Source organism: Haemaphysalis longicornis, unplaced genomic scaffold, assembly GCF_048455015.1.
Source record: "Haemaphysalis longicornis isolate Haplotype H1 unplaced genomic scaffold, Haemaphysalis longicornis Haplotype H1 scaffold_7, whole genome shotgun sequence".
In the NCBI taxonomy this organism is placed as follows: domain Eukaryota; kingdom Metazoa; phylum Arthropoda; class Arachnida; order Ixodida; family Ixodidae; genus Haemaphysalis; species Haemaphysalis longicornis.
Genome location: NW_027526422.1, coordinates 194,517,637 through 194,589,376, shown reverse-complemented (window position 1 = coordinate 194,589,376; position 71,740 = coordinate 194,517,637). Strand labels below are relative to the sequence as shown.

The 71,740-nt window shown below is 50.0% G+C and overlaps 1 protein-coding gene across 1 annotated transcript; it reads left to right on the top strand.

Moving 5' to 3' along the window:
* Positions 1-31,834: 31,834 nt before the first annotated feature.
* LOC144146735 (tetraspanin-33-like) lies at positions 31,835-68,549 on the top strand. The gene is made up of 6 exons (XM_077678663.1): positions 31,835-31,994; positions 41,648-41,885; positions 47,001-47,283; positions 52,421-52,564; positions 67,526-67,783; positions 68,502-68,549. Exons 2-6 carry the CDS (start codon positions 41,677-41,679, stop codon positions 68,547-68,549), a joined length of 942 nt encoding a protein of 313 aa, XP_077534789.1. The 5' UTR covers positions 31,835-31,994; positions 41,648-41,676.
* Positions 68,550-71,740: the final 3,191 nt, after the last annotated feature.

The window sequence follows — 71,740 nt, the reverse complement described above, 5'->3', positions numbered from 1 at the left end:
CCGCTAACGGCATACATGTCCCCGGTATCGATTGCGTCGTTCTTCCGTAACAGTGGGCTAGGGCGTTAGCGGCAGGAATAGATTTAACTTTTAGAAGTCGACCTGATCGTCGTTGGTGGACAAGTTCGTCTAACGTGCTTTTTGTCCTCCACTTGAAGCGTCGGAATATAGGCAATGCGTAAAGGCCTGTAATCACTCGCATTACTTCACTGTTTGCGTTTTCCAAACTAACGCGGCCACGCGAAGTTAGATTCTGGAACTACGCTTGATACACGACATGAGGCTGTAAAACTGCCCTGCCTATTACATGCAGGACACGGGAGCACGCACCCCCTGACTTTTGGCTGATGCGATGGTACAAGTGTAGCATGCTCGCAGTGTTCTATTGAATGCAACGGACCCTTGAAGCTTCCGAACATGTTGCGCATTTTCTCTAACCATGCACTGTACATGGATATGAGCTGCAGTATCCATGGGTTCGCCATTAAAAGACAGGCATATTGGTATCTGCGACAACCGGCATCGACTTATATGATCGGCGATTGACACGTAGGTAGCCTTTGTAGGGGACAAATCTAACCCATCAATTCAGCACCACCATGAAGTAATATCCAAGGCAGCCTGTAGACCTGCTTTTTGCCGGGGCAGTCCATCGCGTACAGACCCAACGGCCACATCGTTTGCATAGACGAGGAAGAAGGCATGCGGTATTTCAGCCAGCTTTCATAAAAAAAGGAACATTGTCACGTTAAACAGCACAGGAGACAGCATAGAGCCCCGAGGCATGCCTCGCTCCGGAACCAAGTCCCGTACACGTTCCTTTCCTGTGTGGATAGCGGAAGAGCGGCTCTGCGGAAGAGACCCCACGAAACGGGATCGTGCTGGTAGAAAAAGGAGCCACTGTGAAATATAGATTACCGCAGAGTGTCTCACGTTGCCATAGGCCTTTTGGACGTCCATAACCAGACTTGTGTGTATTTTGTTGGATCTTCCACCGAAGAGCACCCTAGAGTACAGGTGGTCTAGGCCATTTTCTGGCGTAACTATGACTGTCTTGTTTTCAGCACAGAAGCAAGGAAAATGATTGCTTTCGGGAGTGCGCATGAAAATAGTTTCTTGTAAAAGTTAGAGGCGTAGCAGGAGGGGGGGCACTCCCGGCACGTGTCCCCCCCCCCCTCCTACATTTTCGATGCCAGGCTTGCGTGCGGTTGAAAAATCGCCAGAATTCGCCTGCAGGTGTGGAACCAGTAGTTTTCAAGACATGCTCGTTCCCGAAAAAGTCAAAACAAAGACTAAGCCAACGTCTGATGTAAACATCTGTACATGTCTGAACATGTAAACATTGATTGATTTTTGATTGATTGTGGGGTTTTAACGCGCCGACGCAACGCAGGCGATGAGGCGCGCCGTAGTGGAGGGCTCCGGATTAATTTTGACCACCTGGGGATCTTTATCGTGCGCCGAAATCTCGTACACGCGGGCGTTTTTGCTTTTCGCCTCCATCAGAAAACCGGCTGCCGCGGCCCGGAATCGAACCCGCGCCCTCGTGCTCAGCAGCGCAACGCCTTAGCCACTGAGCCACCGCGGCGGGTAAACATTGATTGATTGATTGTACGGTTTAACGCACCGACGCAACGCAGGCGATGAGGCGCGCCGTAGTGGAGGGCTCCGGATTTATTTTGGCCACCTGGGTATCGTTATCGCGCGCCGAAACCTCGTACACACGGGTGTTTTTGCTTTTCGCCTCCATCAGAAAAGCTGCCGCCGCGGCCGGGAATCGAACCCGCGACCTCATGCTTAGCAGCGCAACGCCTTAGCCACTGAGCCACCGCGGCGGGTGAACATGTAAACATATTGTATACACACAAATATATAAATGCTCAACATGTAAATATTTACACGTCGCCTGGCTCCGTAAGGCTCCTGCTGTACTTCTCGTAGAATGCGCTCAGCTGCGTCGGGATCCGCCGTGAACAGATCGAGACGGTCTTGCTATTTCGCTGACATCACAGCACGGCCGCGGGAGACAACTAAAAAACTGGAAAAGTCTCTAATAGACATACATGTAGTATGAAGTTAAGACTTATATCTTGTCATTTATTGTTTTGCTACGTTACAAATTGTAATAGCATGGCACAGCATGTCCCTATTTTGTTCTATCGACTACCAATCGTTGATTTGCTCATTTGCCTACCTACATCTCCTTTCACTGACTACTGCAGTTTAATAAAATATTGCGACGAAGCCAAAAAAGACACCGGTTCTAGGAAAAATAAAGTTAATTGAAGCAAACTTAAAGGGAACACTAACGGCGCGTAATCTATCACCGTCGTGACGTGCATAGATGAGCGTCGGCGAAACGAATGCTGCTGGGCTTTTTTTGCGAAAATTTATATTTCGGCTTTAACCCTTCGAGAACTATCGAATTGGGCCTGGCACGTCGGCGATCGAAGACGAACATTCAATTCTAGTGGCCACAGGCGATACACTCACTCCTCCTATCAAAACAGATAGCGTGCGCGGCATATAGTATGTTGAATCCCAACCGGGTATGCTCCATCATGATCATCATCGTGTTCAGAATCATGTGATTAAAGCTGAGAACCCCGTTCCGGTCAGCTATGATACCGAACCCGACTGCCTGTCTCCCTTTACCTTAACATTTGGTGCCGACAAACCCGGGACGAAGTCCAGGGACCGACGTGGAGAGCAGCAGGGAGGCCAGTGGCTGCAGGCATGTGAGAACCAGAACCTTTCACCACCGACTCACCCTGAGCCAGCTGGAACCATGGCTGATAGTGACCGCACACCGACGCCGACACTCGCGTTCCTACCGCCGGCCTCGAGGGACGGGCAACTAACCAGACTCGACCGACAGCGGGCGTGGCCATCCCCGGTGCACCGACGAAAACCTACCGCAACTCTCCAACCGACGCAGACATGTCACGTCCCGTCCAGTCCACCACGCTTGGAACAAACAGTACCGCTACCGAAGAGCAAGCTGGTGAGTTGGACGCTCTGCGTTGGTGGCGGAAGCATATCCGAACCGACATTAAGAGAATTTTGACCAGTAGCGGCTGACTGTTAAATTCAGCATCTCGCCGCGTATAAAAGCTGAAAGCTAACTTAGAAGACCTTCATTAAATCGGAAATGATCTTACTAAATCGGACTCCAATATTTTTGACCTTATCGAACATGAAGTTGAGAAGCAAGTTGAGGAGGCAGATCACTACACGCTCTGCTTTTTCCGAGCGAGCGCTTGCCTCAGCAATTGGATACAAAGCCTCGAGAACAATGAACTCTTAAATATGAAATCTACAGCCTTTCCCGGAGTGGTCATCTTTCGTGAAACGCCCAGATACTTCTTGTACTCGTTCACCGAAAGCATGCCCAAGCCTGTAAGCAAAGACTGCGAGAACATTTCATCGACCGTGGAGCTAGGGGAAACTCAAACGGCTCTTATCAAACCGAAAGCACTACGACCTCAAGACACACGCATTGACCTGGCATCGCGGGAGTTTGAACTTCATGAAGGGCTAATCCTTCAAGGAAATTCCCCAAACCCAAATAACTCCAATCGCCGAAATGTGTCAGGTTTCACAGGTGCGCGAGTATAAGTCGTTACATCTTACTCGAGCTGAAAAATCTGAACAACCGCTGCTCGTCCCTGCTGATCAACTTGAGAAAACAGAGAAGCGTTATCAAGAAAATGCAGAACCGTTTTTCGCAATAAGGATCATCACGGCAATAACAACGTCAGAAGCGAACTCCACCGAAAACTGCACACGAACAAGTAATGGCAAGCGCAAGTCTGATCAGCGAATGTCAGTCAACTCAGGGAACAAGAATTACCGCATCACCGCCAACCCATCGACAGTTGTTCGAAGCCATCTTTGGTATGCGTTCCAGACAGAATCTGGACACACGTTGTGGTTCAGCTGCACACCACGTCGGCAACGCTCAGCGCTGCTGAACCCGAGGCGACGGTTGAAGCACCGCTGGAAACGGAAGTAATGCCCACACCTGAGGGGCGTTACAAGGAGAAACATTACGGACAGAAAACCCAGGTTTCAAGACTACGGTACTGGTTCATTGCCACCTCCATGTCTCGGAGGCGGGAGTAAAAGTAGGGGCGAGTACGCAATCGGCATGCTCAACGTGAAGCCACGATGCAGCGCGGACATGTCCGAGGCCTGCAAAAAGCGTTGTATCAGTGGGAACCACTACAAGGAGCACGATTTCCGCTCAGGCGTTTCGACAAACTGCAAAATCCTCTGGGATAGCCTTGCTGCAAAAAAAGCTTGCTAAGGTCGGTACAACAGCCTGAAACGCGAAAACCTCATCTACACTCAGCGCCAACCAAGAAAGAGTGTCGAACTGAAAGGAAGAGTGGTGTCACCGTGCGTTTCAACCCTGTACTTGCGTGTGGCTCGCGCATTATTCGGCGGCGGGAGGATGTTCAATCCCAACCGGGGTAAGCTCCATCATGATCGTCATCGTGTTCAGAATTCTGTAATTAAAGGTGAGAACCCCGCGACGGTCAGCCATGATACCGAAGCCTGCTGCCTTGCTCCTCTTGCCTTAACACAGCAGATAGACGGAAACGCGCGCTTCACTGCTAACTCAGATAAGACAGCTGGGCGCAGCCAGACGCTGGCAACAAAACACACAAACAAACCAGAAGGTACAGTTCGCTGCCATATGCTTTATGAAAAGCGTTTCTTTCTGCCGTGTTTCATTTACTCATCAACAAAACTGTACAATTCTTTTTATTGCGGAGCTTTTTATTTCTTGGCACTATTCCATCGATTCCTTGGCCACCATCTTGGTAAGAATAAGAATTCTGTATTTTCCTAACCGCAATTTTACTGAAACCATGGATGTTCGACTAAACAGCTGGAAATAGAATAATGTTTGACACCCGCCGCGGTGGCCAGTGGCTAAGGCGTTGAGCTGCTAAACCCACGAACGCGGGTTCGTTTCCCGGCCGCGGCAGCCGCTTTTTAAAGACGGTAGTCTTTCCTGGGTACCTAAACGCAGAAATTTTGGTCTGTCTGTCCGTCTGTCTGTCTGTCTGTCTGTCTACCCCGCGATACGTATGTGGTGCGGGTTGGGCTTTTATTTTATTCTATAGCCCTTTACCTTTGTCTGTCTGTCTGTCTGTCTGTTCGCGTGGTACTCGATTCAGCTACCCGGTCAAGGTGAAACAGTAACTGCCCAATATTCTTATATACCCGCAGCTAAATCTAAACGTTTAAGGCCGGTGTTAACGTTCATACTTGTCAATATTGTTGAACAGGAACAAGACATTCCGAAAATATAAGGCAGAAAATCAATACATGAGTGATATTAGCTTTGCTGCTTTATTTAAAAAAAATGGCTTTTGCGATTTCTAATAAAATACAATATCAACTGCGGAAAACCGCCACTTTCTGGTACCCGTGCTACCTGGCGGCGTTTAAAAATGAAATGGTAACAGCAAGGAAAGGTTCCACTAGATAGGTTCCACGTTCCGCTTGGAACGCTCATGGGGTAGGGCAACGTGGTTGTATAAACGTTATAGTTCTTGAACACGTTTATTTCACATTTTGAAGCCAATGTAAGGCTCCTGTGAAAGAAAAAAAAAACAGGTAAACGTTTCGTCGTTTGATCACTGGCTTCGGTTGTGACGGGCTGTGGTTCTAGCAGTATGTCCGAGCCGGGAACCGGTGGCAGAAGCTTCTGCATCATCCATAAAGCGGTTTAGCGACCGCCAAAGGTCGTTGGCGACCGCTGCAGTTGTACACGGGGGTGGTGCAGCCCAGCTTTGAATTGAGTTCGGCCTTATTTCACTCGGGAGTGAGGCCCGGGCCCGATCTCTGGGAGCCGAGTACAGCGGGAAGAACCACAGGAGGTGCTGCAGGTCAGCCCGTGTTCCACATTGGCTGCACATTCCAGTGTTGGGCTGGTCGAAGGAACGGCTGATTTCCTTGCTTCGGAAGTGCTGCAAAAGGTAGGCGGTAAGGAGGGTGCCGGTCTGTACCCGACGGAGCGTAATTTCTTACCAGCGGGTAGCAGCCTTGCGAGGAGGTGGAGGGATATTAAGTGGATTGCCCGCTCTGCGTAGAAAGCTGCGTCGGTGCTGTTTGGCAAAAGACACCGTTATTGCGGGATCTGGCCACTGATTGTGCGTCTCCACGTAGTCGGCTAACCGGCTGGAAAATCGCTGGGGTGGTTTAGACTGCGCGGATAGAAGTAAAGCATGCGCTACTCGGTGGGCACGGTCGTTTCCTGGTATTCCGGAGTGTCCTGGGATCCAGTGTACATGAAAGTCGTGTCCCAGAGCACGGAGGTAGCTAACGTGGAGACGAAGTTTCTTGACAACGACGGTAGTAGTGCGAGTGTTGTGGCAGGCACGATAGGCGTCCTGCGAGTCCGTTGTTGCGACATTGATTCCTCGAAAACCTGCCTTGGACCCTCATTCATCGACTTCCCACAAACCGGCGTATTCACCGAACTATGCAGCTACTTGAATTATGCGCCTTTCAGTGGCCTCGTGGCTTCTCAGGCGCCAACCGCTAACAATGGCAAGTGCTAACAATGGCATTGCTTGGCGCCCTGCACTGCAAGCCTCGGCGGCGTGCCCGCGCTTTATTGTCACACCTTTTGTGGCGTGGTGTCTTCAATAGGCCACTCGAAGAATATTGCCACCGAGGGATGCAAGGCGTGGTAGTGCAACATCGCCAGGACAAAGGGGGCTCTGACCCACGGCGGATTGCCACGGCGGGAGCAACTTAGCGCTCTCCTGCCCAGGAGAGGAGCGGGTCTCTCGGGCGTGTGTGTGTGTGTGTTTGTTTGTGGGGGCGCTGCCATCAGTGCCATGCTCTGTGATTGGTGCATTCTGACGTCAACCGGAGAAAAGGGGTGAAGGGGAAGGGACCCAACGTGCCCTATTTAATCCCGCGCGCGCAGGAGCGCACTGCCCGTTCTGATTTGAAGATGTAAATAATTGTATATAAAGTTTTCTTCTTCTCCGTCAACCTCGCCACGCCATCATGACTGCCCCGGCACAACACCCACCTCGGTCCACAGCAACCACGCTACCATGGTTCGCAACAGAGGAGTCAGCCCCTGGCTTCCCAACAGTGGTGGCAGCGGTGGGATCGGCCGGCGTCGGCACCTTGGTCCGGTGAGTGCCCGAAGTCCTACCTCTCGTATTGCCAGACCTTAGTAGCGCAGCGCCGTGCGTTCTGGGTTTTGACTTTTTGTCACTAGCTTCTACTTAATTGTAGCGAGTAGTCGAGGGTAGCGATTCGGAGTGCAGTGTCGCGATGGACAAATTCAAACTTCGGGACCTCCTCGAAATTTGCGAGGAGTTAGGTCTTTCTGTTGGCCCCGCAAAGCGGAAGAAACAGATCCTCGAGCTCATGGAGGCCAATGAAGTAACTTTAGAGGAGGCCCAGGAAGCTCATGAGGAGATTCAGCGGCGGGCTGAAAAAGACAGCCAGGCGCGGAGGGAGCAGGAGGAAAAGGAGGCCAGGGAAGAAAAAGCTGCCGAGAGAGCGCATGAGCTCAAGATGAAAGAGCTGGAGGTTCGGATGTCCGCCGAACGCTCCTCTCCAAACGTACGAGAGTCCACGAGTCTAAAGATCAAAGATCTTTTGCAACCGTTCAAGGCTGGCGATGACATTGCTATTTTTCTCGTGACTTTCGAGCGCACTTGTGAGAAGGTGGGGTTCTCTCGCGACGACTGGCCCCAAAAGCTTTTAGCGTTGCTGCCGTGCGAGGCCACCGAGGTAATCGCGCGATTGAGCAAAGAGGACTCTGAGGCATATGAGAAGGTCAAGGCAGCTCTGCTACGCAAGTATCGCTTGTCGGCAGAGGCGTTTCGGCAGCGGTTCAGGCACGCGAAGAAATCCAGAGATTCGCATCAGGAGTTTGCATACCGTATCAAGGCTAACCTGGAGGAATGGCTAAAAAGTGCGGAGGTTCATGGCGACCACGATAAAGTCGTTGACTGCATCGCCATGGAGCAGTTTTATAGTGCCATTTCGGAGGAGACTAGGTTGTACCTGCAGGACAAACTCACTGAGGTGAATTTGGAAAAGGCAGCTGAGCTCGCGGAGGACTATGAAACGCGCCGAAATTGTCGCACGTTATCAAAGCCGGAGAATGGCCAAAGAAAAGACTCTGGGCCCAACAAGTTCGAGGGGAAAAGGTTCCCGCCCCGCCGGAACTTCCAAAGAGATGAGCCAGGCGCCAGTGAGCCCAAAAAGGGGGTCAGCGGGGAGCCTAAATGGGACGCTTCAAAGCCGCCTGCAAATGGAAATCGCTCTTTTGACGCGAAGAGGCCGATCGCGTGCTACAAGTGCAAACAGGAGGGTCACTTCGCCCATAACTGCAGAGCAGGCGCCGTGTACACTAGCATGCGGGATTCTGAAGAGAGTATGCGGCTTTTGACGCCGTACACGCAGGATATGCTAGTTAACGGTGAAAGGAAGAGGGTTTTGCGTGACTCGGGCGCAACAATGGACGTCGCCCACTCGAGTTGCGTTTCGCCCCGAGATTTCACCGGAGAATGCGCCTGGATCCGGCACGTAGCTGGGGAACAAAGTGTGTGCCTGCCAATAGCCCGAGTAGTTCTCCAAGGTACTTTTGGTGAGCTGCACACCGAAGCAGCGGTGACGGAGCACTTGCCAGAGCATTTCTCCTACCTCTTTTCAAATAAGTCTGCTGAACTGCTGAAAGAAAGGGGCAAGTCGTTTTCGGAGGAAGCCGTTTGCATGGCGCTGACACGCTCTCAGGCGCGTTTACTTTCTGAAGAGGCGGAACAGCCGCCAATGCAACATGTAGTGGCTGAACCCGCAGATAAGGACAGGTGCGTGCCGATCGGGTCGGAAAATCGCGGTGCGCGGAGGAGAGGCAGGAAAACCGCGGGACAGCGAGTTGAGGGTGTGGAGCAAAGCAAAGACGCAGTTTTGGCCCCCTCGTCAGAATCCTGGCAGCAGCTCACCGAGGTGAATAAGGAGACGCTCGTTGCTGAGCAGAGGGCGGATCCCTCCCTGAAAACGCTGCAGGATAATGTCAAAAGGGGGACAGCTAAAGAGAACATTTCGTTCTATGAGAGTTCCGACATAATGTATCGGAAGTACAGGGATGCCAGGGGCCGCGTGTACAACCAGCTGGTAGTGCCAGAAAAGTACCGCAGACATCTCCTTGATCTCGCGCACGGCAATGCCTGGGCCGGCCACCTCGGGATCAAGAAGACCAAAGCGAGGCTAGCCCAGGAGTACTACTGGCCTGGATGCTGGAAGGACGTAGAGCACTTTGTTTGATCGTGTGACGCGTGTCAGCGGGTAGGGAAATCCACTGACAAATGTAAGGCACCCATGGTGTTGGTACCTGTCATTTCAGAGCCCTTTCGTCGGCTTGTGATTGACATCGTTGGTCCATTGCCGGAGTCACGGTCAGGCTGCCGCTACGTTCTAACCGCGTTGTGTGTCGGAACTAAATTCCCCGAAGCCATCCCTCTAAAGGAGCTAAACTCAGTTAGTGTCGTGAACGCTTTGTTGTCCATTTTTTCACGCGTAGGATTTCCCTCCGAAATTCAAAGTGACAATGGGAGCGTGTTCACTAGCAACCTAACTTCTGTGTTTCTCGAACGGTGCGGGATCAAGCTGGTGCATAGTTCGGTGCACCACCCGCAATCGAATCCGGTCGAGCGGATGCACTCCGTGCTGAAGCGCATTTTGAGAGCTCTTTGCTTTGAGCACAAGCATGACTGGGAGGCCTGCGTGCCCGCAGCGTTGTTCGCTATGAGGTCTGCGCCTCACGAGAGCACAGGTTTCAGTACCGCAGAGCTTGTTTACGGGCGTGACTTGAGGGGTCCTTTGCGCATGCTGAGAGAGTCCTGGGAAGGGTGTGGGGACGACCCAGGCGTCGTTGCTTACGTGCTAGAACTTTTGGACAGGCTTGGTAAGACGAGGGATCTGGTAGAAAGCAACATGAAAGCTGCGCAAGTTTCTTCCAAGGCTTACTACGACAGGTCTGCCCGAAAACGCACGTTCAGCGTGGGCGAGGAAGTAATGCTGTTGCGCCCTTCCAAGAAAAACAAACTCGAAGTACAGTGGGAGGGGCCCGCAAAGGTGGTGTCAAAGCTGTCCGACACCAATTATGAGGTGAAACTGGGTAAGAAGTCAAACAAGGTTTTTCACAGCAACCTTATGAAACCTTACGTACAGCGCCAAGTCCTTGTGAACAGCGTGACTTTGACCGCGCCAGCAGAGGAAATTTCTGACATTCCCAGCTTGGCAGATGTGGATAAGCCTGCCATAGACGGGTTGCTTGAGCTGATAGGTAAAGAACCATGTCTCAACGAAGAGCAGAAAAATGACCTGAAAGCCGTTGTTCAGAAGTTTGAGGCCGTGTTTTCCCATAAGCCGGGGAAAACTACGCTAGTCGAGCATGACATCGAACTGTCAAGTGACAAGCCCGTTCGGAGCAAGCCGTACCGCGTTTCCCCAAGGCAAAGAGAGATCATGGATGCTGAAGTCAGGCGCATGTGTGACCTGGGTGTGGCTGTCCCTTGCGAGAGTGACTACACCTCTCCGCTCATTCTCGTAGAGACACCGGGCAAAGACCCCAGACCCTGCGTGGATTACCGGAGGCTAAACGCCGTAACGATAGACCAAACGTATCCAATACCAAACTTGGAGGAAAGGGTGGAGACTGTGTCTAACTCGAGGTATACCTCCACGCTAGATCTTGTACGGGGTTACTGGCAGGTCCCTTTGTCGGAACGCGCCAGTCGTTACGCTGCTTTCATTTGCCCTATGGGCACGTTTCGACCGGTGATGCTAAGCTTTGGCCTAAAGAATGCTCCCTATTGTTTCTCTAGCCTTATGGATAAGGTACTGCACGGCCTGTCTTACTTTGCCCTCCCCTACCTGGACGATGTGGCCGTCTTCTCCGACAGCTGGGAAGAACATATCGAGCATCTTCAGATTGTGCTCGAAAGGCTGCGCGAGGCAGGGCTTACGGTGCGGGCAGAAAAATGCCACTTGGGCTCCGCTGAGGTCAGCTACCTAGGACACGTTGTCGGGCAGGGTCAGCGCCGACCTTCCGAGTTGAAGGTGGCCGCGGTAGTTGACTATCGCCGACCGCGTACTAAGTCGGAGGTGAGAGCTTTTCTGGGTTTAGCAGGATACTACCAACATTACGTTAAGGATTACTCTAACCTAGCTAGCGCTCTCACTGACTCCCTCCGGAAACCCGAACCTGGAATCGTCAAATGGGATGCGACGAAAGAGGCCGCGTTTCTGAAGCTAAAACAGGCCCTGAGTAAAGGGCCCGTACTAAGGGCACCGGACTTTTCCAAGGAGTTCGTCATTCAATGCGACGCGAGTGACCGGGGGCTGGGAGCAGTGCTCTGCCAGCAGGATTCCGATGGCAGAGAACGGCCCGTTTTGTATTTAAGCCGCAAGCTCAGCAACAGAGAGGAGGCATACAGCACCTCCGAGAAGGAATGTCTTTGCCTAGTATGGGCCATACAGAAACTGGCTTGCTACGTTGCTGGATCCAGGTTTGTGGTAGAAACCGATCATTGCCCTCTAACTTGGCTAAACAGCGTGTCATCAAAGAACGGTCGTCTCCTCCGTTGGAGCATGACACTCCAACAACACAATTATGTTGTTCTCTACAAGAAGGGAAAATTACACACTAATGCTGATGGTCTCAGCCGTGCTTTCTGAGCAACGAAGTGCTTCTCAGAATCCCTTTCTGTGTGGGTGTATTTCGCCCTTTTGTAGATAGTTGCGCGTTTATTCCATTTAGTGTACGAGATTTTTGTATATAAACACCGGAAGTAGGTGCGTTTGGTACTACGTGTTTATGGTCAGTTTTGAATATTGAGGCATTTGTACGTGCCAGTTTGGTTGTCTTGCGTAATGGTGAGCCCAACGCAATTTTATGGTTCAGTATAAAGAAGGATGCTACAGATTATTGTTGATTGACGTAGCCCAGCTCTGTGAGCTAGCTATCTGTAGGTTATCTTTCGGATAAGTGTTCGTATACCTGTGGGTTTTCATTTTATTACAAGTTTCATTTTCGTGAGTGAAGCGAAATGTTATGTTCTCAAAGAGTCCTGTAAAGTCATACTTTGTTTTGCTGTACCGTCGTATCGGTCTCGTAGTTTTGACTTTTGTGCGGTAGACGGTGGCGAAAAGCCATGCGTTGCCTCGGTTGCCTTGAATTACGGCAGTTGTAGCTGAATAGTTCTGACAAATGGTCATGGGCAAAAAGGGGAATGCATTTTGAGCTCCTGTTGGCTTCTTCGCTTGTTTGCGTCATCTGCCTCATAGAGCTCCTATAGCCCATTCATGATTCTTTTGCACTGCTGTAGTTGTTGTTTCTACAACACCCGAAATTGAGGCCTGATTCTGAACTTGTGCCACGAGATGAGCGCTTCGAATCGTTTCAAGGGGTGTAATGTTTTAGCAGTCAGGTTGGTTTTGTTTTTTTTATCATGGTCTGGCATTTCGAGTGGTGTTCAGAGGGCGCTTTCCGCATCGAGTGTGGTTCGACAATGGTTGTCCTGCCGAGTTCGTCATTTCTGCAGGAGCCTTGTGTTCGTGCCTTCTGTGGGCTCACGGAGGAGACCAGAAGAAAGCAGCAGTTCGGAGAACTCCGCCTCAAGCACTGGATGGACCTGCTGACCAACCGCATCATTCCAGCCGAGCCGCGATGAGCCGCTCGTCATCCTGATGCATTGTCTGGCGGCGGGGGTGCTGTTGCGACATTGATTCCTCGAAAACCTGCCTTGGACCCTCATTCATCGACTTCCCACAAACCGGCGTATTCACCGAACTATGCAGCTACTTGAATTATGCGCCTTTCAGTGGCCTCGTGGCTTCTCAGGCGCCAACCGCTAACAATGGCAAGTGCTAACAATGGCATTGCTTGGCGCCCTGCACTGCAAGCCTCGGCGGCGTGCCCGCGCTTTATTGTCACCCCTTTTGTGGCGTGGTGTCTTCAATAGGCCACTCGAAGAATATTGCCACCGAGGGATGCAAGGCGTGGTAGTGCAACATCGCCAGGACAAAGGGGGCTCTGACCCACGGCGGATTGCCACGGCGGGAGCAACTTAGCGCTCTCCTGCCCAGGAGAGGAGCGGGTCTCTCGGGCGTGTGTGTGTGTGTGTTTGTTTGTGGGGGCGCTGCCATCAGTGCCATGCTCTGTGATTGGTGCATTCTGACATCAACCGGAGAAAAGGGGTGAAGGGGAAGGGACCCAACGTGCCCTATTTAATCCCGCGCGCGCAGGAGCGCACTGCCCGTTCTGATTTGAAGATGTAAATAATTGTATATAAAGTTTTCTTCTTCTCCGTCAACCTCGCCACGCCATCATGACTGCCCCGGCACAACACCCACCTCGGTCCACAGCAACCACGCTACCATGGTTCGCAACAGAGGAGTCAGCCCCTGGCTTCCCAACACCGTGTAGACGCGGTAGGGATGAGAACAATGTTCCCCGTTTGGTATTGAGCCTAACTGACGTGGTTGGCAAAATTTACAATGGCGCACAGTTCTGCAAGGGAGCTGCTGACGGCTTCACGAGTGAGATGGAATTTGTTTCCTCGCGTTGTTGCGTCATGGCTTGTCCATGCCGTGGGGAACATTGGCTGCTCCTCCTGCTGATCGATTGCTCCATCTACATAGATAACATGGGTCTTGCGAGTAAGGTCGTTGCCATCAATGAGTTGCCTTGCTTGGGTGTCGTGTCGTCTGGCGAAAGCTTATCTCCTTGCCGTTTGTTCTTGTCCCATGTTCTGGGGTAGCGGCTTGGAGTCTACGATGTCAGAGTACTCTCCAGGGGGGAAATATTTCTGGTAGCGGTGGTAATGTCGAGATGCCAAACCAACTTTTTCCAGAGTGAATCTACCTGCTTTGGTGGACTTTAATCGCGCAATATCCCTGAGTTCATAAGTAGACATTAGGTCCGCTATGTCGCTCAACGCGCTGCAGCTTTTGAGAGCCGGAAGGGGCGTATATTTCGGAAGCACGGTTATCACCCTCCTGGCTTCATTATTTAGGCGCTCAAGAAGGCTTAGCTGCGTCCGCTTGATCGGATGGAACGGTGCTCCGTATATAATACGGGAGTATATAAATGCACGTACAAAATGTTGCAGTTCGTTCTCTTTGACTCCTCTCGTGCGGCTGGCGATCCTGCGTAGGACTTCTGTGACTTGTTTAGTGACACAAACTGTTCGGCCAAACGAGGTGGATGCTATGCACTGCTCATCGAGAAAAATCCCGAGTATGGGTACGGAGCGTTTTCTAAGGATAGGCCTTTTCCCAATTGTGAGGTGGACGCTAGCCTTGCCCTCATCCTTGGATGGGGTTTTGCTGCCACCGTGGATGACCACAAACTCTGTTTTCTCGGGTACCAGCGTTAGCCCTATCTTCTGTGTGTAGCTTTCGATTGTATCCAGGCCGCTTGTAGTGCCTGCTTGTTCACCTAAAGAACCTTGCTTGGTCCAGAGCGTGACATCGTCTAGGTAAATTGCATGTTCGACGTTTTCGATGTTGGCCAGTCTTCAAGGAAGCGCCGTCAGCGCTACGTTTAGGGTGCCTCGATTCACGCGCATTTACTCTGTACGGCAGCGCTGGCATCGAGGCACCCGACTTGGAGCAGCGGAGCGCGGTAAATTCAAATTGAATTGAGCGAACCTCTAGCGTGTTACGTTGGGAGGAACGAGGCGGGAGAGGAAGAGCATGAGAGGTAAGCGGGAAAGATGAGGGAGGCATTTATTTGACAGGGGCGCCTGTCGACTAGCGTCTTTCGTCCATATTTGCAACGAAACGAGCAGATACAGGGCCATTTTTGATGGCGCGGAAAAGCGAGAAGGCCCGTGCGTTCGAGATTTTGCCGCGCGTTAGAGAGACTTTACGGTGACCAAAATTAATCAGAAGCTTACCGCTACGACGCGCCTCACCCCCCGTGTAGCGTCGGCGCGTAAAACTTCTCAATAAAAATTTCATTCAATCATTTATTCATTCAAATTTAAGAATCGTGCCCGAAGGTTAAAATTAACAACAGTTCAATGACGACCTCTGCTGAGTGTATACTACGTAGTGACGTTACGAGCACAGATAATTAACAAAACCGATTAATTAACTACGATGACGCACAGTGGTTTGCTTCACCTCATATTATCGAATGTGCCGCAGTACATCCGAGTGCGATTTGAAGGTTATCGTGGGAGCGCAACTCGTTCAACTGAAGCAGACGAAACACGCAGCATTAACAGGTCTTCTCTGCCAAAATCGCAACCGAGACAGTATTTAATAACAGGAAATGTAAACTTTAAAGCCGAAATGGTGGCAAGTTGGCCGCACGGGGCATTGTTTTAGCACGTAACAGCCAACAAGGGAGATAAGAGTGCGGAACCTTGATTTCCATGTTTTCTAAACGAACCGCTAGGCCCTTGCCACACTTGGCCGGTCGGTGGTAACCATTCAATCGTGCTGTACTGTGTTTATAACTGTATAGAAAAATGATTCGTCTTTTTCCTGAGGGGAAAGTTAAAACACGAAAACTTTGACGGTAAACACGCAATGCGCAACGTCCACTGAGGCCTTCGTCGCTTGCAGGGCTCAACTTCCGGCTAACGAACTTGGGGTGCCGCACACTGATCACGAGCGCGCTCACGATTGCGCTCATGAGCACTTCTCTCCGGCCGAACGATTTACCCGTGGCCTATTCATAAACCTGCGAACGTAAATTCAAATCATCAGCATCATCATCTAAGATCCTGAAGGTGGGCCGTACTGTTAGCGCTTAGCATACGAACATCGCAAGTTCAAGTCAGTTATTGCAAGCTTCGCTTGTAAAACAACGCACAAGGTTTCCCTTCCTACTTCCGCCTCCCTGTTTTAATTTAGCGTGCCCCCTCACACGGAAAAAGTAGTAGCTACGCCTCTGCTAAATACCATACAAATAGCTGTCGTGAGCATTTTCCAGTGAGCCAGTCTGGCGGCACGCCGAAACGTCCAGCTGTCTGGTGGTTCGAAACGAGTCTCGCTGAAGTGTGGAAACGGTTTTATATGGTTGCCTACGACCACACGGCAGTTCTCACCGTGCTTTATTTACTGCACACTCAACTTCAGCACCATCGTTGATAGCCGCAGCCTAGTAATATTTGAACCGATTCCTTTCTGGTATTTTTTCGCAGCATTCCTCAAACCATATTGCCAAGAGGCACGAAAAAAGGTAAGTGCTGAAAGATGTGTTCATGAAGAAGCTGCAACAGGTTGAATAGAATTACAAAACTGAAACCTTTTACTACGCACAAAAATGTACAGGATCCTGCCCAAGGGCGAAACGAAACGATCTTGGAGTTTGATCGCCAGCCTCCTCCTTCCGCCCAGCGACCATGTGCAGGTAAGAGACGATGCGATTGTAAAGCCTCCTGGTCGGGTCGAACTCGTCTGAGCTCGGTTGTGTCAGCCCTTCCCCCTTCTTGCGCGCCCTTGGTCGAGGTCCGTCCAGGCTACAGCAGACGTCCGCATATCCTAAATCTTCCCGTACACGCTCCAGGGCCCAGCGCAACAAACGCGCACGCAGAGGTGTCAGCAACGTCGCTTCTGCATATGCTGCTTGATGTGAGCCACAAGCGGATCTTCCCCAACCCGGTGCACAAGCATGAACGTGGGCTGTGTCGAGGACGGAATCCCTTGGGGTGGCGGGGACGAAGAGAAAGGGCGGCCGCTCGAGTGTTAGCTTTCGCTATGACTTGCTGCCAGGTGTTCTCCACTCGGTCCGCTGCCGCAGCTGGAGACGGCGTACGAAGAGCCCGCATCGTATCCGCCGCCTTCGTGGCTCAAGTAGCAGTATGCCTTACCGAGGAAGGAGACGCAGCTGCCAAACAGTGACACTGGGTTAAGCGTGTTGCGGATGTCGATCTGGTGGCCGCGCTCGTCCTTGATGAGCTCCATGAGATACTCCTCGTTGGGATGAAGCGAAAGCGAAGTGTCGCTGCGCTGAGCCCCCGCCTCCCGTGAAACCTCCGACGGCTGGTTCTCGTTCGAAAAAAACCTTTCGTGTAGAGCTCACTCGAGGAGACTTCGCAGGTAGCTGCTCCCTCAGGACGTTTTCCAGAGTACAGTGTAACAGCTCCAGCGAGAAGAACGAGCTGTCGGCCGTCAGGTACGAAGTCGTGGTGGTGGCAGACTTGATGAGTTATTCGTCATTAGCTGTCGCCGCCAGCCGCCGCATTCTTCAGGTAAACAAGGCCGGTGTGCTCCACGAGGTGCAAGAGGAGACACGTGCTGGTGTGCGCCGGCACCCACCTCAGCGTTTGGCTTGAGGCTCCCAGCACGGTGCAGGCCTGGCTGCCGCGGCTGGTCTTCAGCGGCCGACACGGCCTTCACCCCCTCGAACGCCACAGGATCTGACGAGTCGAGGATGCGGTAGAAAACTGTCTTTACAATGCATAGACTATTTACGAGAGGGGAGGGTGGGCGGCCGCTATCAATCAGACGACATAACCAAACTTCTTCTTCTACAAGAACCCTTCACTGAGCGTCGTTCTCTTAACATCTTCAAACATAACGTTGGTCACTCTTCTATTCGGGTGCACTGAGTAAATATTTTTCCACTCTCCCACCATATATTTTGTTAACCAGTGGTTCCCAGGTGCCCGAATTTATTCACAGCCCAACATAGCTTCTTTCTGTCAGTGTTAGCTAGGATATGTTCCGCCAGAATTAGTTCGCTAATCCAAGACGCCTGTTCCCTTTTCAGTAAGTGTTACTACTATCACCAGGCGCCGAGGTGGTCGTGCGGCCGGCCTACTTTTATTTGCGCATGAGTTTCGGTGGCAGCAGGAACCCGCGAAACGAGGAGCGCCCGTAGGTTGCGGCCGAGCAGCGAAGAAGCCTGGATGTTCTCTATCTGGCGTGTGGCTCGTCCTGCGTGCAGAGGCCACGCGCTGCTGCCGCTGGCACTGGGGCCCATGGTGATGATAGTGGGCGCTTACAGTTGACGACAAAGTGGCCGCTACACAGCCACTTCTCAATTGCTCATTGAGTTGTGTAAAGTGTTGCTTCAAGGTGTTTAGTAATTTCCAAGCTTCTGCGCAATACGTCAACACCCCAAGTTCATATGGGTGTACACACGTATTTTTTAGACAGAGATATTCCGCAGGGCTGTACTACACCTGCCTTGAAAGTAAGCCGCCAAACAACTTTACGCGTGATTCCCTTTCCGTTGTTTAGGCCAGAACCGCAAAGTTGTGCAAGATAGTAATATTCATCCGCTTCTTTCAATACTTCATACCTAGGCTGATGGGAAGTCCTTCTGCATATCCAACAATGTTTGCAATTTCCTTATATCCGTCTTTTAGCTTATCAATAGAGCTTTCCGAGTGCACCCACCGAATCATATTGGCGCGTCTTCTTTCGCTGTCGCAACGCTTTATTTACCATCGTCGTCAACGTAATGATCATCATCATAATCGATAGCCGCAGTATAGCAAGCTTCTGATTGATTGATTTCGGGTATTTTTCCTACCATCGCGCGAACATTATTACCAGGGGAAGCCTAAAAGTCAAGCTACCAACAAGGGTTCATGGGATGAATGCGCCTTTTCCTGGTAGCGTTGTTCGCGTGCGTGCGTGCGTGCACGCAACCTGGGCGAGCCCGAGCATTTGGCCGCAGGGAAAGAGAGAGAGAGAGACAACCTTTATAGAAAAGGATGACCACAGGTCACGATGAGGGAAAGGAATGGGGAGTGAGGGTAAGAGAAAATAAACAAATTAATGATGGTCGTTCTTAGTAGACTCAATAAGTGGACCAGTTCTTGGAACCTACAATTCATGGGCCAACTCTAAGGCTCACGTTGATGCTACCGAGACACGAGAGGCCGCCCTTACCAGTTCACGTTTTGAAGGTCAGCAACGCGCGATCCAAAGAGGCAAGATGGGGGCGGTCGTATAGGGAGCCGTGGTCGTCGGGTACAGACCACGAGCTCCCTTCAACGTTTCACCCCTATCACGTGTCCTCTTCTGTTTTCAATAACGTTCTTCTACTACAACTACCACTGCCGGTCGGCCATTTCGGCAGGCAACTCCGCCATTATTCGCACTTTTCAGCAACGGTGGCGCCGCCGCGCGCCATTTTCCCTGAGCTGTTTGTAGATGATCGTCATCCCGGGCGTGGGGATTGAGAACGCAAAACCAAAAAGCAATCGAATCTGCTGTGTACCGCAGTATAGAAATCTCTGAGGGCCTGGAAAAGCTAGCATTCATACCTTCCCTAGAGATAAAAAAAACCGAAAGGTTTGGGTAACTATGCTCCGCTTTGGAAAAGGTGTGAGCGGCCCAATGGAATTTGCAGTAGTCACTTCACAAAAGCTGACTTCTGGAGCAGTATCCGTAAGTTAAGTTCGCTCTCTCGTTATTGATGGTGTGTTTTTCGTGCAAGTTGAGTGTGTCGTTTATTAATGGATGGTCTGCAGCGACTGAAAGCGCGGTTGAAGAAAGGCGCCATGCAGCCGCATAACATTCCTATGCGCACGCACGAGAAGAAAGTGAAGCGAAGAACCAACAGGAGAACGTCATTGTTCGCTTATTAACGTGCTGGTTTCTTTTAATAAATGCATCATTCGAGTTGCATTTTGTGCTTTGTTGGGTTGTTTGTGCTTCGTTCTCTTTTTAGAATTTTGTGTGATTACTGTTTTGAACTTGCTGCTTTTTTTTATCAAACCCCCTCCATTCCCCCAGGAATGGGAGATGTAGGTATTGGCTGTTTTTTCCCCCTGAGTAATAAATAAATAAACTTGTTCTACGGCATCGCCGTTTCCGACAGCGCGCTGAAAGCACAGCACATCTGATGTAACAGGAGCTGCCGCAGATGCTTCAGCGTTTGATATTTTTTTCCGGTATTTTTAATATTACCTGCAACCTGCATAAACGCCGTTGGATCTTTCCTTGTAAAAACAGCCCAAAAAACTATAATTTACTCGCATTATTCGCACTTAACCCTACACAACTGCGCAAGTGGCAATAACAAAACGTTGTGCTCAGTTGCGTCTACCAAGCTCTGCTTGGCGCTTAATAAATATTCTTGAAGTGCGCTTGAACAATTCTACGAGAGCGCACGGAAGTGTGGCATCCTTTATAGAACCTGCAGTGCCAACAAACGTTCACGCAGTGCGGTTGGCTGGTGACGCCATTCGGTTGCAGGCACAATCCCTCGATGCTCAGCATGTCGTTGGTGGCTGCCCTGACGCCGCAAAACACTGTGTGACTGACGGTATAAACTGCTTCGCCTTTGACAAAGCCCCTTCGTGTCTCATCGGCAAGAGAAAAGATGGTCTGAAGAGGCACTAAAGGGCCCTGGTCGGCTTTTTCCTCCAGATGCGCGCGCTTACGCGACGTCCCGATCATCATCCCGTCCTCCATTTTGGATACCCCGTCGCGCCACCTATATGCGCTGGAAAGTGCGAATAAGCAAACAAGTGCACCCTCAGCTTGTTGCTGGGAGAACAGCTACTGCTCTACATTCTGTTATCCCCGATTGTGCAAGAGCTCCACTCGCGCGCCCGCTCGCCCGCCCGCCCGCCCGCCCGCCCGCCCGCCCGCCCGCACGCACGCACGCACGCACGGACGCACGCACGCACGCGCACACACACACACACACCACACACACACACACACACGCACACACGCACACACACACACACGCACACACGTACACACAGGCACACGCACGCACACACATACACACACACACTCTCTCTCACACACACACACGCACGCACGCATTCACATTCACAATTGTGTTGTAATGGGCATAGAATGAGGACGCCTGGCAACTACTTGACGACCGAAGTAAAGGAATAGCTCGCCACCGGTTTCGGCGAAAGGGGGTGCAGACATTACAAATTGGCCCTCCGCAGCAGCTCTCTCCCAACAGCTGTCGCCAGGCTTTATTTACTCCCGCTTCCCCCCTTGACCTAGCGTCTTTCTGATGTAATAAAGGCTATCTCTTTCTCTCTCTTTATTTACTGCATGGACAACATAAGCGTCATCATCATCATCAGTAGCCACAGTCTGGTTGTTGTTTAAAAACTTTATTTTTGCTTGGGGATCCTCTGATAGACTCTTTCCGATGGACTCTTCTCGCACCACGAGAGCATGACTACCCATGACGCCTCGCTTCTCGATGACGTCTGCAAGAACATCCGGTAGCACCGCTGTCTGCTACTGCGATATTCACGGCGTTCCAAGGAACGGCGTTCCTATAACTAGTTCCTTTTTGGAGGAACGGAGGAACGCCACCGTTCCAATAAGGGTCGGTGGAACTGTAACGGTAACTCGTTAGGTTTGTGAAGGAACGGCAGGAACGGCGTTCTTTCTGCAAACGTTACATTGCTAGGACTTGGCTGTTTTGAATGCGCAGGCTGGAGTACAAAAATCCACAAGTCGCTGTTGCGTTTCCCTTCCTACAAGCTGGTCAATTTGTCTGCGCCCTTCAGCGGTACGTGCTTCTTCGCAGGTCAAAGGCAGAAGGGTAACCACGAAGCGCACCGCAGCTTGTGCTTGCTTTCATGCCGGTTGAGCTTACGCGGCGTTCGACGGGTGAATACAGCAGCCGTGAGAATACTTTTCGCCTTTCATCGTTTTTCTGGAGAGGCCAGGATGCGCGTCTGGGAAAGGTTGTCTAAGTCCGAGCGGTGCTACAGGTCTCTTGTGAAACCAATGTATTTGTATATTGTCACGGGTAGTTATCGAATTAGAACGCGCGAGGTGCAGTTGCGTTGCAGTCGACGGAGTTGCGCTCGCTATGAGGTCATTCCAAGGGTCACCGGCTATCAATATAGCCGTACTGTACTGCTGTATTGTACTGTACAGTACTGCTGTACTGTACTGTACTGTACTGTACTGTACTCTACTCTACTGTACTGTACTGTACTGTACTGTACATCCGTACTGTACTGCTGGCGTAGCGTACTGCTGTACTACTCCAAGTTACAGGGTACGCACTCACTATCTGACGGGAGTGGACCGACGGAGTGCCAGGTCCTTTTGAATTGCGCGCGTCCTGTTGACAAAAGACAGGAATGTCGCCATTGTTGGGCATAGTTTCGTCGCGCCGTATGGACAACGCCTGAGAGAGGCCGCCCAAACATGGATGGCAAGCGTTCTGAGTTGCTTTAGTTGGTCTGTTTCAACCTGTGCTTTGATCTTTCATAGTGCAAATGTTTTTCACGCACGTTATTAGGCTCCGCGTTATTTCCTGTGCTTTTCCCTTATGCGTATTTCTAAACACAGCAACTCATTTCTGCGTTACGTACGCATATTTGGGTATCTTTGGTTGTTTCCTTTATCTACTACCGTGATTGTTTTCGGCATACTTTGTAATTCTTGCGCATAGATTTCATGTTTGACTATGCTGTTAACTTACTATTTCTTTTTTCCTATCGTATTCCGACGTAAACTTGTATTGCGAACCTCGTAGCTATTATTCGTTCTGCTGTGTTTTGTGAACCGCAAATCTGTGCTGTGTGATCCGCAAAGCTTCACTTTTGTAACCTCCTTACTCAATTCCCTGCAAATGGTCGGTAAGGTATTTTAAGCAAACTGCAATATTGAATAACCCTTCAAATGCCATTTGCCTATGTATTGTTCCTTTCGACACAGTTTTTATGCAAAAAATTTAATTATGTTCTTGCATGTGACTAAATTTCTATTTGCACATCTGAAGTGCAGTAACCTTAGTCGCATTTGTAAGCCCGAAGTGGACAGTGCCATATGTTTTGCACCCATAACAGACGAGCACCAAAATCGCCGTTAGACATGTCTTGAGTTTGTCCGGTGGTCCCTGAAAAAAATTCGCGTAGGAGCGTTGCTTTGGATTATTTTTATGTCCGGATAATCTGCTGCCGGTGGTTTTCCTATTCGCGTAGTATACGTGGACAGGTGTGAGCTTTAAATTTCTCTCTTTATTTCGCCTCAGGAATATCCGACTTCATATCCTAATTAAAAAGGTGGAATGTAACGTTAATGTAACGACACGTTCCAATATTCGAAGTGGAACTGGAACGCGTTACTTTCGCAATGAAGGAACTTGTAACGGGAACTCGTTTCAAAATTGCGAAGGAACGAGGAACGAGCTTTCGTTCCTGTTTTAGTGGAACTTGTGCAACACTGAATATTCTACGCCGTAGAGACTCGCTCTGGGGCGGGGTCGTCTGACTTTTTGCGTGCCGTTTGGGCCATTTTTTAAAGCAAAGCTTTACTTCAATCCTCCAGCGGTTTCACGGAGGATGGTCTAGTTAACCCGGAGACACCCCTCCCCCCCCCCCGGCGACACACCCCTCGAAGCGTATCACGTGATTCGCCGCCGGGCGCGCTGTAAGCGCTGTGCCCAAGGCCATGTTTACAGTCGTTCTGCTTACGTAGCGGCGGCGGCCGCGACGGGAACGCTCGTGAGCCTCATCCGTGGGGGTGTGATATTCGTTAAGCCCCAATCATGATTATTTGTAGTTTTATCTGTGGTATTTTAACTTTTTGGAATGCTAGCGATTTCTGTTCCGTGCCCTCATTAAAGACTAAAACATGACTTACACCTCACGCCTCTACATCTCCTCGCTTGGATATGTACTTCGAGTAGATTAGTCATCCAAAGGCACCATTCTGAATATCAGCAGACTGAAAATAAGCGGTCGTTCGTGCAGGAATGAATCTTTACTAAAGACGATTGCGATCAACGATGAAGAAAAATGCAATTTGCTCATTTGTTTCGGGAAAATTCTGTATCCGATATATGTCGTCTGCTATACAGTTTCGCGGGTCACCTAACTACGCAGAATGGAATACCTGATGGTTTTTTTCTGAATTAGCGTCGTTTCGGGGGGCCGGGTGGTCTGCCAGGAGGAGCTGTTTCAGCGTATGAGGTTGGTTGTTATATACTCTGTCTTTTTTCGGCCGCAAGTGTAGGGTATGTACAGCCGTGGGATCATACGTTTATTCACGTTTGTCCGTTTGGTAAAGGCCGCTTCGATTGCCAGGGTCGCAACGCCGTAATCGCGGACTAATTTGTATAGTCATCAATCACACAAGGTAGTTTGCATCTGTTCACTGCTTCCTTTTCCGTTTTCTACGTTCTGCTTTACCTACGAGTCCCAACGGAAGCTCAGAGGACGTTATTTCTCTAATGAATCTCTTCTTTTAAAGGCGATAGTCTTTCTTGGGCTACTTAAACCCAGACATTTTGGTCTGTCTGTATGTCTGTCTGTCTGTATGTATGTCTGTCTGTCTGTCTGTCCGGGACTCGATTCAGCCACCCGGCCAAAGTAAAACAATGCCTGCGCAATAGTCTTATATAGTCACAGTTAAATCTACCCGTCTATGTCCAGCGTAATGTTCATACCTGTCAACATTGTTGAAGAAGAACAAGACATTACGCAAATATAAGACAACAAATTAATACAGAAGTGATGTCTGAAGTGTTCCTGAATAAAAAATCATACATGCTTGACTTTGGCGAAATTAAATACTTCAGCAACTCCAGAAAAAAAATTCACTGCGCCGTCGCCTGCTGTTGCCCGTGCCAGTATAGCTTCTTGCGGCATTTTAAGGAATCAACCGGCAACAGTTACGAAAGGTTCCACTAGATAGGTTCCACGTTTTGCTTGCAACGCACGTGGAGTAGGGAAACGCGGTTCTATAAACGTTGAAGTGGAGCGCCTCGATTCACACGTGTGTTCGCCGTACGGCAGTGTTGGCATCGAGACACCCGGTTTGGAAAAGTGGAACGCGGGAAATTTAAAATCATTAAAGCAAACCTTTGGCGTCTTTACATTGGGCGGACCGCGACGCAAGAGGAACAACACGAGAGGTGAGCGGGAAAGTGAAGGGAGGCATATACTTGGCAAAAGTCGATAAAGACTATCGTTTTTTGACGACATTTGCAACGAAAGAAGCAGATACGCGGCCAACGTTTTAGTAGGATGCCAGACTCGTTGATGGCCTACTCTTCATTATCATCATCGTCATCGGTACAGGTGCGTGCAGCGCGCGCCGAAGAAGAATCATCGGTCTTTCAGCGCCGGTTCTGAAGATGCAGCCGTCCACCCCGTCCAAGAAGCGCCGCACTTCGAAGGCCAGCCGGGTATCGTATTGAATTTCTTATACGAGCCCCGCAACCATCTCACAACGCGGTAGTGCTGTGCATGCGGCGCTACAGTACGCGGTAACCATTTCAGGCATTTCGTCAGCCTCTCTTCTTCCAAAGGGAAGCCACCCATTACGTTACGGGTTTGGTATCAGTGTCAGGGTTGCCAGTTCCACTAGTTTGCCGCCTTTTTTGGGCTTATTCACGTTTTACGCAAAAATCTCGTTATTCTGATGCCTTAGATGGCCAATAGCACAGTCCTCAGCGAGAAATCGAAAACATTATGGGTTGAAGTGTGAAATTTTACTGGTACAATTGGAGAAAACGGCGTTTTCGTCGTTGCAGCCATGTACATCACCAACGCTGATGTCGAGCTCAGGTTCTCGCAGATGAACGTCGTGATGCCCGCTATCGAAACAATGAAGAACCCCACATTGAGCGGCATAGCGCACATGAATTATGGCCTTGAGCTTCAAGGTGGCGCTAGAGAAAATTTCAAGTGCTCGCAAATATAGTGCATTTTTTTCGAGTGGAAAAAACATGCAAGTTCTAGCGGAAATGGCAGCATAGGTCGGTTGAGCCGAATACGTGCGGCAATGGCTGTGTCTGGTCGAGGTGTGAAACGAAAATGCCTTTGGGAATCAACAATTAGGACAATCACGCCCTCGTGTGATTACACTGCTGCCAAACCATCGCATCTCGCATAACGTGCGTTGCATGGTGTGAAGACCACCTAGCAGACTACGATATCAATTGCATAGCTGTGGGTGTTTTCGCGATACGAAATATTCATTGTCCTAATTACTTTAGAATCATATTTGAGGGGGTTCCTCGGAGTACTGAAACTATTGAATCATTATTTATAAGTGCAAGCATTTGTGCAACTCCGTATGTTCTAGACTTCTTCACAAACGTTGCGGAGCAGAATTTCGCCTTCTTTTGGGACGATTATTTTTTTCTTTCCGCTCCCTCGTCTCGCCACCTCACTCGTTGTCGTCTGGTTGCCAGTAATGTAGGGTCCGAAAAAGAATACGATTTTTCAATGTCCAGTATCGAGCCTTTTCATATCATTTCTGTCCATATCAAGCCTTTTAACGCTGTTCATACGTATGCAGGAGGCATCAATACTGCTACTTCAATTTCTTGCCGAAGCCTTGGTATGGGCGATTTATAAAAGAAAAAAAAGGTGCTTGTGGATTTCGAGTGAACTGGAAGTGGTGCAGCCTGTTGAGGCACACATTTCAGGCTGATGGTTAGATGTTTAAAGTGATCATGAAGACAAAATTAATTTTTTTTACTGCAAAGCTGTAAAATTCAAACTCCCCCCGGTTTTCATTTCGTTGAAGCGGTTTTACGTGACCCCGCTTCCCCGCGCCCCATCACCACCGGTGACCTCTGTTTCACAAGTTTTATACCATTCACCACCACGGATGCCTTTTTCGCAAGTTCTGCAATCGGCTGATAACAGGTCTAGCCCCGTTATCGGTAGTTTCAGTTTTAACTGGCTATACACAATTATATTTCGGATAAGCAGAGCTAGCCAGGCTCCTTTGTGGGCCGTTAGAAGCATCCGCATACAATCTCCAAAATTACCCTCTTAGCACGTTTGAATACGCACGCAATAATTAGTCCGAAATGTCGCTGTGGGAGAGGTTTGTATTGCAATGGTGAAGAGAACTGACGCTTGGCGTTCGCTCTGAGGAAAAGAGCGGTAATCGAACTGTTTTCCCAGCAAACATTTTCCCCGGCGGCTTCCATGTTTAAGCACGCGCCCATTACAGGTTGCCGGTTCATGCGTGCGGAGTGGGGTGCGGAGGATGAGGAGCAGGGGCGTCCACGTGCAGCTAATTACCAGACAGATATGCAACGCCTCGTAAATATTAGCGTTCAGGAAGCCACCAATTGGGGGTTAAATTGTAGCGCAGAAAAATCGGGAATAATGGTTTTCCGAGACACTAGCACTGACGCCGTGTCAGTCCAGAATTGCGAATAATCCAGAGTTAAAGAATAAAAATGTCTGGCAGTGTGGATAATCGAAAGGCATCACTACTGAAGAGCTGAAAAGGGAAAGCGAAACGTAGCTATAATAAAGCATAGAGTTGTGTGGGGTATAACAAATATGAAGTACTGAGAGTAATTTAGAAAGGAGTAATGATTCCGGATCTCACATCTGCGAATGCCGTACTCTGCTTAAAATCAGACGCTCTAGCAGGCGTTGAAGGGAACCAGAGAAAGGCAGGCCGCTTGGCCTTGAGGAGCGCATGGAAAAACAACTAACGAAGCCATGCAAACAGATATTGGCTGGGCGTCGTTTGAAGTTAGTGAAGCCCCGAGTAAAATATTTTGAGAGGAGGCTGCGAGCAATAGATCAACGTAGCTGGACAGCTAAGGTTTTTAGGTACCTATACTTGAAAAGCGTCACCACGCAGTGGCTCTGGAAGACTTGAAGGCTAAAGATGAAATACGGAAACAACTCTGGAGAATCGAAAACATCCGAACGAACCGAATAAATAGGTAAGGCAGACATAACCGACTAAATGGAGTGAAAAAATGCAACCTTAAACGTCGTTAGAGGTGTACCGGGCTGCGAAATTGGACAACAGAAAGGAAGATTTCTAAGATAATTTCAAGGGCAGTGCTTTGTTTTTTGAGGCTACAGTACAGGGTGCTTGTGAGCTAAGAGCTTTGCGGGGAACTATTCATAAAATGATGGGATACGCGTGGTCAGCGGAAAAGAAACAAACTATGCGGCCAAAAGTGTTAGAATGCGAGGGTACCCATCCAAATCTACAGGGTCATATTCGGCTTCAAAAAGCCCTACGACTTAAGGGTAGCATAAAGGGAGTTAACTTCAAGGCTGTCGAGGCGACGACAAGAAGATTAGAATGATGGTGGACGACAATCCGAGAGGGGAATATTGCCTTGTACAGCTGCCACCGGTAACGGAAAAAAAATAAGTATTTTGTGCCCAAAGAATTTTGCCTGCCCTAAGAGCCGTGCTAGTATTAAATGAAGAGTAAAAACATCGGTATATTAGCTTCTCCTGGTACGATTACACCTAATCACCCCTCTACAAAAGGGATACTACATGCAATCATAAATCATCATCGTCATCAGCAGCTAGGCTTTATGCCATCAGCGACGACATGCCGGTTGTGCAGGGGGCAGATTTAAACGTGGACGTTCCGCGGCCCAATGCGGACTGTCTGCTGTCCTCCGCGGTCTAGCGGTGCCATGGTTTCCAACGGGAAGATGGTGTTATTTTCGTTCTTAAAAGTATGCGGAATCGGGAATTACTAACAAACGGGTTATATTTGTGCACTTCTTGGACTGCGCCTGCCTTCAGGGGTAATTCTTATTCGCGGAGTGGAGGAGAAACGAAATTTAAAAAAAATAGCCTTTGGTAACTTATTCAACTCTAATGCGGCCTCAAACGGGCATTTTTCTCTTCAAGAAGATACGAAATATTGAAAAAAAATTCCCCCGCACCTCCCCGAAGGAAATCGTGCAGAAATGCGAATGCATTGGGTGCACCGATGAGTGTGTTGCGAGTAATGGCGTAATTAATGACGAGAGTGTGAACGTAATCATTTATTCATCAGCACCTGTTTGTGTTATCGTTGTATCTGACGGCCACAATCACTGCCTTGTGATCGCTAAAGTGCACGGTCAAAGGGTCTTTGAGAAGCATACGCGCGTCACAGTTTCGCGTAAAGACCAGATCAATGCAACTCCCGTGAATGGTAGTGGGGCACGTGTCGAAGCCGGCAGAGAGACAATGCCTAGAGTGAGTGCCTGGTCTGCATGTACTCGACCAGCCACTCGCCACTCTTCTTGAGCACGTCAACGTTGAAGTCGCCAACCAAGACTATGGGGTCAGAGGGTTTGGAGCGCACGCGCACACTTGTCATATCCGCGTCTAGCTGCGCGGCAACGGCGTCTCGAGCGAGGTTGGGCGCGAGGTACACGGTCTCCACAAAGACTCCGTCTCCGGTGTAGGCAAGGGTGTAGAAGTCCTTGTACAGAGACCTCCTCTTCCAAACTCGTTCCAAAGAACCCGAAGCGCGTTCAAACGACTAGACTCCTTCTTGATGTTCCCGAGCGCGTAACGCGTTCGGCATTACGCGCTCTTCGCTTCGCAGACTTGTCTTCTTCTTCTTCTCCAACCGATGATGATGACGTGGAAGCAACTGCAGTGACGTCACCGCCAGGGAGAGGCGTAATGCTCACGTTGCATTGTGTGAACCCCCGACTAAGAAATGCATTCGCATTTACGACGACGACGACGACGAAGGCAGAACTACGAGGCTCGCGCTCACGTGCGCTCGCGCTGGAGGAATGCAGGCGCACGCCGGCCAAAGGAGCAAGACAACCCCCAGATAATAAATGCATTCGCATTTAAAAACAATAAAATGTCGCGCTACACAACTGAAGCCGGAACCTCAAGTGGGAACGATGAAAATAGTTATCGGCGTGTTAACTCCTTGTTAGCATTGAAATTTGCGATCAAAGAGGGCAAAAGTCCACGCTACGATGAAACGCTGATGTTTCTTGCCGGTCTCTTTGGTTTGTGTCCCGAATCACAGAGGATCCTCTGAGGTGATAAGAGACTTCACAGAGCGAAATAATGCCTCGCGAGCAATTAACATCGTCATGAGTGCCAATTACAGCGACTGCTTGACGGGGGATGGAGACTGTGGTTATTGCCCAGGATGCGCTGACAATGGCCGCGCAGTTCGGGTACAACCACTGGGGTTCCCACTCACTTGTCCTGGTCTCCTCGTGTTTGTGCACCCTGTGGCCACTGCTGTCCTTGACGTATCTGAGTACATTAATAGAATGGTCAAGGCATCCGCTTCCACTCTATGGGGTATAGGCGCAAAAGCGGAAAAATTAAAACCACATAAAAGACGTCCTGCAACATTTAGGTCAAAGATTGTGAGCAAGAATCTACGAGCATCGCGTTTATGCTTCGAGACACCTTGCTTCCGCCTCACGTTGTCCCATGGCTTTGTACCTTGCAGCTCCACATGCTTCTCTCCACTTTAACTCTGCAAGAGTTGACCAGAAAGCAATTTGCAGCTTGTCTGCTAGTTCGTACGGGTGTAGTCTTCGTCTGCTTGTCGCTTGTGGTTAGAGGGAGACGGAAAGGAAGTGCACTGGAAATGTTGATGAGCTCGCAGGCAACTCACCTGAACACGACCTACTGCGGCGGAGGGGAAGTTTGGGGGGAGTAAGAGGACAGAGGAGAGAGGTATAGAGATAGGCAAAGCGAGAAGAAACAATAAAAAATGAGCTGAGCGAGTCTGTGGACATCAGTCATTGTCGCCGCAGTCCGGGCTGCAGCCGCTGTGTGAGGCCGGTTTGTCTGTCTTCATCTTTCGTATACTCTCGCGTGGTAGGCTATCTGTCGCTACTGCCCAATATGAGCTCGCGCTGTAGAACGCCTCGTGCTGTAAAACGTCTTCTGTCAGACGCTTTCCAAGCAGCCATTTTTCTCTCCAAGGCGCCAAAAGACGGCGCCGACGCTGTCCTTTTCACTCAATTGGCCACGTAAAGCTTTTCAATAGTAAAAAATATGCGCCATTCTGTTCTGGGTAGCTGAATTGCTAGCGATGTTTTAAATGCGAATGCATTTATTAGCCGGGGGTAGTCTTGCTCCGTTGCCCGGCGTGTGCCTGCATTCCTCCAGCGCGAGCGCACGTGAGCGCGCGCCTCGTAGTTCTGCCTTCGTCGCCATCGTCGTCGTAAATGCGAATGCATTTCTTAGTCGGGGGTTCACACAATGCAACGTGAGCATTACGCCTCTCCTTGGCGGTTACGTCAGTGCAGTTGCTTCCACGTCATCATCATCGGTTGGAGAAGAAGGAGAAGACAAGTCTGCGAAGCGAAGAGCGCGTAATGCCGAACGCGTTACGCGCTCGGGAACATCAAGAAGGAGTCTAGTCGTTTGAACGCGCTTCGGGTTCTTTGGAACGAGTTTGGAAGAGGAGGTCTCCGTACAAGGACTTGTACACCCTTGCCTACACCGGAGACGGAGTCTTTGTGGTGACCGTGTACCTCGCGCCCAACCTCGCTCGAGACGCCGTTGCCACGCAGCTGGACGCGGCTATGGAAAGTGTGCGCGTGCGCTCCAAACCCTCTGACCACATAGTCTTGGTTGGCGACTTCAACTTTGACGTGCGCAAGAAGAGTGGCGAGTGGCTGGTAGAGTACATGTAGACCAGGCACTCTATGCATTGTCTCTCTGCCGGCTTTGACACGTGCCTCACTACCATTCACGGGAGTTGCATTGATCTGGTCTTTGCGCGAAACTGTGACGCGCGTATGCTTCTCAAATACCCTTTGACCGTGCACTTTAGCGATCACAAGGCAGTGATTGTGGCCGTCAGGTACAACGATAACACAAACAGGTGCTGGTGAATAAATGATTACGTTCACACTCTCGTCATTAATTACTTCATTACTCGCAACACACTCATCGGTGCACCCAATGCATTCGCATTTCTGCACGATTGCCTTCGGCGAGGTGCGGGGGAATTTTTTAGCAGTGGACGTATAGGTGACACACAGTTCAGGTGAAAGGCATTAAGAACTTTTATATCTTTTTCAGCTTTACACCGTAGATGCAGAAACAACTTGGCATTTTTTTCCTTTTTTTCCATTGCAGAAGACGGAACATTCGAGTCCGGCTATGGTCGCAGACGACCAGTCGAAACCGGCTTCGGAGAAATCTGCTGCGGCCCAAAAAGCTTCGAGTGCTCAGCGCAAGGCCACCACGGAAAGTGCCACAGAATACTCTTCGTCCACGCCGTCCCCCAGTAAATCGTACCAGGTACCGACGAGATAACCCGAGAGTGTTTTGCTGCGGTCTTAGAAAAAGTCAGGAAAGAAATTAAAGCACACATAAGGAAAAGGCATGAACATTGGCTATCCATTTAATCAATACCAGCATCAGCATCACCAGCCTGGTTGTGGCCACTGCACGACAAATGCACCTTCCAAAATATCCCGCCATGTCTATCGGCTGCTCGCTGAGTCAACCCTTTCCCCAAGGCTTGCGTCTGATCTCTCCATCGAGCCCCTGGCCGACCCCTACTGCGTTTACAGTCAATTTACAGTCATTCCGTTACATGGATGGTCCACAGGTTGTCCTTCATCCGCATTACGCGAACCGCCGATGGCCATTTTCTTCACTTAATTTCAGCCAGAATGCTTTACACCCGAGTGTGTTCCCTAATACATGCTGCTGCGTTGTTATCGCTAGGCTTGACGGTTGGCGGTGTTATTTTCATAGCCGTTGGGTGGATCAAAGTTTTGTTTCAAGTCACTTAGTAAGACCCCAATTTTGTCCTCTGTACGCCATTATGGAAGATTTCATAGGTTATGTATGATATTTTTGATAGACTAAGGAAGCCTAATATTCGGGGAATCGAAATTCCCACCAATACCAGCCGACCCCATGATTATCCAGCGGGTAATTTCATTTTCATGACGGGGGCAGCGTTTATGACTTGCCCAAGATATACGTAACCTTACATAACCTTTGACTTTTCGTGTTTATTTTTAATCCTTCAAGCAAATTTTCCGAGCATTACTGACGATGTAAAGAGAGAAAAATATTATTTGTTGTGGGTTGAGGGTGTCGGGGTAGCCACAGGCTCCAGTCTGGCGGCGACTGACGAAGGCCTCTCCAGGAGGGAGAGTTGTATCCCCAGGTCACAGAAACCCAGTGCCCTTTCCAACTTCTCGTCGGAGAAAATTACAGGGAAAGGGTCATTTGGGCAGCCCCATATGAAGTGGGGTAGAGTGGAGCGTTTGCCACAGGCAGGAGAATTGCGGGAGGGTAAAGGGAGAGGGGTGGATGTGGTGAGGTACCACTCGGAAAGAGATAGTGTGAGTCCGGAGGAGCCACCATGTGCGTTTGCGCGCGTGGGTGAGCTGAGAACGGCCAGGAGGGTATTTGCGGCAGGCGAGGCGGTAATAACTGACAAGGTTGAGGTAAGTTGTAAGTCTCCCCTGGCAGATGTGGGTCCTTGGTATGGAACGAGGCTGGGGCCCGCTCGGATTGTGAGTTTTAGATCGACGACATGGGCTGCCTCATTTCTTCCGAGGCCGGCATGAGCCAGGGTTCAGATTATTTCTACCGAGCATTTTGGGACATTTTGAGCCATAATTTTGAGGGTGAGTACCTGGATAAGGCCGCCAGCAACATTTATAACTTCCATTTTAAAATCCGAGATTATAATCGCGGGTTTGACCTGTGTGTCAGCGCTAACGCTATTGCCGCCTTATCCGCCTCTCCGGGACAAGCGATGTTCACCGTGGGGGATTGATGGGCGGAGTGTCGGGGCTGTTTATCGCGGCTATCGCATATGCGTCATGATGGCGGTATTCAGAAGTGAATCATGATGTGAAATTTCGAACAGTTTCGAACAAGACAATGTCGTCTGGAAAGATTAGGTGGGTGCGATATTACCCATTTATTCGCAGTCTTGTTTTCGTCAACTTAAGCTTTCTGAATATGGCCTGTATACAGGCTGTAAATATTTGTGGAGATAGTGTGGTCTTTTTTTGGCGGACACCATTTTGCTTAGAAAAACTAACCATTTACGTGATGGAGCCGTATAGTTCCTGCCCTTTCGTCATATATATCATTCAAAAGTCCAATGTATGGCTGGTAGACTCCGTGATCACGTAACGCCTTTATTACTGCTGAAGAGGGCACTGGGTCAAATGCTTTTTCATAATCTATAAATGCTATCTAGAGCGGTGTATTACTCAACGCATTTCCTCATTACCTGGTTGATAGCGTGATGATGGCCCGACAAAGTCGAGAAACCTTTCCTAAAATCGGCTTGTTCTAATGGCTGTAGAAGGACTAAAGTCGATGTTAAGAGATTGAGAATTGGCTTTGAAAATAACTTCTAGGTAATTGAGAGCATGCTGAGGAGTCTGTAATTTGTATTGTCGCTAGATGAGAGCAGACGTATGGGTCTCTAACTTTTATGCTCTTCGGAATCACCAATGGTATTAAATAGAATTCAATACCCCTGTTTGTCTGCGCCTTTGGAACCGTAAAATGCTCAAGAACTAAGACAGCAGGTCTGCACGCTTTTTTACCCCAATATCCCCACTACAACGTAGTCAGACAAAATGACAACCAGTGGACAAGCAGGATGACGGAGTGGATACACGAGAAGACGAGTCTAGAATAAGGGGAAATTCAATAACTAGATGGAGGGCGAGATAAGAAAATTGTAAGGCAAGGAATGGGCTTGGGTAGCGTCCGAGAAGAATGAGAGAAGGTCACTGGGAGAAGTATTCCTACCGCAATGGACCTAAATTGGCTAATGATAATGATGATAATGAAGTGCAAAAAATTCCTCAAAATTCGAGCTTGCAGTTTTCAGTTCGAATGATTGGAAATTTATTAGAGAAGAAACCGAAAGCTGCGTCATTGACTTTAATTGCTCTTGTTGTTATTGTCCTTTTGGAGACGGAACTGTCCTAAAGATTCCACATGACCTTTCGCAATACCTTTCCACCATATGACTTTTCGGAATAACCATTAGAAGCCCTTACAAGTAATGTATCATCCACAAAGCATTTGAAGTCAAAACAGATTGAAGTAATCTCAATGTTGCCCTCCGTGAGTAATGATGCTAGGTAAGGAATCATCCAGATGGATGGGGGAGGACAGTAATTGGAGGGTTCGCCCAAGAGGGAATTCCTGTTGGTTCCTGAAGCTTTTGTGAGCAAAGCAATGAATTGCATGCGAGCTACCCCGACTTGCCAGCTCGCGCGAGCCCTCAGCATCCTCTAGAGTAAGGTTCGCAACCACCCGTAGTTCTCACTATGGCTGGGCAAATGTCAATACAGCGTGACATGAAATACATAGCGAGGCACAGAGATCCACTTGAGACAATGCTGCAGTGTTTTATGTCTGTGGTTTGAGGGTAAAGGAAACGAAGTCCACTGGGGATATTTTGAGCTGGGCAGGGAGCTCACCTGCTCACAATTCAGTGCGCTGGAGGGCAAGTTCATGGGGAGTGAAGGGTTAGAACAAGCAGGGTTCCGTAAAGGTTATTCAACACTGGACCATATTCACACGATCAATCAGGTGATAGAGAAGTGCGCTGAGTATACTGAACCCCTATATATAGCCTTCATAGATTATGAGAAAGCATTTGATTCGGTCGAAACCCTATCAGTCATTCAGGCATTACGGAACCAGGGGGTAGATGAGCATTATGTAAGAATATTAGAGGATATCTACAATGGGTCCACAGCTACCATCATCCTCCATAGGGAGAGCAGTAAAATACCTATAGGGAAGGGTGTCAGACAAGGAGATACAATCTCTCCAATGTTATTCACAGCATTCTTACAAGAAGTATTCAGAACGTTAGATTGGGAACAGGTGGGAGTAAGGGTTAATGGAGAACACCTCAGTAACCTCGGATTTAACCTGAGTAACTCAGACTCAGAGTAACCTGATGATGTTGCCTTGCTAAGTAACTCGGGGGACGAATTGCAAAGCATGCTTTCCGGACTGGGCGAACAGAGTAGAACCGTGGGCCTGAAAATTAATATACAAAAAACTAAAGTAATGTTCAATAACCTCGGGACAGCACAGCAGTTTGAGATAGGTGGCGAGGCAGTGGAAGTGGTAAGCGAATATATCTACTTAGGCCAAGTTGTGACCCCAGGTCCCAACCATGAGGCAGAAGTAATTAGAAGGATCAGAATGGGGTGGGGTGCATATGGCAGACATTCTCAGATAATGAATAGCAGCCTACCATTGTCGCAGAAGCAGAAAGTGTATGACAGCTGCATCTTACCGGTACTCACCTACGGGGCAGAAACTTGGAGGCTCACTAAGAGGGTTCAACTTAAATTGAGAACGACTCAGCGGGCAATGGAGCGGAAAATGATAGGTGTAACATTAAGGGACAAGAATAGAGCGGAGTGGGTCAGGGAGCAAACTGGTGTTAAAGACATATTAGTAGAAATTAAGAAGAATAAATGGACGTGGGCAGGGCATGTAATGCGAAGGCAAGGTAACCGCTGGTCATTAAGGGTAACAGAGTGGATCCCGAGAGAAGGCAAGCGTTGCAGGGGCGGCAGAAAGTTAGATAGGAAGATGAGATCAAGAAGTTTGCGGGGATAAATTGGTCCCAGTTGGCACAGGACCGAGGTAACTGGAGAATAATGGGAGAGGCCTTTGCCCTGCAGTGGGCGTAGATAGGCTGGTGATGATGATGATGAAGGGTTAGAGCAGAGTGCTAAAGACATAGGGAAAGCCGGCATAGAGGACCTTCTATTCCGGAATCGTCCTCTGGCAACCGAACATGAAGTCTTCGCCCATCTGATACGTTACCTGGAGAACAGCGGACTCACACAGCGGTTGTAGACCGCACTGCCGTAATAATGGCTGATGTGCCCGCACTGACTTAACCTAATCTTTTATTCTTCCTTCTAAGCTGCAGATGCCAGCGACGGTGCACTCTACGGACCAGGCTCAAGTCAAGCCGCGGGCGGATGCCTCACCAAAATCCCCGTTGCAACCGCCAGCCTTAATAATGTCGGAAGCCCTGGCAAAACAAGACAACACGTCTTTCAAGACCCACGAGAGCCTACCAGCAAAACCGGAACCGAAGCCAGAGATGATTCCGAGCCAGGAGCCAAGACCCACGGAACAGACCGAGCGGGCGCAGCTTCCTAAGGCGCCTGTGACCCAGGCTGCCGAGACGGCAGCGACAAAAGCGGTGTCGCATAGTTCAGATCCTTCGGCAGCGCCTCCGAAACCTGCACCCAGCAGAGCGGACACTGGCGCCAACAAGCCTGTCACCATGGGATTGCCTTATTTCTGGGGCAAATACATCTTGCGGCCTAGAAAGGCCACGGGTGTGCCGGAATCCAAAAGCCAGGAACGGAAGAAACTCAGCGAGGCTCCAGCAACAGGCATGGCGATTGCTTAAATCTAAGCAACCGGAAAAAGTTCAGCACGCCTTTTTGTAACGACAACAATGGTGGAAATGCTCAGCTTCTTCACACGGGGTTCGTCAGGGTGGTGTACTTTTCGACCACCACCCGCGTTTACACCATCGATGTCGTTAGACGAAGTGGCATTTCCACGTTTTCTACTTGCCTTATGTGCCTCCTTGGAAACCGCTTCAACCATGTCGGAATGAAACAATCGGACCGACGTCGGTGTCATAACGCGAGAGGCGCAGGTTCGATTCCGAACATGGGGAGGGTTTTTTTTTTTGAGGTGTTTGATGTGCCGCTTACCATCATCACCGCTTAATGAAACCCATTGCGTAAAGTCAGATTTGCTGCAGCGCGTTTTGTTCACGAGACAGTGGCGATCCCTGAGGGATGAAAATGTCCGCTTTAAAAGATGTTGTAGTTTTTAAAGAAATCCCATGTCGATCGCAGTCTTCTCCTGCGAGCACATTTCTATAGCGCGCTTGCAGATTTCACGTGCAATTCAAAACCCTAAAGGGCAACACGGCAATGGCAACCACGTGCAAAGCTGAGACATTTAGGGAGAATGATTGCTACGAGTCTGCGACACGAGTAAATGAAGAATATTTGTGCCACTGGAAAAGTGGGGAATACATACTTTTTTTCAGCAAATCGGAGAAGGATCTTTGAAGAATCTTTGAGAACTTGCTCTCGGAAAGTTAGGCGGTATGGTGAATCATAACTGAGGATAAATATACCATATACATAGCAGATATGTATAAAGCCTTTGCTTAAACCTCGGTGACGAAATAGTGGAAGGGGTGGGTGAACGTAGCCATGTTGGCCTGGCCATCAGTGCTGGTCCAAACCACGAGGGACTCATCGGGAGCAGACTTAGTATGGGCATCGTTCCACTCGGCGAATCTTTTCAAACATGGAACAGTTGGGTATTCGCGTCATTACAGTGAAAGGTATACCATGAAGACTGAATCAAGGTGATAAATTAGAGAACAAAACATTGATAATTTAGAATACATTCGAAAAACATCTTTATTGAGGCCTCTAATTTGCAATATGAAGCCCGGTACCAGAGAGACGGAGGATAAGAAAATACCTTGAATGAGAGAGAAAACTCTCGTGGAAGACCTCACGGCTCAATTTAGGGGGACGATGAAACTTTGCCCGTGCATCTTGTGTGGATAATGGACAATCCAGGTAACACAGTACCTACCGAGTGGACACAATAGAAGTCGGAAAGCAGAATAACTAGACAGAGAACTTAATTTTAAAAAATTGGCTCCAATCCATGCTTTGAAGATGGTTCGAATGCAACGCCGTAAATGACTCCTACAACAATTGCCCATGCGACGTCACGTGAATTCACACCCGTGGCTCTACAAATAGTGAAACCAGAGATTCTTTCTGCCGTTACCAACAATTCATTGGGGCGGCGCCCAGAACGCAGAAGCGCCTACCACGGCCGGGCTAGAGCGGCGGATGCCGCCGCTATAGCCCGGACGAGCATCGGCTGAAAGATAACGGCAAGGAGCGGCACAGGCTCCGGAACGATCGCCGGGTGGCGCTGCACTTTCCCCTCCGCTAGAGTTCCTGTATATCGCGTAGAGGGGAGCTATATACACGAACTCTACCCTCCGCGGGAGCACGCCGGGGCTGCCGCCGCTTCGGCACGTGCTTTTTTCGCTGCGCGCGTGCTGCATTTATCGCGCTACGGTGAGGCCTGGGTAAAATTTTATTTCGACGTATGAAAGCATACACATTAGCACGTGTCCAGCAAGTTCGGTTTACTGTGATGGAGTGCCTGTGGAAGACGAGGAAGAAGGTACCGAGCGCGCAGCTGCATCGAGTGCGCGCAGAAGAATCGAATCAGCGAGGGTTCAGCGGACGCATTTGACGCGCTGGGCGAGTGAGCGCGGCCCTGTGATCGCTTGGAGCTATAAGCAAGGGTCTCAACCGCTGCTGTCGCCGAAGAGTCGTCGGCCGCTGGGCCGGTTACCGAAGTCTGTCTGCTGGCCCGTGCCTGGATCTGGTGACACGCTGGGCCAGAGAGCGCAGTTCGGGGAAACACCGGCTCACAACCGCCGCTGGGCCATCGAGCTGTCAACCACAGTGCACGGTCCCTGACGTCCGGCCGCTGTCCCGTGTCCGGACCCGACGTGACGTGACACTCCTCAGCGAGCAAGCCGCGCCGTGGTGCATCGGCCGATCCCACGCGTTTCGTGAGGAGACCTCGTTGGACTGCTGCGCATCCTGACCATGTAGGACGTTTCCTCCATTACTCTCTTTAGCGAACAGTGTTCGTTAGCCTGCTACCGCATTTAACGCTCTTTCCTGTAGTCTCGTTTCCGCTCTGCGTTTCCGCTACTCTCTTACCTTCTGCTCTCATTTTCCACGCATAAAGCTATCCCTACTTGCGCACGCATTACCGACTCGTGACTTTCTAGCTCGTCTAGGCCCATTCATGACATGTACACGTAGAGTAGCTATTGGGTCCATTTTTGCCGGTGCTTGTCTTGTCGTCTGCTAGAGACGCGTCGTCTGCTACGCGCCAGTCGAACTGCCGAACGCCCCGCAGTTTCACGGGATAAAGAGTGCTCTTGTGGGCTAACCTTGGCTGGTCTAACCACCTCAGTCATCGCGAAACGACTGCGTCGGGTGAACGGTTTTTCAACGCCCTAAGCAGACGCCCCCCGGCCCACTCCTCCGCGTCTGGCAAGTGTACGTGCAGCTCGGGGTGGACGCTGTCTCCCGCACCGCCTGAGGCATCCAGCCCCCTACTCACGAATGCGAACAAAGCGACCGCCGGCTGTGCGAGCCACTTAAGCCAGCACGTACAAAGGGCGGCGGGAGCACTCCTCACTCCCCCGAAACGAAAAGATGAAACTGAAAGCGAAGCAAACCCCCCATTATTGTTGCATGGGCAGCTGCCACGACACTAACAAGGCGAAAGAAGAGTATCCATTCGTTAAATTCTGCATATTCCCCGCGAAAGTGCACCAAAAGGATAGACTGTAAGCATGGATCAGTGCGGTTCGAAAGGTTAAATAGGTTGGCACATTTTGTTTGTATCTGTGTGCTTTCAGTTTACATTAAACGGCTTTGAAAATGCGAACTAGTGTTCTAAAAAGTCCAGAAAACCCGGATGTCCGAAGCGCGAGCACGCGAAGGGACTAACAAACAAGAGAAAAGTACTCTGCGACAAGCTGAACAGCTGTCGCCTTGCAGACGAAAGAACAGCAGCCGGCGACCGCCGAACAACGTGTTTCCCCCCTTAAAATCGTCGGGGCAGTCTGCCGGTCGAGCGGCAGGTCTGTACCAGACGACAAGACAAACGTCGCCAAAAATTAACTCAGTAACTACTTGCTGGAGTACCTAACTACTTGCTCAGTAACTACTTGCAGTAACTACTTGCTAACAAATTGCTCGACACGTGCTGACGCGTATGGTTTCATAAGTCAAAAGAAATTTTACCCAGCCCTCTTCCTAGCGCGAAAAATGCAGCACGCGTGCAGCGAAAAAGCACGTACTGAAGCTGCGGCAGCCACCGCGTACTCCCGCGGAGGGGAGAGTGTAGCGCTGCCCTCGGCCGGCAAACTTTAGCTTCGCCTCCCTATAAGAAGGGTGATACAACGGAACCGAGCCATTCTGGTGTGCTTGCCTGGGGCTACATCACCGCGCGACAGAAGCGTGGACACCAAAAGAATTCGGCATGTGAGCTTAGTGGTTCCCATTTATACTGATTTAAACTAGTTAGTTCAGTGAGTTTGAGAATTGCCAAAAAGCTGAGGGAGCTCTTATAACCGCTATTTTAGAGATCCAGTTGCTCCTGTAGCCTTTTGTAATACCTATTAAAACAAAACCGAATGGGTATTCACTAATTGAGAAGACGAAGTCCCATTCGTCGCAAGCAGGTAGAAAACTGTAGTGCTTGTTTAGCAGCCAGATGTCTGTATGTGGTCTATAGATTTTGTTTTCATGCCCTGCAAAGCAATCTTAAGCGTATCTTTGCCATTTCGCCACTTAATTGTATCGTGTACGGGTTACCGAGGGGGTGCTGTCAAACCATTACTCAAGCCGTGCGAAGGAAGCAAGCAATGTAAGCGAAGATGGGCCTGAACAGGCCAAAAAAAACCGTCGCTAAAGCAGACGACAAAGCCGGGTGGTGCCGATGCGCCGACTGGCGTGAGCGCGCGGGGAACGCTGGGTAAATTAGCCGCGCCATTTACACTGTGCCCCGTGAGTGAAAACCGCCCTTCGCTACGCAGCCGCATTGAAAATTTCTTGTCCCGCACACCACGCAAGAACCGTTGGCTGGTAGAGGTAGAAAGCTTTGCTTTATCAATTCGGGGTCATTATTCAACTCGAAAGTTGACCCCTGACTCATTACATACAATAACGAACCTTCAATCATTTTCTTTTATGATGGTGCCCCAGAGAAAAAAATTCAGGAGGGAGATTGAGAGAGCTTCGCCGAAAAGAAATCTTTGCCCTGCGTAGCGGGTGTACCGTCAGGCCGGAAGGCGACGATGGGGACCACCGAAGCGGGCGGGGTGACTTCAGAGCCGACCGTGATGCTGGACGTGCACCCGTACGTGCGCTACCCCCTCCTGGTGATGAACCTGCTCATCTGGGTGGTGGGCCTCGTCATCCTTCTCGTGGGCACCTACGCCTACCTGGACACCTGGGCAGGAGGAGGAGAGGCCACGCCCGCAGCACCCTCTTACAGCTTCTACAGGTAGGCAACCTCGGCATCTTAGTGCGCGGAGTTTTGTCTGTTGCCGCTGTGCAACATTCGAATAGGTTGGGGGCCTTCGAAATGCTTACTATTATATTTTATCTTGTGTTGTAAGGGCAAACACCGGTAGGACAATTATAATGCTGCAAGAAGAGCAGGCGTCAATGTATGTGGACTGCGAGTGATGAACCAAAGTTTACTGCGCCGAAAATGTGCGCTGCCTAGCTTGCTCTTCTGAACGTAGGTGCGGCTGCGCTTTTAGAAACATAGTGGGGATGCAAGAAGGGGTAAAAACCCATCCTGGGAGATATGAGAGGCCCGAACTCAGAAAAGTGAACGGTCTGTGAAGATTCAAAGTTCTCAACCTTTTGAGACAGCCTGATAATTACCGGCAGCCCCAGCGGGTGTCCCATCGCTTGTTTTTTACAAGATTTTGACAGCAGCATTCATTCTTCCACTAACATAGACTTTCGTGCAGAAGCATCGTCACAGCTTAAAACGTAAACGCAATTGTAGTGCACAAGAAATGACTTAAAGCTTCCGCATTTTACATTATGTGCTTTAACCTAGAATTGAGCAAAAATCATGGTTTATTCTGCGGTTTCAACCAGTATGACGAGCAAAGCTGAGGTAGCGGAGACTTTTGAAGGGAAGTAGGAGCTCCTAACGTAAATTGTGCGGCTATTAACCATTACTTGAAATTATCATCCCTTGTCAACTGAGAATCGCAGTGCGGTACTTTCAAACAGGAGGTATACCCATCCGACAAAACTCAACATTTTTGACATCGCTAGTAGTGCTTGAGTCCGGTATAGAGGTGCCGCAGAAACTAGATGAAGGTAACGTTCTTCTGCAGCGTAGGCATAGAATTCTGAAGACGTAAGCGTAGAATTGTGAAACTCCAATCAGAAAACAAAGGCTTGTGTTCGTTGTTCTAGTTATAATATACAGACACGCACAACATACCTGCCACACCGGGCAAGGCAGAAGAAATCAGTGCATGTAGGATGTTAAAACGACAGCAGTGGGTGCGTAGGGCGCTCGCACACAGAAATGTCAAGAAACGTTAGCTAGAGGCAGCTTTCCTAGGTAATGCGATGAAGATTGATCTGTTGTTAGTTGTCCCAACGAAACCTGTCATCACTGAGTCACAATGAAGGGAATGATGAAGCATAGGAGCAGAAATGGAAGCACGCAATGGAGAAAGTACGAAAGCTCGGGACGGCAAGACGCCACGTCGTTGCCGTGATTCCTGTTTTCCTGTTTTGGACAGACAACGCAATAGCTTCCCCCAAACGGAAACTGTTATGGAATCATGTCCTCTGTCACGGGAGGGCGAGTAAAAGGTTCAGGGCGAGGGCACGTTATTGTTTTAGAGCGATAGCTCTACAAAGGCATGACTCGTGAGGTCATCCTTCGGGTCACAATGACCTTTAGCAAGCGAAGCGCAAATGTGGCTGGTGGGACGTCACGCCACGTGATCCTCTGCAGAGAGGCGTCGCATCTGAGCTCACTCGGTGCCTTTCGTTGTGGTAGCGCGTGACCAGGCCAGCGTTTAACTGGGTCGCCAGTGCTTTGTCCCTCGGCGTCGTCGTCTCTGCGCCCGCTTCGCAGACACCACCGTGTGCAGAGAACGCAGTCACATTTACAAGCCTAATATGCATCAAACTCTGTGTATATAATCCCTGCCAAAGAGACCTTTCGCTCATGATAACTAGGTTTTCGCGTGTTAAGCCTGACCCATTTTCAAAAACAGAGCTGTTTAAACTGGAGCTTGGTCCATTGGCGTTAACAAAAAAAAAATTCACGGAAGCTGCACTCACGCGCAAGACTCGAATGGCGAAGCTGTTGTAGGTGATCCTTGGCGGACACAAAGAAGAGCAAGCGATGGGGCTAGCTGCATTTCATAGGGCTCATCTTAGCGCACTAAATGCATGGACACAGAAGACAGGCACAAGCGCAAGCGCAGGCGTTGTGCGGCTGAGCACGAGGGCGCGGGTTGAATTGCCGGCTGCGGCGGCCGCTTTTTTGATGGAGGCGAAAGCTAAAACGCCCGTGTGTTCAAGATTTTGTTTCACGTTAAAGGTCTCCAGCTGGTCAAAATTAATCTGCTCCCTCCACTGCGGCGCGCCTCATTTCCTGTGAAGCGTCGGTGCGTTAACCCCACAATCTAACAACCAACACTAAAGTTGAGTTTTCGTATCGTTTTGGCGTTGTGGCTGACGTCGGTGGTAGCGCTTTTTAATGAACTTACTGACGAGTAGTGCAAGGCGCAGCTTTCACCACTAATGCAAGCTGCGGCAGTTTTTTGCCTAAAATATTGCAGACGTTTTCATTGCGCTGGAAAATGGGAACATGAATCAGAAGCGGCAGCAGTTCTGATTTTTGGCCCAGGGGGGTATAGCAGACTAAGCAGTATTTTTCAGTAATAATCTTTTAAAATTGTGTGTAAGGTTACTCTGACTTTTCCCCCACAAACCCCGAGCGTATGCCTGGCACAACCATGGACCAGTCCACTCATATTGATTGAATTCAGGACATCCCCTACCGGTTCATTTTGTGAATGTTGAGATAGGACCGGCTAACTATATCGCATTTAAGGGCTGATGCGCGTAGTTTTGTTTATTCCTGTTCCTCAAGGCTGGGCACATCTCATAGATATTGTTTATGTGTACGCCTCGAGATTCGCCATCGCTGCGCCGCCTGCCACCGCTTCTCATCGGCGTTTGCGGGATCAGCGCTGCGTGACTGATAGGTGGCCATGCAGTGTTTTGGTTCTCTTTTGCTTCTCTTTGCCTTTCTGCGCACTAAACAACTTGTTATGGTGACGTCTGTAAGCTAACTGCACGTTTAGGGCACTTGGTAGAGCGCTCTAACGCCAACAAGAGCTACCCGGGGAGGCGGTTCTGCACACTTCTTGGCCTCTCTTGCGGGCGTCGGCGACGGCAGCAGCATATCACCGCTGTTACCTTCGAACACGTCAGCACAAGCGAATTATATTTATTGTCGCCTCGTTTAGACCTGATATTGGCACTGTAAGAGGTTGGTTCGTTTTGCAGCGCAGACAACAAATGCGGCTTTGCTTCGAATATGTACGTCGTAGAAAAATATGTTTCGGGGATGTGATAACCCAATAGCTGTTCAAAAACTTGTGCCTTTTATGGGAATATAAGCCACGCGAAAATGTGAGTGCAGCTTCTGAAATTCTAAAGACGTTTGTTTGAGCAAGGTTGTATTCACCAGACCAACTAGATGCGAAATGCACTGATATTTCGCTAGAGATGGGGGGTGGGGTGACGAGGAGAACGCTCAACTATCATTGTTTACAAGTGCGGAGCGAAATCAACGAATGAACGTTTTAGTAATCACACACACAAGCTGCGTGTTCACTTTTTAGATGCAGAGCATCTGATTCACTCGCCTTGTCCCTCCGGCGTCGTCGTCGTCGTCGGCGTTGTCCAACCCTCCCCCATTCTCCTCGCCGCGCCAGCTGCGCTCTCCGCCGCTCACCCCCTCTCCTCTCCGATAGCGAACACTCTCTCGCGAGGGGCATTGGATTGGAGTGGATTGGATTGGATTGGACTGGCTTGACTTGGCTTGGCTTGGCTTGGATTGGATTTTGATTGGATTGGATTTAAGTGGATTGTGTTGGATTGTGTTGCGTCATAGCCGCGGCGCGTTGCGTCACAACCGCGGCACATTGCGTCATAGCCGCGGCAGACGCGCTGGGGCCGGCGCATGTGCAGTACTCTCTGATCCGCGGTTTCTTCTCCTTCGGGCGTGCTGCGCATATAACCGGTGTGCCGTTCTCTGGCGAAGCAACATCCACGCTTGGCTCAAAAACCTAGAGTCCACGCCGCTTTACAAGTACGCCAACGTCGTCATCGACTGGGACCGGCTTACGCAGTCCACTCAACGTTATGCGCGCTATAAAACGCGGTCCCTTCGCCGCTCCGCCTATGCGTCGCATCTACACAGGGGTTCCCGCGAGGGGAGGTGGGAGTTTTCGTTTGTTTTTCGCCTTCAACGAACGGCTGATCACTCGGCGGACGCATTTTTATAAGAATACAGGGTAGGCAGTTCACAAGCGATACGAGGTGTCGTTGGAAGAGTTGATTGATTGATTGCAGGGTTTATCGCGCCGACGCAACGGAGGCGATGAGGCACGCCTTAGTGGAGGACTCCGGATTAATTTTGACCACCTGGAGATCCTTAAAGTGCGCCGAAATCTCGTACCCACGGGGTCTTTGGAAAAGTGTCGTATCTGATAAGGGTCTCTGATTTCGGTTTATGCTAGCTTCTGTAGTCTCCCTGCGTCATATGACGATGTTTCGAAGAAGAGTTTGTTCACGGACGCGGATTACTCTATAAGCCCATCTTCGCGCTTCTAGTGAAAGATAAATGTAACAGATGAATCTTTGCGAGCGCTCATGTCGGGACAAGACGACCCAGCATTAAATTTGTCGTCATGTGCTGACTCCGGAGTGTAATTTTGCATTATCCATCGTACTTCTTTGGTACAACGTTTGTGAAATTTATGCCGCATTGGCTTGTTCATGCTATTGATCAATATCTGATAAGTGATATTGGCAGGCGTAACTTGCGTGCTGTCAGGTATGAATGCTCCGCTGGATATTTTAAGTGCACAAAGTCGATTTAAATCATAGTGTATATGGCCGCAACATGACCATCGGAGGAAACACTGCTTACGGAGACACTGCCACTAAATTTTAGGGTAGCGAAATTGCAATCAGCTGCATGCAAATGCTGGCTTCGGGACGCCGGCCTGTGACACACGCCTGGCGCTGATATAGATCTCACTAAGATCCCGCCATAAACCTTTATACTCTCGTGAACACACAACGCTTGCAAACAGAGTGCCTGCTCCACGTTATTCGGTATTTCGAACGCGAACAAATGGTAAATCGCTGTCTTGAACGAGCCCCAAATGCAACGGCGACAGGGGGGAGCGGGCCGGGGACTCCCGCGCCTGCTTTCGAAACGGGCCGCTAGGGGGATTTCAGTGGCGCCCCTACAGGCCGCGCTCGAGGCATATATTGACGCGATTAAAGCTGTGACGAGTATTACACCATTCCCGTTTCTTTCTTCCGCCAGTACATTCCTTATCAAGATGGAGCTGACAGTGATGCTGTTCGGGCTGGTCACCATGTCGCTGACCTTCTGCGGCTGCGTGGGGGCGCTGCGCGAGAACACGTGCCTGCTGAACGTGTACTCGTCCTTCATCACTGCCCTGCTGCTGCTCAACCTGATCGCGGGCCTCGTCGTATTCTTCCTGCCGTCGCAGATCAAGAAGCTCCTCGCCGAGACCTTCTCCATCGATGTCATCGTCCACTACCGTGACTCGTCGGACTTCCAGAGTCTCATGGATAGCATCCAGGTTGGCCATATACACTTCCAGCTTCGCGATCGCTGCGCCGCCTGCCGCCGCTTCTCCGCGACGTTGACGGGATTTGCGCTGCGTGGCTGATAGGGGCTCGTGGAGTGTTGTGGTTCGGTTTTGCTTCTTTTCGCCTTTCCGCACCCTAAAAAACTTGTTATGGTGATGTCTAAAGCAAAGAGTATATCTAGGTCACTTAAAAAGCAGCTGCGTCTTCGCAGAGTACGCGATCGCCTGCAAGAGCTACCCGGGGACGCGGTTCTACGCGCTTCGTCGCCGCTCTTCCGGGCGCCGGCGATGGTAGCAGCATATCACCACTGTCACCTCCAAATAGGTCAAGCACAAATCAATTATACTGTCCACTCGTTTAGACCTGATACTGGCACAGTGAGAAGTTGGCTTCATTTTGCAGCGTGGACAACGAATGCGGCTTCGTTTCGAATATATACGTCGCAGAAAAATATCTTTCGGGTACGTGATTACCCAATTTCGGACAATAACTTATGCCTTTTATAAGAGTATAAACCATGCGAAAATGTTAAGTATATTCCAAGTCTGTGCGTCGTTAAATATTTGCCCACACATGCCTTATAGCAAGAACCAAGGCAACTTAATGAAACCACGGAAATATAAATGCTGTGCGAGTGGGGAAGAATTTACATAATAGCTCTAACGGAAATGAAAAAAAAAACAGTGCAGCTTCTGACAGGCTAAAGACGTTCGTCCAAACTTCAGCCAGGTAGGGTTCACCAGACCCACTATACGCGAAATGCACTGCTATTTCGCGAGACATCGGTGTGTGTGGGGGGGTGGGGGGGGGGGGAGGGGGACGCTGTGTAGAAATGCGGAGCGGAATCAATCAATGAACATTTTAGTAGTCACACACACAAATCTCACGTTCACTTTCCTTTTGTTTTTCGACTTCAACGAACAGCTGATCGTACGGCGAAAGCATTTTTGGAAGTATACAGGGTATACAGTTCAACAAGCGATGAAAGGTGTTGTTGGAAGAGTGTGGCATGTGATAAGGCCCTCTGATTTCAGTTTCTGCTTTATTCTGCAGGCTCCCTGTGCCATATGACGATATTGCGAAGAACAATTTATTCGCGGAGGCGGATTATATTCTAAGCCCGTCTCCGCGCTGCTCGTAACAGACGAATGTTTGCGGGTAGATGAATGTTTGCTCGTAGCAGATGAATGTTTGCGAGCGCTCACCTCAAGACGTGTCGACGCTGTCGTGTGCTGATCCCCGAGTATAATTATGCATTGGTCATCGCACGTTTGTTGAATATTCCCGAAATTAACGCAGACTGGCTTGTAAATGGTGGTGATCAATATCTGAGGTATAATATTGGCAAACGTAACTGGCGTGCTGTCAGGTATGAGTGCTCCGCTGATTATGAAAGCGCACAAAACTGATTTACAGCGTAGTGTATAGCTGTAGCATGGACATCTCGGGAACCGGAGGTTACGGATCGAGACATTGCTAGTAAATTCAGGGCCCGGCAGTGTAACTACAATCGGCTCCATCAAGCGCCGGTTCCGCGACGCTGCCTGTGACACACCTGGCGCTTATACAGACCGAATATACCACTCTAAGACCGCGCCACAAACATTTACACTCTCGTAAACACACCCCATTTGCGAACAGAGTGACTTCTCCACATAAACATGGATTTCAAATGCCCGCAAACGGTAAATCTCGGTCGTGAACGTGTCGCAAAAGCAGAGGCGACAGTGGGGAGCGGGACGCGGCACTTCCGCGGCTGCTTTCAAAACAGGCCGCTAGAGGGATTTCAGTGGCGCCCCTACGAAGGTCCCTGAAATTACTAAGGCAGCGCCACCTTTAGATGTCGCCGCCTTTCGCCCTCGACCGCGCTCCTTTCCTCCTTCGTTTTTTGCCATTTTCTTTTTCGCCGGCGAGGGCTGCGCGCCATTGGCCAACGGCCAGTGACGTAGCACGTCGTCCCCGCGTTGTTTGTTTTTTCTTCTCTTCGCCGCCACTGTCCATTTAAATTCGCCATTTTAGGCTCAGCTGCCTCGGAGCAGGCCTTATCGAAGCCGCCAGCATATAACCGATAGCAACCGACGAGTCAGCTGCTCGTTTCAAACAAGTGTTGCGTCGGCGTCACTTTATGTAGCTTCGCGATGCCGAGTTGTTGTGCCTTCGGCTGCTCGAATAAGGTCAGTGCAGTCACGGCCAGCTCGGCTGTAGCAAGCTGTAATTCATCAAAGCCCACACATAAATCAATGTTAGCTGTACAGCATTAAAAGGATTCACAATTGCGCTTGTTAGCGCGCTTCTGGCCTTGGAATACGGTAGTTATTATAGAACTGGGCACTACAGCTAATCGTAAACTGAGCGCATTCTCTAACTGCGCCTTCGTTGCGCCAGCCTTTTCCAGATATGCCCGACAGGGCCTTATTCGAAGTAATTGTGAACGCCAATCGCACGAACATTCCTATGCCACGGACGCACTGCCAAAAGTACAGCCGTCATGGGCGAGGCCAACGAGGAGACGCGAGAACTGTGACCCTGACAGCAGCCTATAACGACGTGAAGGTGACATATATTTTGCAACAGCGTCAAAGCACCGGAAAGTGCACGAAATAAAGGTGTCATGAATGTCAGTAGCTAATGCGGGGCGCATACTGAGCGCTGCCTAATGATCTACAACTAACGCAAAAAATGCGAACGAAAAAAGCCACCGCTGCGCTCGAACTGCCGCGAACCAAGGTCACCGCGAACCATGCGCAAGCCCTCTGTGCAGCGCGTGCACGACCACAACATAATCACGCAAATGCAAGAACGGAATTACTGTAACAGAGCAGTTTGAAACGTCCACGTTCGATCCTTTCGCGTTCACGAACTATCCTGAGCATGCCGCACACGAAAACAAACACCGCGCTGTCCGTATGTGCCCGCGGCATCCACCCCGCAAATATCCCCTTCTAGACAAAAATATACAACAAAATAGCCTCAATTAATGCGTGTTGGTAAAACGGGGCTCTAGAAATACTATTTATGCTACCAAAGAGCGATTGCGGCGCGAAAACAAGAGCAAACTGCACGAAAAAATGCAGCGAGCGGCCCGAAGCGTTGCAAGGGCGTCTGCTCTTGGGAAGCCAACAAAAATGGCGGCCCCGCCGCGGAGTTAAAGGGACCGCGGCGCCGCGGGTGAGGGGAGAGAAAAAAAAAGAGGGCAGCGGAGAAGGAGGGAGCAGTTGGCGCTACCTTAGTAATTTTAGGGATTATAGCCCCTACAGGCCGCACTCGAGGCGTATACTCTGATCTTGGTTACGGAGGATGCCTCTTGGGGGAACTTTGAAATATAAAATGGTACACGCCCCTTGTTCGTCACGACGCCGCCATCTAATTTTCAGCATTTCATTTTTGACTGTGAAATAATCGCATTACGCCCAAAATGCAGCTCTTGTTTTTCAGGGGAATATACGTCAACAGTACGCCAGCATCGACACCGCGTTCCGTGCCACAAACTCTCCTGCAGCCTATTCTTCAGCGCATGACTGACAGAACAGCTAGTTAGTTGTCCTACTTGCTTCAGTCTTGAATCAGAGGCTGTCATGAAAGAGGAATTTATCACAAAACAAAGAGATGAGTCATGGTCGTTGAGGACTTCGTCGGTTCTTCACGGTGTATACGACGTAAGCAATGCAATGTTTCCCCTGCGCTCCATAGCAGAAACTATTTTTAGGTTTCATGTGGGTCAAACAGCAGGAATATTTATTGCAGCTCAAGCAGAATGCACGTGAGCAAGCTTTTAGTAGAGTCTTCTACAATAAGCAGAAATTTTCACAACTCCTTGCGTTTCAGCAAGAAGCGAATATAGCTGATGCCTCAATACCGATGCCTAAATTCTGAAGGAGGCACAGGGCCTAAAAGGGCCAATTAGCGCAGCGTGCACCTTTGCTTCAGGTAACAGTAGACATGGCGGATACCCAATACGTCAAGGTTAATGCAAAAATGAATAAGTTGTATAATGACGAATATCTGTATACTAGAATCTTTATCCATCCTAGAACTTGTTAGACCAATATTGCTGTCTTTCTTCTTTCTGGGTTCGTACGATGGCTGCCTCACAGGCCTCCACGGAGTTCGCTAATCGATTTCCTCTGGTTATGTCAGCAACTCGACTGTCCATATTCGTTTGCATTTGTTAAAACAGCAAAAGTACAAAGACATTGATACATCTGCGTAACAGGGCTGCTACGTAAGCGCCCATCACTTGTGGCTGTCTGTGCGCTGTCAAAATGTACGAGAAATGACGAGGACTCGTCGAGATTGTTTCCTCACTTGTACATTCGCAGTTCTATTAGGCTGCCCGTCTCCCAGTTGAAACTTGACAACAAATATCGGGTAGAGCAAATGGATTGGGTATGCCCAGGCATCCTATTATTTTATGAGCGCTGGGCCAAGCATGTAATGACCGCTTTTTAATGAGCCACCACACTACTAAGGAGGAGGTAAATTACTTCTAAGGGAAATTCCTGTGTAAAAAGCAAACTATTTTAAGCGTAGTACATTGCAAACCGGCTAATGAATCGAGTTACTAAGAGGTAATCATCATCGCCATCGTACATTTACGTCAATTTAGCGGTGTAAAGCAAACTTCCGTTGCTTTAAAGCACAATAAATGTTTATTTGCTGCTTAACTGTTAAATCATATGAAGGAAGTAGCGACTAATATTGATTATTTTCCACCGCGATAGATGCGAATATGTTAATAAGATTCGTAAGCCTTCTTTTCAAGTGTTCGCAGCTAAAGGGAACTTAGTGTATTTCAAGACGAGGTAATCAGCTTCGTTATATTTTTACGATTGTAAAAACGTATCGCAAGCAATATGGACCGAACTGGAAATGGATTTATTTAAGTGTACAGCCACCAATTCTTGGCAAAGTCACTGCGTACAAAGCACTGGATGATGCAATTTAATAGGTAAACATTTTTATTCGCGTTGACGTTTTCGTTATCACCAGCGTTTTATGATTAAAAAATAAGTGTGCCGACCTAAAATTTGTGGTCCCTAAATAACAGCATGGTGAAAAAGTCGGTGTGAACCAAAGTTACCCCGAGACTCCCGTGCAATCATGGCCTCGCTTTTCAAAACCATGCAGGTGGGAATGCGATGCTGTGGCATTTCCAGGCTCAGCTTCCGCGACTGGAACGCCAACATGTACTTCAATTGTTCCCGCACGAACCCGAGCAGTGAGCGTTGTTCGGTGCCATTCTCTTGCTGTAAGCGGAACAGCACCGACCAGGTGAGCATTAATCATGTTTCTCGTCAGACAGTCACGAGATGCAAACAAGATATCACTACGTCGGGCGGGTTGTCTGAGTTCACGTGTCCACCGTGCTTCCTTGTCTGAATGGCGTCCTGTTAAAGTTTACTTCTTATTTATGCGCTCTTGCAAGCGGGAAGGAAACCAGTAGCAGAGTTTGAGACGGTGCACGTTCGAAAAGCGCCTTCAAGTCACAAACAGTAAATTTCTCCGGTCACGCAGAGGTCCACACACCGCAGCTAATACGCGGAAATAAGACAGGGCGCAAGAGAAATCGACCTATTGTTTAAGAGCCCGTGTGAACATCTGATCTGAGCCGAAATCTGGACAGAGGACGTTTTTTTCTTTTGGTTTTCGTCTACATCTGAACACAGTCGGAACACAAAAGCAAAGGCTTAGACACTGAAGCACCCTCGAAAATAGACGACGCTGTCATCTAAAGTCTAGACACTCCACCAAAACGATAATGGGATGCTAACTACTGTGGCAGGAACAAGAGGCCTCATAAAGTTCCCTGAAAGAAAACGTTGATCTGCTTGGGCAACAGCAGAAACGCAAATATACGTACATAACTCGAGAACAAAAAGCGAGCGTAGTGGATGAGGAAGTATACGCACCTACAGCAATACTCTAGTAACAGAATGAGCTAGGCTGGACTAATAAAATTACAGCCGTTCCACTCAACGTGAAAGCTGTCGAAACTGCAGAGCAGTGATTCGGCATAATGGGCTCTGGCGCCGCTACCCTCTCACGGCTATACCACCCATCACGCTTTTCGCCTCCCCGCCTCAATCCTCCTTTGATGAATTGAACTGAGGCTTGTCCAATGCAATTCAAATTTCCCACCTTCGCAGTGCTCGGGCGCCCCCTCACTGGGACATTGCGAGCGTGATCTCGCACGGGTCAATCGGTTACTGCGCAGTTTGGAACGCGTCATTTTTGTGGCCACTTCTTTCGCTTTCTGTCGCAAAATCTATAGTGAACCAGAATTCTACTTCACTGTAGTAACAATAACACAACGGGGGTTCTAACTAAATGAATGCGGGGGCTGCAGGTTATATACACAGGTTTTGCCTCAAATGTACCTGCAATTTTCTTTGTGCTGAACGACCGGGAGATGTATGACAAGCGCCTGCGCTTCAGGAGTTTGGAGCGGTTATGGCTGTATAAGCCGCTTGTTTTTCGAAGCCTCTGTTCGGGTCCTTTCCGCCGCTTCGTTGTGGGGCTCTCTTTGGGTCTGCTACGTCGCTACTCCACCAGATTGAGGTGGTGGCTAGACAGCGTGACAGTGAACGAGATACGGCGACAAGGCGGGCCCTGAAGTGCTCTACCCTTAAAATGGCCGTGAAGACTACAGGGTGGAGTTGAAACGTTTTTAGGCGAGGGATGGATACGGATGACGAGAAACGGGAGCAACTAGAACTCTTCGGGCAACCTTCGCCCTGCTGTGTACATCAGCAGACTGGGAAATATAAAAAAGCAACACATACGAAAACTACCAACCAGGTAAAAATGCATTACCGAAGACAATTATATGTATAGTATACACCACCCACGCAGATAGGAGACATTGGATTGGAGAAACATTTATTAAGCCTGCAGTAAAGCGCTGAAGCGCGCTTAGGACATCGCCTACGCCGTCTTCTTGGCGGGTGCTCTGCGAGGATCCTCGCCGTTGCCGGCTCGCGAGGTCTCTGCCTAGACAGCGCCTAATCCTTAGCTAACTTCGGTTGGATGTTTTGAGCAGTCCCATCGCATGTTCTCGAATGTTTCCGTCTTCCGGCGGCACGCCCTGCACTTGTCGTCGGGGTGTCATTCTGGATACATTTTGTGCAGTAGCGCTGGGCTCGGAAGCATTCTTGCTTGCAATTGCCTGAACAGGATGGCCTGTGACCTGCTCAGCCCTTTGCATGGCGGTGGAAAAAGTCTACGGCCCACCCGAAAGGCATTGGTCAACTCGTTATAGCTGGTCATCCTGTCTTTGACGCTGAACCACACCGGGTGGCCATCGCCTTCGGTGTGGTCGGTTATTCCTCGTGCTCGCGCGTGTGCCGTTCCGCTGCGGTTCGCATTCTTCTCGGACGCTGCACATGCGTGCGCCGGGAACCACTTGATACGAATCCTTTTGTTGCGGTCTGCCTATCGGAACAGGATGCCTGCCGCGGTGGCGTGAATTCTTCCTTTGGCGAAGTTCCTCACCTCCTGTCTGTAATCGCTGAGGATCGTGTGGCAACCCCGGTATACGATGGCCAAGGTGATGGCTATCTCTTCTGCTTCCTCGACTTCCTTGCTGGAAGTGCTGGCGGACGCCCGCATGTTGCCTTCGCAGTCAACCACCGCGATCGTGAAGCCGTTGCGGCAGGCCTATTCGGCTGCGTCTACGTATCTGGCTCCGTGGTCTTCCGCGTGCAGGTTCGTTAGTGCCTTGGCTCTAGCGCGTCTTATGCCTTCGTTGAATTGCTGGTGCATGTTCCCCGGTGAGGGGTAGACTCGCACGTTCCGCCGTATGTGGTCGGGGACGGGGCATTTTGGTCCCTGCTGTTCGTGATAGCCGATGCCTCGTTTGCACAGGATCTTTCTGCCGCCTTTGGTCCACGACAGATATTCCAACTGAGTGGTTCCTTGCGCTTCGGCGATCTCTTCGAGCGTGCTGTGCATACCCAGCTGGAGGAGACGCTTCATGTTGGTAGTTTCGGGTAGTCGGAGGGCTGTCTTGTAGGCCCTCCTGATTAGGATGTCTAGCTTGTTCTTGTCTCTTTTTATCCACTTGTGGAAGGCTGCCACATACGCTATGTGGCAGAGTGTGAAGGAGTGTATGAGTCTGGTGAGGTTATCCTCCTTCATGCCTCCCTTCTTGTTGGTAACGCGCTTGAATAATCTTATCGTGTTCGCCGCCTTTTCCGTGATTCGGGTGACGGTTTCTCCATTCCTGCCAAGTACTTCCATCGTAATCCCCAGGACTCGGATCTTGCTGCCCGTCGGCATTGTGTTACCATCCCTGGTTCAGATCTTGATAGTAAATGTCAGGTTCGATGTTGTTCCTTGAAGATGATGATTTTTTTATTTTTTTTTCGGTGTCGGTGCCTGATGGTTGCGGCACTGATGACACGACGACGATGGTTGATGGAGGGTTTTTAAAAAACTGTATATTTACACGGAGAGACATATACAGGATATTTACATACTGAAGTTGACAGAGTAAGAAATAAAATGAGAGTCTTAAGTCAGCTACAACTTTCTGCACGCGGCACCCCCGTCAGCAACGGACCCTGACCTAAGACTACCCAAGTGGTGAGATCCTCCCTAGCCTCACCTGGCTAGCCCGGCAATACGCCGGCCGTGGATAGCACATTAAAACCTTGAGGATTCGACCCCGAGACCTCGTGTCTCGTGGTTTTAATGGGTTACTTAGGCCCCACCCCCGATACACAGGCCACTCGGTATCTCCTGGGCACCACATAGGATGGATTAGTAAATCCGGGCCTAAACCACGGTGGGAAACGCCCCTCCGTAACTCTCAAACGCTGGTCACTCTTTCCAACCAGAAAAACAAGGAAGAGATCAAAAGTAAACCAAGCAAATACGGCAAATACTCAGACACCCGGGGAAACACGTGCAAGCGCCCGGGGCAAGCTTTTACACGCGCGGCTTGCGTTGCCCGTTCCCACGCCTGCACTTTACGCGTATAACGCCTTCTCCAAAGTTGGACTGACAACACAAACGCGGTGTGACCCGTATCCGTTTATCTTAACGAACGCAGCGCGCCCGCGAGGCTCCCCGCCATTGACAGGCGATCCTCGGCAGAACCAATATGGGTCGCGCGGACCCCGCGGCGTCGCATTCCCAATGAAACATCTTCGCACCTCCTTAGTGTGCGCGCGTGCCAACAAAGACCCAACCACCGCCCCAATCGGCCGCCGTCCAAGCACGGTTGACAGCCCCTTGCTCCCCGTTATCAGGAGCGCGTCGGGCCACTTCTTTTACAACCGTCCCTCCGGTTAAACGCGCGCGCAGGCGGCCCCCGCAGCGACACTGAGGACGTCCACGGAAAGCGCATCGAGCATCCGACGCTGAGCACGTTCTTATTCTGTCCCTGCGGCTCGTTGCCTCCTTCTTGTTTTCTTGCGTTGTTGATCCGCGGCCATGGCACGAAATGCCGATATAGACAACGAACCATCCTCATCCTAATCCGCTCGCCTGGCCGCTTTGTAGTTACGACGCTTCTCCTGACGTGCGCCTCATTCTTCCTCCGTCTCCTTGGTTCTCTGCGTCCTCTTAGTTTCGTTCCCATGACGAAGCCTGGCTTCTTTCACTCCCACCGACTCACTTTCCATATCTAAGGATGATTCCCACCGAGCCGCCCTCCTATAAATAACGTGCAACGCCGGCTCCTACTCTCTTCTTGCAACTCGGTTTCACCGGCTCCTCCTCTGAAGCCATGCCATATGGCTCGGCGAGAGGCGCTGCCAGGTGTGGTTGTTGCCAGGCAACCTCTCAGATCGCGGTGCGGCCACCTGCTACACTCAAACGGTGAGAATACGCCATTGTAGCTCTCGCTAAAAAATAAAACTAAATCCAGCCACCTTCGCAATTTAGATGCCACGACTACGGAAATAGCGGAGCTGGTGGTCTTCAGTTGCTTTAACTTAGATCTAACACGTTCTAAGGAGGCACATCGTCAAAAAGCGAAGCTTTCTCTACTATAACTGTGTCAACTGAAAGTCCACAATCCACTCTCCTAAAGATCGGAACATACAGCGTCCTAAAGATCAAAATAAGATCAATATATAGCGTCTAATTGCAGAAGTTTTGAAAATAGTTTTCAATAATCCCACGGTTATGTCTCCGCTGAAAACTAGGTTTGGTAAACGACGGATGGCACCTCACGGTCAAGTTAAAAAGCGCCCTAAAATAGGTACCAATATCCCCCCAGCGAACAGCCACGTAAGAATGCTCTGCGGGTTTCTAGATTAGCGGGTAGTTTCCAATGCACAATCACTAAAAACAGAACAACTTTAACCAATTATAGCCCAAAAGAAACACGGCAAACCAAGAAAGAGCAAAACAAGAGAAAAGAAACCATAAGACTCATGCAACCACTGATCATGACCAGAACATGCAAAGCCTGCCGTACCACAAGTTTACCCTCACCAAAGAAAGTGAAAGAAACACCATCATTAGGACAGCACATAAGGCAGTTTTCAACCTCGCAATATCGACCTTGAGACGAACTAATTACAAGGGGTGCACGACCAGGTTAACAGAATGAACATGCATAGATGGGTCTGGAAGATGGGGACGGCCATTTTCTCGATGGAGGGATAAAATAACAGTATTCAGAGCAAAGAATAGACTCGGGAAGCGCAGAAAAACAGCCGGTGAAGGTCAATAGGATAGTCCTTCGCCCTCAATAGGATGTTGGTGATAATGATGATGAATAAATAGGTCCCCAACTTGTGTCCCCCCAATGCATTTCAAGAAATCGGAGAAACAATGTCCTCTCCTAGAACCAAGAAAGCGGGTGCAAAAACAAAATCTGGCAGGGCCATCATACGCCTTTTAAAAAGAAAGAGGCACCCCAAAGAGATAATAAAACACAGGCACGCCCACCCCTTTGAAAGGAAACCACTGCACGCCATGATAGACATGGCACCGATCCACCGACCCCGCATACAAACTCTCCTGTACCAAACATATGGATACAACCCTACACAAGAATGGGCGGTATAGCAGGCTCAAATTCATTCAATGAATGTTTCAATATCATCACACCACAGTATACACCGTCTCCTGCATGTACGAAATCACCAGGCCCAATTGTCGTAGGTGCCTACTTTGGCAATCTTTGTGACTGCATTATCCTCAAGTATACATGAACAAAGAAGGCGAATTTGGAGCGATCTTTCTGGAAATCCGAACTGTGGAAGTATCAAATAAAAGCATAACATCATTACAGACTCACAAAGAAGATTGTACAGTTTTCTGGAGGCGAAATACCAAGAGCATCGGCGAGACATTCCCATCCATAAAGCAGAGAGTTAACAACGTCAACTGAAAAGCCGGATCCAATTGTCTGATAGCGAACGATGCATTAGCAAGAGGCACACATACTCATATACCGTGCTCCTTGTGACCACGACTACCCCACTAGCCTATTCGAAAAACGTGAAGAACGAACCTTCATCCTGTGTGTAGGAACGCATTCTTTCCCCTTGCTACAACGAGGTCCTAATGCCGAAGAATCAAAAACTCTGTTGATGAAACCAACACAGTTATCGAAAAATCCATGTACGTTAAGGTCTTCAACATAAGACTTCAACTTAAAACTCTGCTAAAACAAGGGAAATATCCGCCCTCTTGCCCGCAACCTAGCCATGACCAAGGGTATGGCCAGGCGAGAACAACTCCAACATGACATATTCCACTTTTTCGAAGCATGGGAGGCAGATTTGACCAGCCCGTTACCTCAAGATGAGCGCGGGCTGATTTAGAGGGTAAGGGGAGGAGCTGCTGCATCTGGCAGCGTAGACTCAGGTTCTACCTTTGAGCTCCCTGCCATCTCTTTGCCCCGTTTCCGTAAACCGCAACTAAAATAAACTCGTTACTTGTTACTCGTTACTACGAAATCTCGTTACTACGAACCCCAGATTACGAATTTCTCAAATTTACGAATATTTTAGGAATCCCCACAAGGTTGCATATATTTTCAGTGTAAAAATATTCCAGAACTACGAATTTCAATGTAGCGCATAATTCAAAGTAACGCAAGTAATTCATTTTCCCCGATATAAGTGAGGAACATCAGTATTGCGAATTTGGCTAAAAGTAACAGCACCACAACTCTGGCGTGATACAGAAACCGTGGTTCCTCTGGGTATTCCCAGAGTGCAGTAGCTATCATCATCACCATGTCAATTGCCAACAGCTAGCGCTATCACAGAGCTGTGGTTTAAAATGCTGTAGCCAAGCAGGCGCGTTTGTTTCTTTTTAGGCGTTGGGCTGATGAGCACGAGGTCGCGGGTTCGATTCCCGGCCGCGGCGGCCGCTTTTCTCGTGGAGGCGAAAAGCAAAAACGCCCGTGTGTACGAGATTTTGGGGCACGTTTAAGATCGCCAGGTGGTCGACATTAATCCAGAGCCCTCCACTACGGCGCACCTCATATCATCCGTTGCGTCGGCGCGTTAAACCCGAAAATCAATCAATCAATCATAAACATCTCAATGCATGCAGACTGTTAATGCGTATATAACTAACTTGTGACGAGTCGGAGAGGACGTGTTAAGAACAGCTAATGTCATAGCAGGGAACGAATATATTCCCATCTTTGACGCCTGCGTAAGTCTATTGAGGGAAACGAGTTGTTAACATAGATTTTCAAGAGAACCTGATATTAAAGCGTTAAGCACTTGTTAAATGGTAGGACCTCCGGTGAATTTACGCGAAGTAAATCGTGAGGACCGAAAGGTGGGCAGGGCAGCCCAAATGAGCTCAGCAAGCACGATAGGAAAGTCTGGAGTGTGTACATTTTTAAAAAGTGGCTAAAGATTCAGAGGTTTGCGTACAGTCAAACCCAGAGATAACGAACGCGGATAGAGCGAATTATGCTATATACCGAAAAAAACCTCTCTCTTACGGAAATACATGCGAAACATATTCCTTATAACGAAGTTCACATGTGATATATCGAACTCGGCGCGCTTAGAAGGGCTGCCAAAATGCATGGTCTCGGAGCGACGATTGAGATGTGGGTTGGCTGCGACCAAGGAGCAAGAGCCCCGCCAACGACGTTGCGCCTCGCACAGAGCGATGCGACGCCCAACACTTCCCGTTACTGCTTCCGACGCACGGGACTCACGACGGAACCCGCCAAGTCAGCGAGTCCGGGCCAAGACGGCAGCATCGGTGAACTGTGGAAGGTCTCGCCAGCGTTCCCGATGCTGTGCCGAAAGAACTATTCCTTGAGGATTTTCTGGGTGCCGACGACAACGTTTTGGTCACTGTCAGCCCCTCGGACGCTGACACAGTCACCGATGTCATGGCAGCTGGTGCTGCTGAAAAGCACCGAAGAGGGGTAGTATGTAGCGAGTGAAAGCCGTCTGACGCTTAATGAAGCACTTTCGGCGGTCATTGTGCTCCGCCAATACTTCTTCAATATTGAAGAGCGCGGGGTCGAACTAGTGCAAACAATGTTTCGTGTAGAGAATGCTGTGTTAGTTGACGCCGCAAGACGAAAGTGATAACAAAAATCACTTCTTTTTTGCGAAGTAGCCAGTTAACGCTGAAAGTACGTTTATTACTTGCAATAAATGAATTGTTTTGGGTATTGTACCGGCTATTTTACTGCGTTCGCTTCTGGGGGGACTGGTTCCCGCGGATTACGAACTCGTAACAATAGACTCATTATAGGCGGTTTCGTCTATATTGAACTATTGGATATATCGAACTAATCGAGGCGCGTATTGCCGTTCGCTATAAAAGGGTTTGACGGTATATCCCATTCGATGCACGACGCATGTGCGATCTGGAATGATTAAATGCGAGTCATACAGGCTTTTGTAATTTGTTTAAAGAGACAAAACTGGATCGCCCTTTAAAAGAGGTGCTTGCGCGGGACATAGCACTGCGCCCTGGAAGGCAGTTTTTTGTTCAATGGTGTGTACGAGAGGGCCCAAGTAGATTTCCATATAACGTTATGGACTTGTGGGATAACAGAACTTGAATGTTTCCGCACTGAAGGTTATACAACTGCCCCCGAATCGGGGCACACACGCAGTTTTCTTGCTTCTTTCGGGCGAGAGTGTTCTTATCGCCGGCGCCCGTGTTTAGAGGTATCGACGCGGCGCCGAACCGTTTCGCCACACCACCCCCCCCCCCCCCCCACGCAGATAGGAGCCGTCAGGGTTGAAGAGGTTTGGGGACCCGCACCTGGCGTCCAAAGCGGGTGGTGTAGGGTGTGGGCCTAGGCATTGCGGGCTGTTGTGGGCGAATTACGGGAGGCGTGCGGGAGTTGGTGGTCTCCTGGGAAAGGATGTATGATGGCTTTAGGCGGTCGATGGAAACGCGAACGTCCTTTCCACTGATTTGCAGGGTGAATGTTTTGTCGTCGCGACGAATGACTTTATATGGTCCAGAGTAAGGCGGTTGGAAAGGTGCGCGTACAGTGTCGTCGCGGAGGAAGGCATGCGAGCATGTTGCCAAGTCCTTAACACGAACGGGGTCGGCTTGGTGTGGCGTGCCGCTGGTGACGGGCGCAGCGCGCCCATTGTGCGACGGAGCCGAGCGACGAAGTCTGCAGGGTCCGAGCCTTGTTACGTCAGTAGTCGGAGCGGAGGAGTTCTCCAGGTAGGCAAAGCGGCTCCCCGTAGACAAGTTCCGCGCGCGTGGCTTGAATGTCCGGCTTGAAAGTTGCGCGCAGACCAAGAGCGACGGCGGGGAGAGCTCCGAGCCAGGTTGAGTGAGGGTGACACATGATGGCTGCCTTGAACTGCCGGTGAAACCGTTCAATCATCCCGTTGGCGCAAGGGTGGTAGCTAGTTGTCCGTGAACGTTCGAACCCGGTGGAGAGCCCGAGGAGCCTGAAGAGTTGTGATTCGAGTTGCCTTCCTTGATCGGTTGTGACTCGACGAGGAGTGCCGAAGCGTGAAATCCAGCCGGAGAAGAAGGCTGATGCGACGTCATCTGCGGTGATCCTTTCGAGCGGCCACACCTCGGGCCAACGAGTGTAACGATCAATGGCGGTGAGGCAATAACGGTAACGGCAGGCTGGTGGGAGGGGTCCAATGATGTCGATGTGGACGTGCTGGAACCGTTCCGGCGGGAGGGGGAATTCTCCGAGTGGCGAGGTGACGGGCCGGGTGATTTTGGCGCGCTTACATTGAATGCACGTGCGTGCCCAGGTGCGGCAGTCCCGTTGCATTGAGGGCCACGCGTACCGGTCAGTCAAAAGTCGTGTAGAAGCTCGGATGCCGGGATGACTGAGGTTGTGTAACTGGTTGAAGATGCTTTGGCGATGCAAAGGGACGTATGGTCTCACTCGTCCTGTTGATATGTCACAGTAGAGAGCGTCCGTCGACCCAGGGATGGTAACTTTTTGAAGTTGAAGGGAGGAGCCATTCTCGAGGAGCTGCTGGAGATTGGTGTCCGTTTTCTGAGCTTCGGCGAGGGTGTCGGTCGTAACGGTTGGTAGCTCGACAGCCGAGACGCGGGAAAGTGCGTCGGCGACCACGTTTTCCTTTCCGCTGATGTGTTGGATATCTGTGGTGAACTGAGCGATGAAGGAGAGTTGGTTCTGCTGGACGGGTGGAAGCTTTTCGCGGCGTTGGGAGAAGGCGTAAGTGATAGGTTTACGGTCGGTGTATAGGGTGCAGTGCTGTGCCTCGAGGATGTGACAAAAGTGTTGGACTGCTTCGTAGGTGGCAAGAAGCTCTCTGTAGTAGGCTGGCCAAGTCGTCTCCGCAGGAGGCGAGGTTGCATCGACGATGTTGCCGGAAGGCGGGGGCGGCTTCGGGGAAGAGAGTTTCTTCGAGAAGAACGCCAAGGGGCGCCAGTTGTTTCCCACGCGCTGCATGAGAGAGGCTCCGACGGCGGTGCTAGAGGCATCTGTGAAAAGACCCCGGGGCGCCTCTGGCTTGGGATGGGATAGCAGCGTACCGTTGCCGAGGGCAGTTTTGCAGTCTTCGAACGCTTGCGTTAAGGCTGGGGTCCAAGTGACAGGATGGTTGCCGCGTTGGCCGGCCAACGCATCATGGAGAGGGGCCTGATATGTGGCCGCTTTAGGCACGAAGCGCCTGTAAAAGTTGAACATGCCCAGGAAACGGCGGAGGTCTTTCGCCGTGGCAGGCAGCGCGTAGTTTTGAAGGGCCAGGATGCGGTCAAGCAAGGGTCTAGTTCTTCCGAAGAGACTTCATGGCCAAGAAACGTGACGACGGGGGCTCCGAGCGTGCTCTTCTGAACGTTTATGAGTAAGCCGTGTTCGTCGAGACGCTGGAACAGTTGACGAAGGTGTTGGCGATGTTCCGTTTCATTGCGGAAGAAGATCAAGATATCGTCTAGGTAGACGAAACAGAAGTCCAGGCCGCGGACGACGTCGTCGATGAAGCGTTGAAAGGTTTGTCCCGCGTTGCGGACACCAAAACTCGTGAAAGGGAATTCGAATAGGCCGAAGGGCGTGATAATTGCGGTCTTTGGGACGTCATCCGGGGTGACAGGAATTTGTGTGTAGGCCTTTACGAGGTCCACCACTGAGAAGATAGTGCTGCCGTGTAAGCGGTGAGTAAAGTCTTGTATATGACGGACGGGGTACCTGTCGGGGACGGTGCGGGCGTTGAGGGCGCGATAATCTCCGCAGGGGCGCCAGCCATTGGTCTTCTTTGGTACCAGATGAAGCGGTGAGGCGTAAGGTCCCTCGGAGCGCCGGGCAGTACCTTCGCGGAGCATGGCTTCGAATTCGGCCTGTGCGATTTGTAGGCGGTCCGGGGCTAGGCGACGGGCGCGGCATGAGACCGGAGGGCCGCGAGTAGTGCGGATGTAGTGCACGGTTGAGTGGCGCACCTCTCGCGGACGCCCGCTAGGTCGAGTCAGGTCGGGAAATTCTGAGAGGATGGCATGGTACGGCGACTGGTTCCCAATGGCGAGTGCCGTGACGTTAGGCTGTTGGGTGGTCGCACGTTGGCCCGGCGTGGAGAGGCCTGTTGTAGCGTCGATAAGTCGGTCATAGCGGCAGTAAAGTAGAAGATTGTAGTACTTCAAGAACTCGGACCCGATGATCGGCTCTGTGACGTCGGCGATGACGAATTTCCATGGGAAATCCCGACACAGGATTTTGAAGTTGATGTTAAGGCGGAGCGAGCCGCAGGTCTTGATGCTCGAATGGTTCGCCGCACTGAGCTCAAAAGACGTGCAAGGACGCTTGTCATGCAGGAAGGTTCGGGAAAAGCAACAGATGTCGGAGCCGCAGTCGACGAAGAACCGCCGCTTAGTGACTTGGTCGGTGACAAATATGCGACGACCTCTAAGTTGGCAGCTCGCGGCCGTCTCTACGGGCTGGCCTTGAAGTTTCCCTGACGTCCAGCTGAACAAGGTGGTTGACATTTCCGGGCTTTGACCCCGAAGCGGCGATGGTAGTAGCAGGGGCCGTTATTTCTGTGCGATGAAGCGGCATTGTTGTCTTGGCTTTGGAGGCGTTTTTGTGGACACAGCTTCGGGCTTCGATCCAGGCGCCTTTGAATTGAGTCCAGCTGACGGGTGATTTCGTCGATACAGCGCGCGAGCTCGCTGCTGGAATGTCGGGTGTCAACGGCGTTGACGGTGAGAGGCGATGCTGGCAAAGAAATCTCAACGACTTGGTCGGCAATGTGAGAGAGCTGGTCCAGCGGCAGATTCGGCTGCACCTGGAGGATGGCCTGCGCATGTGAGGGTAGTCGCTGAAGCCAGATGATACGGAGGAGACAGTCGTCGACCGGTGTGCTGCCCAAGAGGTCACGCATGTAACGCAGGAGCTGCGATGGCTTGCGGTCACCGAGTTCTTCATGCTGGAGTAGGCGACGCACCTTGTCGGTTTGTGAGGGTGAAAGCCGGCGGATCAGTTCCCTCTTTAGGTGTACGTATCGGTCATCAGCCGGGGGATTTGCAAGGATATCGCGAACCTCAGTCGCGTAGCGAGAGTCTAGATGGGCGACGACGTAGTCGTAGCGCGTCCGGTCCTGGGTGATGCGTGCCGTGGAAAAGTGCGCCTCGACTTGAGCGAACCACACGTTAGGCGCGTCTGCACAAAACGGTGGAAGTTTCACGGCGACGGGACAGACGTCCGTGTCGGTGGCGGCCGCAGCAATGGAGGCGCCTGAGGTGGCAGGGACCGCTGGAGCGAAGTTTTGGGGGGCGTGGCCCGAGCGGGGTGGTGCAGGGTCGTCGGACGAGAGTGCTTCATTTTGATTGCGCTGCTGCTGTTCCCGGAGCTACTGCTCTTGGTTCTGGATCACTTGCTGTTGGGCCTGCAGTTGTTGTTGCAGTTTTTGTACTTGTTGTTGAAGGGCAGCAAGGGTTCCTCGTCGGCCATGGCGGTGCGGTACGTTCGTTTTCCGGGTCACCAGATGTGAGATAACATAACTTTAATGTTTCCGCACTGAAGGTTCCACAACAACTGCCCCCGAATCGGGGCACAAACACAGTTTTCTTGCTTCTTTCGTGCGAGAGTGTTCTTATCGCCGGCGCCCGTGTTTAGAGGTATCGACACGGCGCGCAGGCGCAGAAGCGGCGCCGAACCGTTTCGCCACAGACTATTTGCAAGTTATGGTGACCGGGGTACGAGATTACTCTCAAGGAGAAGGCACATTGAATCTCTCGGGCAACGCCGCCTGTATAAACAGTGCCTAACGCGTGAGCGAAAAATGGCCAAAGAGCCACTCTCCTGTTGCTCTCTCCTACCCTTCCCCTCTCCGTAGCCTTCCAGCGTGCTTTCGTGTCCGCCAGCCAGCGCCGCTTCTCGGAAACTATGCAAAATAGGGGAAAGTTTGTTTAGCGTTCCCGAGGCGGCGCTCCTACGCCTTCTTGTTTTTCACCATGCCTGTCTGGCTTGGTCTGTCACTGATAAAACTTCCTTTGTCACGAAGCAAAATTCCTTGCGCTGCCGCAGGCTGATGCCGGCTTTCCGCGCTTATCTACTCTGATCACAGGCCCTGAAATTTTCTGAGTGGGGCATCCCCCCTCTATTCCCTCCGCATTTAGGTATTGTTTTGACCCCCCTGTTCCCACTCCGAATCGGTACGCATTTCTGAAATTCAGGACTGTACTGCAGAAGCGCCCAGACAGCGTGGCGGGATCGCAGCTGCTTATCCTTTTGTTTCCTATAATTTTCTCAAGTTTACAAGCACGTGATATTATTGGAAAGTAATCGTAGAAGTGAGCGCCTGAACAAAAAAAGTGCACGCAATTTTTCCTTCTCTAAATACTCCAGAAAGAAAAATATCAGTAAAATAACGGCTGCCCCATCCGAAAATATCGTTTTTCTGTTAGCTATATGTCTACCCGACAAACAGTATGTTCTTAGACTATTTCAGTGCGCCTCCGTCTTTATCTTTGAAAAAATGCAGCAAGTATGAAGCGAGCGACACGTTGAACGAGATCCCGAACGCGCCACAGAACTAGCGCCCCGTCACGGCTAAGATGTAAGCGAAACGGCCCTTGAAGCCCAACAGGCAAGCTGACAGACACACGTCGTAGAAGTGGGTGCAGCGTTCACGACTCGCGAGCATTGACGTAAGGCGAGATGTCCGCCGGCACGCGCCACATAGCCGATCAGTGCCTGAACTAAGCGTCCCTACCATTCCCATTGAAAAGCGCGCGACGCGTCAGGCAATGTTAATACAGGCGGCGTTGTCTCGGGCGTAAAGGGGTCCACAACCGGGCATGTTCCTTTTCAAACCACTGGTTAAGACGGAGAGGCAGGCATCGCCGAAGACGACGATTCCAGCTCCGCTAAGGTCGGGTGCTGCGCGGTTGACTGGTTGTAGCACTTATAATGCTGCACGCAGCTACATAAATAACCATATGCCCTTTGCTGGCTCGTTACGGCAACTTGCGTTCACTCGATTGCCATTCGACTATAGTCCAACTGGTATTACACCTATCTAGATAAGCATGCGTTTTTGTGGCAGAAAGCGATGGTCAACGCAGATGCCAGTGCCTATGTCCTGCAGCGTCGCGGGGAGGGCTTACCAGCTCACCAAGAAGATTGGCACGCTGATTATGGGCTGATACTGTGTTTCATGACGTTGTCAAAATAGATGACATGCGTTCCATACTAACCCTGGTCACTCTGGATGATAACGGCCAGGCTCCACGCTCCGACCATGTGAAAACTCCTTGAAGTTTATTCCAGATTTTAGCAGAGCCGTTAGAACGTTGTATGCCTTTTAAATGGGCCCTTATACTCCCTTGGCGCAGGTGGTGAGCCTCTCATGCGGCCGCAACGTGCTGAACATGACCGACTACGACGCCTGGTTCCAGGTGTACACGGGCAACTGCCTGGACGCAGCGCACCGCTTCGTGCGCGAGAACGTCACCATCATCACGGGCGTCTGTCTCGTCTTCGTCATCCTGCTGGCCTTCGTGCAGATGGTGACGCAGGCGCTCGTCGACGAGATACTCACCATCCGGCGCATCTACGACAAGTACTACGAGCGAGCCTCCTTCTTGCGCGCGGCGACTCAGCCGGACACCGAGCCCTCGGCCAACTAGCTTCGTGCATCTGGCCACAGGCACTGGGAAGAACACACCGTGCGCAAGTTTGCGAGCTGCTACTTCGCGGTACCAAAAAGGCTATACTGCAGCGATTATGCGACGCTTTCAGTCGACGTCACTTTTAGATGAAACATTTCTTGCTGACTGAAATGCGGCGCACAATCGGCTAGTGCGATGATATGTGGCGTGGATGGTTTTCCGTTTGATCGTGCCTTTTCATTTCTGGGATTGAAAAAAGGGGTAGAAATGAAGTGAAATAAAACACTGCTGGCCCAGCGACCTCGAAGAGCATGCCTGTGATGCACTGCTGTGCTGAGGCTGAGTTGAAATGTGCGCGTGATGTGTGGCACTCTATTCGAACGAGTGCGGGAGGAAGGGGGATTTGGGGGGCACGCTACCAAGCTTCGAGCAAGAAGCGGCGATTTTTATAGCTCCAATTACCGCGAATTACGCGATGCATAAACTGTCACGTATACAAATCCTGTCCACTTTTTAAGCGCAATAAATTTGGGATATGCTTCTTTCCCCGGAACCTGATCAGCCTCTCTAATTTTTGTATTGGACATGCCCGAGGTAGTTCCTGCAGTGCACTTGACACTGGTTTGAGCCGTAACCACTTCCGTTGGTTCTACATCGCTGTACAACTGAGTAAAAGTTCGAGGGACACGCTTTCCTCAAGAATGAAGAAAACACCGAGAAGTTATGCGGGAGTGCAGTTTACCACTGAATATGCGGTATGTCTTCCTCTGGGCAAGCACTCGTCTGACAAAACCGCGAGTTGTCATGACGTCGTCGCTTGTTAATTCCAACCGAGGTCAGGACGCCATTTTATGCCCCGCTGCTGCTGAGAAACACGCACCTGTGTACAGTGCGGAGCACAGATACGAGCGCGAACTCCATACGGAAACCATTCCAAATATTCCAGAACGCGATCTATGTGGATGATGCCAATTACGACAATCGCGACGCTTTAGCGAATCGAAAGGGTGATTTAACCCGTTTCAACACGGCTATCAAATCACGCACGTACATTCAGGAGGAGGAGACCATTGCACTGGCCACCAGGGCGTCCTCGAGGTATAAAATTTGTGTTGAGCGACTTCAAGTCAGCTATTTGAAGTTTTTCCAGGGGGGTATGTCGTCCGAAATGCTCAAAATTCCGCTGGCCGGTTTCTCCAGAGATCGAGGGGGAGGACTTCAACCTGTTCAGTGTTGGCGGCGCAGTCTCGTCGAGTTCATTAACCCAGTGTTCAATGAATATCCAGAAGACGGAAGGTTACGAACTTTCGGAGAACATCCCAATTATTGCGGGTGGGGGAGATCCGGTTTTGGCGCTGTTCTCACAATTTCTGTAGCCGAAAGTTTTCTTTGTCGAAGCACCCCCAGACGTTAATTGTGTCCACCAGAGATGCAGGGCAGTGTTTCTAGTAATTCTGGGCTCGTTTCTTTTATATGAGATGCTGTGATTGAGGAGCAAGAGATTGAAGTCATGTATGACAAGGGCAAGGGAGCCACAGGGCGTACGATATGAATAACAGCAGCTGTGGCCGTGGCGGTATAGTCGCATGAGTAAGATGGGTGTCCGTTTTTATCTACTGCAAGGCCATCATGCAAAGAGGAGAAGCCGCGCGGCTTCTCAGCAGAAGCAGTTTTGTGCAAGAATACTAGATTCTGATTTAGTACTTGGGGACAGCAGCTAGTTCCCCGGGTGTGTGCTTGCAGTCTCTCTGGGACTCGCATGGACGACAGGTGAAATTGCATCGCAAACAAAGGTCAACACAATAAAAATTATGAGTGCTGGTTTGAAGTCCAGTATATCAGTACGGGGGCAGTTGAGAACCGCGACTTTTCGGAAATCGCCCAACAGTGGTCATAGTGGACAGACAGGAGGGGAAGGGGGGAGGCTGTGTGACGAGCGTAAGGATTGGAGGTCCCGTAACGGCTGGTTAATGTTTTGGAGATGCATTCCGCGCAAGTAGGAGCATGGTATATACATGGGTGGTCCAGGCAGGAGATAAAGGTTAGATTTTTTATGCGAAGATTTTCCGTTTCATGTCCACAGAAACTGCCACTTGAACTCACGTTTTCTGGTAAGTGCCAGGAAGAGGGGACGTTTCAGGGTAGGAGATAGATGGTCGACCAGATTGATTTGTTCTTCCCTCTTAATTCCAACCTGCCTATTTTTGACGGTCTTTTTTGTGCCCTCTTCAGCGAAACATGCCTTTTTTGCCTTCTTTGAAACTGCACGGCAACAGTACTTTTACCAGCTTCGTGAGTAGGCGCACGCAGATAGTGTTCTACCTCGTCGCATCGAACAGGTTCGCCCACTGCGTCACCGCTTTTCTCACCAAGTCAGCTATGTTTTCACCGTCTGGGTCAACGAGCCCGCCTATTTCAATGTTCAAACCGCACGAATACTGCTTGCACTGCACAAGGCTCTGATGAAGCTACGGTATCTAGTTATCGCTTTAATTGCATTTAGGACGCGATTTTTTCATTGCACCCTTTTTCCATTGTGAAGCAGCTAACTTCTGTATGCATCCAAAGGCTTTGTTAAGGAGTCACGCTTTTCTTTATATCTTTATTTTCGTTCGGAGCTCACCAATCTCATTTCCACACCCATTTTACTTCCCAAGCTGGTTTGTAGACATCCTGTTAGCAAGCATAAACCCAAGATGAAAGAACCAAAATCAAAGTTCGCGCAACTGCAACAGCGCAGAATAATCGTGATACCATGCGAACACTTCAGTACACCAACCTGCGATGCAAAATACACTAGATCACAAGGTTGTCGGTATGCTGTTACAGCTACCGTATTGGCACTAATGTTAAAGGAAGCTAAAGAAAGTGGTGGAGGCCGCATATTTTGTGGAGCAGTAAGCAGACGCTGTTCTCAAATTGCATTAGGAGAACTTGGGTAATGCCAATTAGGAATTGCGCAAACGAATAGCGGTGTTCGAGGCGTACCAGAACATGGCGCTGCTTTGGGTTCATCTTTACTCACTCACTCTCTCTCTCTCTTTATATATATATATATATATATATATATATATATATATATATATATATATATACATGCAGAAGAAAGACATGTCGGCAGTCGATAACGCCAAAGGAGGCATAGGGGTGTGGTTAGGCTCTCTTTTTTACTACGGTTAATGAAGTTAATATTTTTTTAATATACGGAAGAAATAAAGAAATAAAAACACGCACCCAGAGTGGGGCGCGTGTTTCTTTCTTCCGTATAATAAAACAAATGTTAACTTCATTACCCGCAGAAAAAAAAAGAGCCTAACCACACCCCTATGCCTCCTTTGGCGTTGTAGACTGCCGACATATCTTTCTTCTGTATTTAGTCAATGAGCCCCTCATTTCCTTACTATATATATATATATATATATTTTGTAGACAGAGACGTACGGGACGAGGGATTCCGTAAGGACACATATCTAAGTTGCAGTCCTAATTGCCAGTGCTGTTTGGCGTTTTAACAGTGTTTTTATAGTGCCGAATGAGGTATAATGGCATTTTTTTTATGCAGGGATAAATAATTGAAAATTCAAGTCGAGAAAAAATGCGCCGTTTTTTCCGGAAGCGGGAATCGAACCCACAACCTCCGCATAACGCGTGCGGTGCTCTACCATTGAGCTAGTTCCGCGGCGACTCCCCTCTCGACTATACAGCGGGGTTTTGTATTTACGTTCTACGTCTTCCCGCGCTGGTCGAGGGGCGGCGCTAGTTGACCGGGCTCTGAGCAGTCGTAAATACAAAACCCCGCTGTATAGTCGAGAGGGGAGTCGCCGCGGAACTAGCTCAATGGTAGAGCACCGCACGCGTTATGCGGAGGTTGTGGGTTCGATTCCCGCTTCCGGAAAAAACGGCGCATTTTTTCTCGACTTGAATTTTCAATTATTTATC

What these genes read in the sequence shown, in the direction of transcription:
- LOC144146735 (XM_077678663.1), top strand. Translation starts at nt 41,677, where the DNA reads ATGGGGACCACCGAAGCGGGCGGGGTGACTTCAGAGCCGACCGTGATG. An exon ending in AGCGGAACAGCACCGACCAG is followed by an intron (nt 52,565 to 67,525) that starts GTGAGCATTAAT and finishes CCCTTGGCGCAG; the next exon opens with GTGGTGAGCCTCTCATGCGG. An exon ending in GAGCCTCCTTCTTGCGCGCG is followed by an intron (nt 67,784 to 68,501) that starts GCGACTCAGCCG and finishes GCTTTCCTCAAG; the next exon opens with AATGAAGAAAACACCGAGAA.